This window comes from Cryptomeria japonica, chromosome 7 (genome assembly GCF_030272615.1).
Source record: "Cryptomeria japonica chromosome 7, Sugi_1.0, whole genome shotgun sequence".
Lineage (NCBI taxonomy): Eukaryota > Viridiplantae > Streptophyta > Pinopsida > Cupressales > Cupressaceae > Cryptomeria > Cryptomeria japonica.
Window position 1 is genome coordinate 152,662,078 of NC_081411.1, and position 72,089 is coordinate 152,734,166.

General features: G+C 35.0%; 1 protein-coding gene across 3 annotated transcripts; it reads left to right on the forward strand.

The window, feature by feature from the left end:
- Positions 1-20,598: 20,598 nt before the first annotated feature.
- On the forward strand, positions 20,599-46,206 carry LOC131078268 (coatomer subunit beta'-1). Of its 3 annotated transcripts, none has more exons than XR_009113761.2 (26): positions 20,599-20,841; positions 21,333-21,353; positions 23,140-23,201; positions 24,236-24,290; positions 35,014-35,050; positions 35,146-35,471; positions 35,644-35,775; positions 35,877-36,025; positions 36,433-36,501; positions 36,931-37,081; positions 37,193-37,258; positions 37,596-37,784; positions 39,160-39,300; positions 39,439-39,513; positions 39,730-39,906; positions 40,118-40,209; positions 40,301-40,417; positions 40,617-40,731; positions 41,238-41,309; positions 42,833-43,029; positions 43,148-43,241; positions 43,621-43,727; positions 43,869-43,998; positions 44,130-44,347; positions 44,758-44,818; positions 45,641-46,206. XR_009113761.2 is itself a non-coding variant. In XM_058015933.2 (24 exons), exons 1-24 carry the CDS (start codon positions 20,839-20,841, stop codon positions 44,337-44,339), a joined length of 2,787 nt encoding a protein of 928 aa, XP_057871916.2. In that variant the 5' UTR covers positions 20,599-20,838; the 3' UTR covers positions 44,340-44,647. The 3 variants fall into 3 exon arrangements, 1 of the variants encoding a protein (XP_057871916.2); XR_009113760.2 differs by having other exon boundaries at positions 45,682-46,206; XM_058015933.2 differs by lacking the exons at positions 44,758-44,818; positions 45,641-46,206 and having other exon boundaries at positions 44,130-44,647.
- The last annotated feature ends 25,883 nt before the right edge of the window (positions 46,207-72,089 follow it).

Sequence of the window (72,089 nt, forward strand, 5' to 3'; positions counted from 1 at the left end):
TTTTTATTTTCCGGTCTAGGCACTAGAGTCCATGTATCATTTTTCTCAATTTGCTCCAATTCTTCTTCCATGGCTTTGACCCAGTCATCATCTTTTAGAGCCTCCTTTTCTATTTTGGGCTCAAATATGGATAGCATACAACCATTCTCTCTTGCTCTTCTTCTGGTTAGAACCCTTGCATCTTTATCACTGATGATATTTTCTACAAAATGATTGTTTCTAACATACTTAGCCAATACTGGTTCACTTCTTGGAGCTTCTTCAATTGGTTGTGCAGGTTCTACTTCACAGGCTTCTTCATTTGCCACTTCAATAGGATGTTCTTCGGTAGGTTCTACTGGTGTATTATACTTGAACCCTTTGTACTCCTTCGATTTACTCTTACTATCCTGTTCATTCTTCTTGGAGTACTCATCTACCCTGACATTTGCACTTTCTACAATTTTACCAGTCCTTTTGTTCAAACACCAGTATGCCTTACTCTTTGTGGAGTAACCTAAGAAGGTTCCTTCATCACTCTTGGGATCAAATTTTCCAGTGTACTCATCCCTCTTGATATAGCAACTGCTTCCAAATACTTTGAAATAACAAACATTAGGTGAGTATCAACACTATAATTCATAGGGAGTTTTATTTGTCCCTTTCTTTACCTGTATTCGATTTAAGGTGTATATAGTAGTGCTTATTGCTCCTCTCCAAAAAATATGTGGAATGTCCTTCTGTATCATCAGAGTCCTTGCACAATCAATAAGAGTTATGTTTCTTCTTTAAGTAACCCCATTCTGTTGAGGTGTTTTGGGTGCAGACATTTGTTTCATAATCCCTTGTTCCTCACGATAATGTATGAACTCATGAGAGATGAAATCTCCTCCTCTATTTGATCTCAGACACTTCAGATTCTTACCAGTTCCTCTCTCTACTCGAGCCTTAAAATCTTTAAACATATGAAAGGCTTCAAAAAATTTCTTCAAGAATACAACCCACATCATTCTTGAGAAGTCATCCACAAACAACATACAATATTGGTCTCCATAGAAACACTTGGTTCTCATGGGACCGCACAGGTCTGTGTGAACTAAGTCCAACACATTTTTAGATGAAAAGGTTTTACTATTGAAACTAGACTCGGTCAACTTTCCTAGTTGACACTCTTTGCACATAGCATTTTTAGGTTTCACTGTGTTAGGCATACCTCTGACAGATTTTGCCTTACTGACTTTTTCTATGCTATCAAAGTTAACATGACACAATCTTTTGTGCCACAACCAACTGTCTTCTACCTTAGCCATTAGACAACTACCTATGGTGGTGTCTAGGTGAAACAAATTTCCTCTTGACTGTTTACCGGTAGCAATCAGACTTCCTGATTTATCATTTATTTTGTATATTCCTTCATTGAATTTTGACCGGTAACCCTTATTGTTAAGTTGTGCAACACTTAACAAATTATATTTTAACCCTTCTACCCAATAGGCATCATCACAGTTTGTCTTATCATTCAAGGCTACAAACCCCTTACCTTTACTGCACAAGGAGCATCATTTCCGAATCTCACAGTTCCTCCATTGCAATCCCTCATGCTGAGGAATTTATTTATGTCACCGGTCATGTGGCGAGTGCAATCACTGTCAATCACCCATTCTCCACACTGGTTTGTGCTAGGAATCAATACCATATCTACTTCCTCTGTGTTGTCCTCCTTGACTACCACAAATGCAATTCCATCTCCATCAGATCCTTTTGATTCTTCATTAGTGACTCCTTCTGCGAGATAAAACTGCTTGTTCTTGTCCCTGTAGCGTCTGAAATTATCCTTCCTATCTCTATCATTGTCAGGACATCTTGAAGCAATATGACCTATCTTATTATAGGAGAAGCACTTTAAGGGTTATTTACCTTTATACTCTCCTTTTCCTCTTGGCAATCTTCTTGCCAATAGAGCTTCAATTTCATCTTGCTCTTGTTCCTCAGATAACAGATTGTCATTATCATGGGAATGATCGATTCTGGTAGTAGAACTACTTCTAGTTTCTTTCCTTCTCCTTGTTGGTGCATGCATCATGGAGGCTTTGAAATAAACATCAACCTTTGGTATGCCATTGTCATAATTGATCAATTCAAAAGCAGTCAACTTACCGATCAGTGAGTCAAGATATACATTAACTGTTCCCAAGGATCTGAGTTCTTGGATAGCAGTGACCCTTATGGCATATTGTGGTAGCAAGGTTCTCATGATTTTTCTAACCACATCATCCTCCTCAAGCTTTCCTCCAACATTTTTAATGGATTTTACTACATCCTTTATTCTCTTGCTATACTGCTCTATGTTTTCTCCTTCCTGCATCCTCGTCTCATCATATTTTCCTCTCAGGCTGTCTACTTTAGCTTTTTGAACATGAGGATCTCCCCCATAGACTGTCTTCAGCTTATTCCATATTTGAAAAGTTGTTTTCAAATATTCAACCTCAACAAATTCATTATCAAAAATAGTGCTAACAATTAGATCCATAGCAACAGTATTATCTTGCCTTTCCTTGATCCGATCTGGAGTAAGAGTCCCTGAAGGCTCATTGTACTCTATGATCACATGATTCCAGTAGTGTTCTCCTAGGGATCTTAGATAGAGTTTCATTCTTCCACACCATAAGGTGTAATTATCCTTAGAGAACTTTGGACCCTCCTTTCGCATCATCTTGGATCTTTCCTTAAGCTAATTAAGCTTCTTCTGATTCTAAGGACCTGATGCTTCGATACCAATTGTTAGTCCCAACCGGTGCTGAGAAGGGAGGGGTGAATCAACACTTGATCAATTTTCCACAATTGAAACTTTTAACTCTAATCTGGACTTATCTAATATTCGTCAATATACTTAATCACTGAAGTAAAATATGCAAGCATGAAAAGTTGACAGTGACACTAAGATCTATCTCATGGAAACCCAAATGGGAGGAAACCACGGTGTGAGTAGGAATTCACAATATTTGTACTCTTCTGGAGTACGCCCTATGAGGAGCCATCCCTGTTAGGAGATTTCAAAGACACTGTTAGGTGCCACCCGGTTAAGGGATTATGTTTAAGGCCGATTAGTGCCTTTACCCTGTTAAAGGTATCCTGATTAAAGAACTTAAGAACATCAATTAAGATGTTCCCCTGTTAAGGGATTTTATAAAAAGGACCTATCAAAGTCCACCCAGTTAGGGGATTTATGTTGCAATGGTTAGAAGGCAACAAATGGATGATCTACTGAACTAGATACTGATAGCTTGATCATATCTCAATATGAATCACACTCTATCCACATTGTTTGTGTCTTCTCTGCACAACACCAATTTTCTTCTTTCACCTTCGACTCTTCACTCAGCCAGTCCTCTGTCCCTCGGCTCTGCCCTCTGTCGATCCTCTGACCTTCATCTCTGCACTCTGTCGGTTCTCTGTCTCTCGACTCTACACTCCATCGATCTACCTCAAATACCTTCTACTTTGCTAAATCCTTTTAACACTTCCTCTCTCTCTGCTCTTCACTTTGGATCGCCTTCAACAAGATCTGCTTATTGCAAAATTCATGATCAAATCTTTCTGAATGAACTCAAAAACACTTTATACATTTTCTGTCGACACTTTCAGGCGTTCCCTCAATCAAAGCAATCATGGATTTCGGAAGATTTCAAATTCAAAATTTCCCACTCTTTCTCTGTGCACCTTACAACAATTCAGCCAAGTGTTCAACAAATTTTGCCACCGCATCTCCCAAAGATAGTAACTTCTGGGTCATGTTCAGTTAAATAAGTGCAAACCAGAAAATCCACAGGTAATCATGCTTGACTACATGATAACTGAAGTTGACCCTAACAACATGTGATTTGGCATAGACACAAGCTCACCAACTCATCTTTTGCCACAACAACTGAATAACTGATCATCGCTTCAAGATTTATGGTGATCACTTGTCTTCCTTCAGTCATATCGGTATGCCACTGCACTTCTATATTGTCGGATCATCCTTTGATTTCTGGTGGTTGTTGTGCTAGCATCAAGTCTCTTCCCCTATTTGCCAATGAGGTTCCAGTTTGCATACAACTTTAAGTTTTCTTGCCTGAGTCACCTTTTGTGACTTTATCATCATCAGAGTGACTGATCTTCCAGAATGACAGACTGATTGGCTTAGTCTATCTTTCCTTGAGCTGATTGAACGTTTGGTCATTTGTTACAAATGTTGTTTCCATGTGTTTGTAAGTCATCACCTTTGCTTACTGAGAAAACATCACTTTGTCGATACCACTACACCAGTTAGTGTCTTCATTGGTTAGTGTTAGACATCAATGAGAAATCTTAGCGCATATATCAGTTCTCTGGATTGACCGGTTTTGTCAATGCCAACAATCCAACACTTTGAACTTGAGATTTTTGTTGATGGTTTGACAAAACTTGGTTGAAAATTGCACTTTGTTTTTGGTAATGTTTGATCTTGTAGCAAATACACAGTAGCAAAGCAAGAAAACCAATCAAAACTTGGTTGAAAATTGCACTTTGTTTTTGGTAATGTTTGGTCTTGTAGCAAAGACACAGTAGCAAAGCAAGAAAACCAATCTAACATAAGGAGAGCATTGTTCCAAGGATTTTTTCAAACCCATATGAATGTTGGAATCTATTTCAAGACCTCATTTTGTTTTCAATAAATTTTGGTCTTTCGATCATACAATAGTCAGACTCTACTAAGGTCAAAAGATCACAAATAATACCACAACTTACATCTTGATACTTCATCAGCTCAAACAGCCCAATCACACCCTAAGGTGTGCTTGTTTTTTTTTGCCTTTGTTCGAAAATTAAACCAAAGAGGATCGCTCCTCAATTGGCTCGTTATCCTAGGAGATATATGGTGAGTGTCTTGGGGGCAGATTCTTCCACACCCTTGCATTGTGATACTATAAGTGTCTGGTCACTGACTCATATTGGCCTCTAATTTTCTAAAGGTATTTGTCAAGGTTCCATTCGAGTGGTCATAATCAACAATGTTTTTTGCTCAATTAAGGAGGTCTCCCAGTTTGTAGAGGTTACACTCTACATATTTTCTCATACCATATAGGCACTGAGGGAGGCATGACGTTGTTATGGAAATATGTAACACTCATTTCTTACAATTTTCATTGCAACACACATTTATTTATAGTGGCTTGGATTACTTGGTGTTAGTCGTTGCCACTTAGGTCGTTCCTTCTCACTTGACCTTATGGGCTACTTGGGAGGCAGATCTGCTAAGGGTTTTATCCTATTGCAAAAATTGACAGAAAGCATGAAAGGTGGGTCTGTCTTTTTGGTCACCCAGTTAAGGGGAGAGCATATGCCTATCACCTTGAAAACATGAAAAACAAGAGTTCTTTTTATCCCTTGATTGCAAAATTTTCTAAACTATTTGGATATGTTGCTCCAAAAAGAATGGTGTTCATTTTAGCCAACAAAGCAATGATGAGATAAATAAAAGCAGGTTTGTTTTTGTTCTTTTTAAAGAGCACCAAAGTGTTAGCTAGGCTAGGTCTAGCTATCCCTGCAAAAACTCATGAAAGTGTTAGCACATTGTGGGTTCACAAGCCTAATTCTTCTTTTTCGGTTACAAAATTGACTTCATAGTCTGTTGGAACAGATCATTATAATGTCAGAAAATCAAGAACATATAGAAAACAATCCTTTGTTAGCCTCTGATAAATGCAAATTTCTGTCTACACAAATGCGAACTCCTGTTTGCACAAATGCGAATTAATTAAAAAAACAAAAGACAGAAGATAGAAGTTTTTTTTTTAAAAACGACATTATTTGGATCCATTATCATGTTGGTCGTGATTTCAATATCATCAAACACGTCATATTTGTCTAGGTATTTCTGCACAATATGATAATATTGGGATAGGGCAGCCAATTCTTCGAGATCTTGGAATCTCTTTTTTGCTCTTATCAACAGTCGATGAGCTCTCCTTTGTCTTTTGTGTTCTTTTCTCTCTCTGGAACCTGAAATTTTGTAGGTCACTCTTCCTGCCATAGGGTTAGACACATCTTATGCATAAAAAGGATTTTTTCTAGAATTGAAAAAGATTTATGGGTTGTCAGTGCAAATGAGTTAAAAATATAAGCGACAATTAAAATTAAAATTTTGAATAAGCCTTGCAAATGTGAATTGTTCTCTGGACAAATGCAAATTGTTGTCAACATGACTGCGAATCGTTATGGACAAATGCAAATTTTTGCATATACAAATGCGTAGCACTTTTCATGAGTTTGTACATAATCTGCAAATCATGAGAAAGACATCAAAAGGTTAGTGATTTCACATCAGGTTCACCATTATTTCTAGGGTTAAGATTAATCATAAAATAATAATCAGATATAAAAGAGCGAATCACAACTCTAAATCTAATTACTATCTAACTCCTAGATGACAATGAATTAAAGATGCAAGAATTGAATGAATAAAGCTTAACCAAATTTATAATTCTGCATCATGGCTTCCATTTCTCTTCTCCAAATCGTGTGGTAGGTGGCTCTTAGATGTTGCACTGGGATTCCTGCATATGATTGACACAATTTAAAGATAGTGATTCTAGATTGAAATTGGGAAATGAGGCTTGCTTTTATAGATTTTCAGGTGAGATGGGGTGAGAAATTGAATTGAAGTGTTGATTGATAGAAAAATGATTTTGATTGATCAATTAAGTGGATTGATTGATCCATTAACAAAATATATTGATTTATTAACTCAATTGATTGGATAGTTGACTCAATTGATTAGGGAGATGATTGAATTTATTAGTTAGTTGACTAGATTGATTGGGGAGAAGACTAAATTGATTGATTAGTCAGCAAAGGTGATTTGGAGTGAAAAAGGGGAGATTGAAGTGTTAACTGAGTTAACTAATTTGATGAAGCAATTAAGGTTTTCAACATGTGCTATAGGATTTTGAATTGAAATTCATTTTTTCGTTTTGATTTGAATTTTCAAATGATGAAATGCACATAAGATTTACTAAAATTCATTGAAATTCAGTTCTGATGAAATGTGAATTTGGGAGAAATGAGTTGAAATTCGAATTTGGGGATTTGGAGGAATGAATGATCGAATTAAATAATTTAAATGAAATTATTTAATCATTAGAAATAGAATTAATTAAATAACAAAGATTATTTAATCGATGAAATTAATCATTAATTAATTAAATAATTAATATTTGAGAAGGGGGTAAGTGATTAATTGATTAATAGATAGAATTTGAATGATTAGTAATGATTAAATTAGTTTAGAAGAAAAAATTAGCTTAATTAAATAATTATTTAACTAATAAGATGATAAATTAGTACATGATTGATGAGACATTTTTAGGTGTCTACAACAAGGATAAAAATCAGCCAATTAAGATCACAGATTCAAATTAGAAACTTGCCAGCGCATCATTCTTTTTATGACCAAAAGAACATTCTACCATAGCCAACCTACATTGTTGATATTATATTTATTTATTTAATTCTCTTTAGTCATGCTTTTCTTACACAAATTGTTGCCATTGTATGCGCCTCTAAGCATTATAATAATATTTTCACAACATAAAAATAATAATAATATATTTAAACTCTCCCACCAAAAGGCCATTTGAAATTGAATTTCGATGAGACATCCTAGACTGTCTAGTACTGATTTTATAATCAAAGATGAGAAAGGAAATTTTCTCAAGGGATGTTTGGTCAACTCCCTTATGGCACCAATAATGATTTTGAGTTTGCGACTCTTCCTGGTGACCTTAAGCTATGCAGGGAGAAAAATATTTGATAGGTTGACATTGAAGGTGACTCCCTCAATGCGATTCGAGTAGCTATCACTGGAAAAGCTTTGAGTTGGAAATCTACAATGTGGCTTAATGTGATCAAATTCAATTTTGAGGAAATGGATTACATAATAAAACACATTTTTCGTGAAGGGAACATAGAAGTAGACTTTAAAAAAAAAAAATCAAACTATGCTATTGATCAAAACTATGACTCTATCATATTAGATGTCATATCTTCCTAGAGTAGACTTACCCTCTCAGTGGGTGTGCTATCTCTAGACGCCTCCATTGTAGTAAAAAGGGTAGAAAAGGTAGGTTGGAGCAGTGAATTAGTAGGAATGCAAAACACTTGGAGATTAGATTTAATCCCTTTTGGATTTGGTTAGATCTGTAGTGATGGCCGAAGGGATAGTTTTTGTCTATAAAACACACAATGCTCAGAATGGGGAGGCATAAATGGCCGAGTCGATAACGAGTTCATTTGTGTTGAGTAATGGGGAAGTGGAATGCATCCCCAACCTGTGTGAGCCTGTTGTGGGAGCCTAAGGAGATTGAAGAAGGAATCCTTCCAAGGAAAGGTGGTAGATACATTCAACATTGAAGAGGTCATCAAGGATGAGAATATGACAAACATTGTATTGGCAATGAGGGACCGTTTGAGAAAAAATAACATGGAAACTTATGAATACATGATGAGTGTAAATAGGAATTTGTTTCCCCTAGAGTAGATTGGACGTGCCAAAGAGGTCATTGCGACCATAAGAGTCCTAATTTACACTCTCTATTAATCTTATATAATTTTTTTTTATGCTTTAATAAAAAAAGAACTACACTCTTAAATAAAAATTTTCCTAAAAAAATAAATATTAAAACTTAATAATATAATTGTATATGGTGAAAATGGATAAACAATGGTATTGAAAGACTTAATGAATTCAACCACAAAAACCCTAGCCTAACAACAACAAAGATCCACCATAACATATGAAGATTACCTAAGACAAAGTAAATAAGATCAAATCACAAAGATTATATGATCACATGTCCAATAGGGTTTGAATCTCCATTCTTCCTATCTCCATTGATCTTGCTTGATATATTTGCTCTCAGATTTTATATGTGCACAAGAGCTCAACAAAGAACGGAAATGTGGTTGTAAGTAGGATCGCATGTAAAAGTGCAAAGGCGTAGTGTAGTCGAGTAATCAAGTAGTTAGTCCAGTTAGGGTTTGATAATGAAGGAAGCATCTCCTTATATAGAAGACACTATAATAAATGGAGGGATAAGATTGAGAGGTGTAAAAGATAAATGGTCGGCTATGATTAGAGGGTAGGTAAAGAAATTAATAAAATAACAAGAGGGTAGGTAGTGTATGAATTAAGAGATGAATGACATGTGTCATGGGTAGAAAAGGATAATGAATTAATTAAATAAATAAAGATTTATTTAATTAATAGAGGAAGTGGGATCAATTAAATAAATAAAAGTATTTATTTAATTTAAGAAAAAGATAATTTAAATAAATAAATGTATTTATTTAAATCAGAAATAAGGCTAGAAGAGGATAAATGAATTAATTAAATAAATAAAGATTTATTTAATTAATAGAAGAATTAGGCTTAGATAATTAAATAAATAAAATATTTATCTAATTAGACATGACAATTTTAGGTGTCTACATTTTGCCCCTCTTTGAGACAATGCAGCTTATCGCATTGTTTCAAAGAAGATAAGATGAACTGATACAAAGTTGCCCCAAGATGGGAATGATATGCCCCCTCGAGAGATTGGATGAAAATGTCTGAAAAGATCACAGACAATCTCTCGATAAGAAAGAAAGGCTAGAATGGATTGACTAGATAGAGTGACAGAGTCACGGGATAAAGAAGACTGACTCGGGAAACAAGGGATAGGGTAGTCTATAAAATAGACCACGAGGGGAATACATCCTCATTGTCATCCACACATCCAAGAGATCAGAGTGTAGAGAGAGAATAGAGCAACAGCAGTCAGCAGTGATGGCTTTGATTCACAGATTCGATCGCGTTCGCCGATTTTAGAGGCCAGCAGATGTAGGAGAGCCGGTAAGTACCGCAAAACCTCCTTGTACTTTGTCACATTAATTGTTGTCATTAATGCATCTTAGGTAGTGCAATAAATGCGTGTTAGGATAATGTCAAAAACGTGTAGGCATGTCTGCGTTGGTGCCAGGCACGTTTAGGTTGGCTAGGTGCGTCTGTGTTTGTGCTAGGCGCGTCTATGAATTCAGCAGCGTCTATGTCAAATGCGAACGCGTCTATGTTGTGCAGACACGTTTGTGAAATGTGTGTACGTCTATGTAGGACAGGCACGTCTGTGCAGAGCATAGGCATGTCTGTGTATTTCAGGCACGTCTATGCAGAGCAAGCGCATTTGTGCAGTCTGTAAGCGTGTTTATGTCATGAAGGCATGTTTGTGTCTTCAAGGTCAAATCGACAGTTCTATGATGAACATATGTTGTCAATTGGATAAGCTACTAAGAGGATACACTCAAGAAGGTCCTCTAGGGAAGACTAGGATATCTTATAGAACATACATTGTCAATTATGAAACTACTCAAGAGGATACACTCAAGCAGAGGCCCTAAGATAGGATAGATCGAGGCACTTTGTGATGAACGGGGAGTACCAAGACATAGTACTTTGTGATGAACATGGAGTACTAATATGAGCAACACTTTGTGATGAATAGGGAGTGCAAATATGAGCAGCACTTTGTGATGAATAGGGAGTGCAAAACACGTAGTACTTTGTGATGAACATGGAGTACCACTATGATAAAAAGCAACACTTTGTGATGAACAGTGAGTGTCACTAGGATAGAAGCAACACTTTGTGATGAATAGTAAGTGTCACTGGGATAGAGTGTCATAAGCACTTAAGATAAAAAGCAACATTTTGTGATGAACAGGGAATGCCACTTTGACTAACATGATTGCTTTGCTTGATTGCAGGAGTATTTGCCTATGCTAGAGTCCCGAGAGGGATTCTCGTCGATGTAGAGATTATGACCAGAGCTGACATTCGAGGACCGAGCTTCTATTGAGGGTATGGGTCTACGATACAATCTATATGTGCCTGAGTTTTGGGCAAACATGGGTTTGCTGACTGCACTTGCTGAGAGATGACACTCTGAGACTTGTACATTTCATTTGTCGATGGGTGAGATGAAAGTCACCTTAGAGGATGTGTACAGGATTCTGAGGATACCGATCAATGGGGAGCTAATACCCTATGATTGAGATGGAGATAGGGAGGCCCTAAGACGAGTGTTTTAGGATCCAGGACTAGAGATGAGGGCAGGACACGTGGCTTGGGATACCATGACATGGACAATGATTAGCACTACCAACAGTGTTGGCAGGAGTTATCAATCGATTCCTCTGTCTGGATAGGGCGACACGAGGGGTTGTTGCAGAGGACATAGGGGCCAAGAGAGATGATCTTGGGGTGGGTTCTTCCAGGGCTCAGACTTCGTCGAGGCCAACCAGCTTCGAGGGAGGGAGTTCATCATAGCCTTAGAGGGCTCCCTATGTATCAGTTTTGTACCATTTTGTATGATGATGTAGACACCTTCGGGTGATTTTGCCATATGTATTTTGACATCATTATATCATGACACTTATGATTTTGATATATATATGAGATGATTCTTTGCAGAAACTATATGCATGTGTACCTATGTGATGATATGTTTCATGATGTATGTTTCTATGTGATGCTTATGTTATGGATGCAAATATGTACATAATGAAATGCAATATTTTTGTTCTTTTATGTTTTATATGTTATACATATGTGAATGTGAATGTATGAAATGAAAAATGGATATGACAATGCAAATAACTATTTACATGATGAGAATGTAAAATGTGCTAACATGTGTTGTGTGCAAGATATGGTGCAATTGTGATATCTATATGTATGTATGAAATGCTTAATATGTAGAAATGCAGGTGCAAAACTACATGAAATGCAAATATTTTTGGCATGTCACTATACTCAGTCATGTGATAGCAGGCTACACAAACTCAAGAAGGATGATGGAAGTCAATCAAGAAGGGGGGATGGAAGATAGAAGATATGAAAGTGAAAGAGCTTCTCGTGCGTTATCATCATTGAGCTTTATTATGGCAAAATAGGTTGTGACAATCGAGGCATATGTTCGACCCAGAAAGTCATTGTACCTATTTGCATGGAGATCAGACAGTCGCAAACAAGGAATGCCCCAGTTCATATTAGACTCATAGTATCCTCATATCCTTGGACAAGTCATAGCATTACTAAGAGACCATCCACAGATAGCAAAAGAAAAATAGGTGACGATACCCCATCCTCGCCTTTCTAGTCAAAGACATCCTAGAGATAGAATCTCTAGTCAGAGACATCCTGGAAAAGCTAAAAGACATGTCACCAAAAGATAAAATCAAAATAACGCCAAGACTTGACACCAACATCCACTGTAGTCCTCAAGTTTAGTGTCTCTTGTCACTTGTATAAGTCTTATTTGATTGTGGTCACAATGTTTACTTTCACAAAAAGGATAGATAGCACTGAACCATAATGTTGTCTGAGTCTGTTAAAAAATTTGATCCATTGTTGCTGCTGTGTCTCATCTGAAACTGACTGAATCCATGAAACTGATACTTTATTGTAGAGAAGACGAAACTTTATTGCGGATTTGCGATGCAAATGTTGCTTTATTGCGGATTGTGCACGAATAGACTGAAGAAAACTAGAAGAAACTGTACTCCTCAAAACACGTGATGTTCTTAATTCCACACCCATCACTAGACGTAGGATTTGCCTTAGCCACAGATAGGAGCTGATTTATTATGAATGGAAAGGGATGAAAAGGAATGTTTATTATGAATGGCGAACCAATCTTAGGTAGATCAATAACAAGCCATGATGGGAGTGGATAAGTTTATTATGGATGAATAGGTTGTGAGTGTGTGCAAAGTGAAAGGATGAGAATGGAATCCTGAAGGAGGGAGAAGCAATGTCTCTACACATGGCACCGGTGACCCGGTTTTCACCATGGTACTTGCCCAAGGCACCACCAAAGTGGTTTTCACCATTGGACGAAATGTTTTTCTTTACCTTTTTTTTTTTTTTTTGATTTTAAAATTATTTTTTTTGTGTCACAAGGCGCCTGTTTGCCAGGTTTTCACCAAGTAATGATTTTTTATTTTTATGATTTTTTTTTGGTATTTTTGAATTTTTTGATTTTTTTTTTGATTTTTTTTTTTTTTTTTTTTTTTTTGAATTGGGATATGTTGAAGAGCTATGTGTAAAACCTGCGAAGGTGCATGTTGTTGATATGGTCCTCCAAAGGTTCGCCCTCTGTGGTTGAAAGCTGATATGCACCAGATCCATATGCTGCTGTGATGATGTAAGGACCAAGCCAGTTTGGTTTAAACTTTCCCTTTTTTTCTCTGTCTTGTTGATTTTTAGGATTTTCTTTGAGAACTAAATCACGTACCTCAAATGTGTGAGGCTTGACTTTATGATTGTAACTGCATTGTTCCTTGAATGAATGATGTGTAGCTTGAGTGACTGTCTTTCTTGATGAAGGAACTCAGATAGAATTACTAGTGTGTGAACTACGTAGGCCCATACACGTGTTAGTTAAAGAAGTTTGGGGCATCCCTGATAACAAAGTCCTTCAAGGAAGTTCCATTAAAGGTCCATGATGTATCACCAGAAGGGAAAGGATGTGCGGAACAAGTGGATGAGGAATGAAGGCTTATGATTGTGAAAAGAAGTGAAAGTAGGATAGCATGATGGAGACTTAGGATCAACAAGTATGCTTTTTGGCTTGAAATTTTAGAACTTTTGCCCCCTGTTATTTTGATATTAGGGGAGATCAACTCTTCCTCTTTTTGCTTCATAGGATTTTTATCCTTGACTTTGATTTTTGTAGAGTCCAATAACTTTTGATTTTGATTTGTACTAAAGGACTTTTCTTTATTTTTGACTTTTAGATTTTTCTTTTCAAATCTTGATTTTTGATCCCCAATGAGTAAGGGTTTTTGTAATTCTTGTTGATCCAAGTCTGGAAGTGGAGTGGAAATGGAATGAGTGGATTAAATGGTAAGGCTATACAAGTTCTCAAGAGGGCTAGCGATACACTCAATAGATTCTTCGCAGGAACCACTCTTAGGATTATTGATATCAAGAGATGCTTGCACCACTAGAGGAGATTTGCATTCAAACTTAGTAGCCACAACACTAGGTGGTTCACACCCAATTCCTTGGCATTGCAAATTGCTTGTATGTTGTTCTTGTCGAATGAATACCTTAGGAGATAATGGGAGTTGATCAACATGAAAGATATACTCACCACATCCCATGTCTTTAAACTTGAACTTTTCTTTGAACTCTGTTTGTTTTGATGTAGAAGCTTTTAAGGATTCCAGATCAATATATGTTGATGAAGGAATAGCTTCTCGATTGATTGGGATTGTTATTTCTGATCGAGGTCGCATATTGTTGCAATATATGAATGGATTTGGGTCAGCTTTGATGGTCACTTCAACTCCATTGTGTTGAAACTTGATACATCGATGATATGTAGATGGTATTACATTCATCTCATGAATCCATGGACGTCCTAGCAATATGTTGTATGTGAGATCGAGGTCTAGGACTTGACAAACCACATCTTTTGTAACTAGACCAACTCTGAGAGGCAAGGTGACTGTACCTTTGGATGAACGTTCTTCATCATCATATGCTTTGATGGTAATTTTGTTTGTAGAATTCACAACTTTTTCAGAATATCCCAATTGTTTAATAGTGCTCAATGTACAAATGTTTAGACCTGCTCTTCCATCTATCAGGACTCATTTTATTCGGTGTTTGTGTAAGAAAGCTTCAATGTGTAACGGTGCATTATGTGGTTGACTTACGGAGGTGTCATCAACTTCTGTGAATGTAAGGGAGTGTGGAATGGAAAGGTATCCCACCATGGCTTGAAACTGATCCACGTTCAGATCAGTAGGGACCAAAGTGTCTCTCAAGATTTTGTCAAGAATGGCTTTATGTGCAGGGGATATGCGTAAGAGCTCAAGGATTGAGATAAACGTGGGTGTCTTCCCCAACTATTCTACAAGGTCATACTTAGACTTAGTTGACGAGGAAGCGGTGTTTTTAGCTGGAGCACCTTGCAAAGTGAATTTACCTCGATGAGTTGTAACATTACATTCAGAGGTAGGTTCGGAAGAAGATCCAATTCCTTTCAGGACGATCTTGGGTCTTTGGGTAGAATTCTCAGGCGTTTTGTCCTTGATGATAATGGTAGAGACATAATTGTCCATCGAAATGTGATTGACAGTTGAATCATAGTTGTAGGATGCTCTGGTATAGTTGGTCTGGTCATCTGTGGCTTTAGCTTTTCCCTTGTCTGCTTTGGGAATGGTTCTTTAAACATTTCATGTTCTTGATTGGATGAGTGTCCCTCAATCTCGATGTCACCTCTATCAATAAGATCTTGTATGATGTTCTTCAGTCGATGGCAATTTCTTGTCTTATGACCCTTACTCTTGTGAAATTCGCAATACTCATCATCATTCCACCAATTTGGTTTGACCTTTGGTTCATATGGAGGAAAATCTGGAACTGTGATTACTTTGTTTGCCACTAGCTTCTTGAAAACTGACTCAAGTGGTTCTCCTAATGGAGTGTACTTCCTTCGTGATCTGGAAGTTGTTTGAGTATTCACTTGATTGTTAGAGCTTGATCCAGAAAAAATGATTTGGGTCGCACTGTATTGGCATCAACAACACCATCATTGACTGTGTTCTTGTTTTTGTTCCAAAATCTTGGCTTATCTTTTCCTTTAAAGTCATCTTTGTTTTCCTTGAATATCTTAATGATTCCTTGTTCAATTAGGACCTTCTTTGTTGCTAAGCCTTTTTCAATGACATCCTTGAAGGTGGACAAACAAGCTTTCCTCAGATCATAGCCAATGTCTTTGTTAACATTCCGGGTGAACATCTCTACCATTTGTTTCTGTGGATTTTCACAAGAGCATTTGTTGGCTAAATTCCTCCATCTTTGTAAAAATGATGAAAAAGACTCTCCACCCCTTTGCTTGGTATTGCACAAAGTAGTGATTGATATGTCTGTCTCTATGTTGTATGAGAAATGTTGTATAAATGTCTCTGCTAAATCACCCCATGACTTAATTCCAGGTGGAAGTTGGGAGAACCATTCCATAGCTTGATCACCTAAGCTTTGTGGGAATAATCTCATCAAATATGTCTCTTCTGCTGCTACCTCAATGCAAGCTGTGAAAAAGTTGTCTTATGTGTGCCTTAAGATCCCCTTTTCCTCTATACTTATCAAACTTAGGTGTCACAAAGTGTGTAGGAAATGGAGGCATTGGAATGCTTTTGTCAAATGGATAAGGGCATATGTCTCTCATTGTGTATGTTGGCTTCGGTGTATTTATGTCCTCCATTTTCTTTTGTAAGTCCCTGATTTGTTGCTCCAAATTGTTCTTCGGTGGAGACTGACTTCTTGGACCATACCCCATGCTTGAGGCACCAATTGGAGGAGGAGCTTGTTGCATATATGGATGATATTGATCATACACATCTTCATATGGAGGAGGTCTATACTGGTGCTGCGTATATGGACCATTTAGTATAGAGTCATGTTGAGGAACGACGTATTTGCTTTGTCCATGTATACCATACTCTATAGGAATGTCATGAATTTGTTCTAGTGTGTTGCCTCCAAATTTGATGCGGGGTTTCCTTGTGTCCAAATTTTGAACATGCCTTTGAATATCCAATTGCTTTGGTGGTTGATCCTTAGCATTGGTATGCGATTGAGCATATTTTTCTGCATAAGACTTCCATAATGGTCTCCGAAGGTGAGTATCATATGTTGTGTATGGGACCTTAGGTTTTTGAAACAAAGATGAAGGTGATTCAGGCACAAGATGTGGTCCTCTATTGCCTCCACTATTAGGCCTCCTTTGATCCATGTTGGAGTGAGTTTGTTGCAAAGGTCGATTTTCCATTATTTGAGACATGTCAAAATCACGAGGGATCTTGGTTCCACTTTGTGCCATCACTTGTAGAAAGTATTGTCTATCTCTCCTCATTATTTCCTCAACCAATCTATTGAAATGGGGATTCATAATGGTGTCTTCCACTTCTGCTGAATGTATGGAGAAGTTGTCCATATTGTCACTGTGTGTATAATTGTTGTTTGTAGTGTCCATGTTCTCAACATTTGGAATGTTTCTATAGGCATCCATGTTTGGTAATGTAGTATGATCAGAATTGAAAAAGATATCATTGTCATACTCATAGGAACTCATGTTTGCGGACTCTTGAGCCTCTTTAGCTTTTCTCCTAGATTTTTGGAAACGGGTTTCAACCATGAACTAGGTATTGACCAAGATGTGTGAGACTAGATGAAAATGGAAAGAGTATGGAAGACCAAGAGTTGGATGGAATGTAAATGAATATGAAGTTTACTTGCAATGTCCAAAGTGTAAGACCAAGTATGTATGTAGTAGAGTAGGTGTGACTTCCAAATAGATGATAGTTTCTCTTGATGAGGTAAGTTGACCTTGACTCTAAGTAAGACCAAATGAGACCCAAAGGTGATAGACATTGATAAGGGACCACTTAGCAAAATGTTGTTATATGTAGTGTGTTGACAAAGTATGATGAGGACAAGCAAGTGACCTTTTGACTCAAGTTTAGACAAATGTGAATGCAATAAAAGCAATGATGGACTTTGTGAGACCTAAAGATAGGTTGAATGCTAGATGAAAACCACAGAGAGATAACCTAGGAAGCTCAATAATTCTAAAACTGACTGTTCTTGTTTGCTAAATTATGAAAGTTTTCAATTCTGAACACAAACGTGCCTGTATACTTCACATACGCGCTTAAATGACACAGACGCTATTCTGTCAAACACAGACACGTTTCTAAGATGTTGCAATGTTGCTCAAAAGATACAGACGCGTTTCTGCCCTTCACAGACGCGTTTAGATGACACAGACGCTATTCTGTCAGACACAGACGCGTTTCTGCAAACTTTGTGCAATTTTTCCAATCCATGAAGTTGTTTTGTTGTAACCAAATCTGAATGTTTGACTGTTTTTCGTGACAAGAGGACACAGTGCTGATGAGGACTCAATGTTTGCAATGACTCAAAGACTCAATGTTTGCAAGTGTTTAGACTTAAAGACTCCAAAAAAAGTGTGTTGTTTGATGTAAAATTGTTTTGCATACACTTGAAGAAACAAAAGACACAATGTTTTGATGTTTGGTCTTGAATGTTTGAATATTCAAAATAAGTCAAGCACAATTCTTATGGCTAGCCAAGACAATAATTATTGATCCCACATGGAGTTTCCCCCGAGGCTACGCTATTCAGAGCGGATACTTAGATGCTTGACCCCACTGGCTCCACCCTCGACACTCACTTCTCGGGGCAGCCAAGCATCAGTCCCCACGAAAACTCCTCGTGGTGAACTTTGTATCTCTACTAAGAACCATATGTGTATGGGCTGCTACCAGAGGTCCGACCTCCTGCCCCAACAACTAGAAGGATTTTGGCTTCTAAAACAAAAAGGTGCTAGTAAGGGCATCCGCTCGTGTGGCCATACATGCGACACTTTCAGCTCTGTAAATACAGAAGGCTCCCAGTCGGTAGGGGTTACGCCCTACAAATGATCAAATAAATTTGATCAAACAGGTTTATGGGGAGACATAGTGTCGGTATGAACTAATCAGCACATGTTATCTATAGTTTTCACCATGAATACAATTATTTATAGTGGTTTGGAAGAAGATGATATTTCTTTTGCTACCACTTGGGTCGTTCTCTCCTCACTAGTAGTCCTAATGACCACACGGGGAGACAGACCCTCTAAAGATTAAACAAAAAGAGCCTATTGCTCAAGACACAAAGACAATGGTTCAATTTTAGTGCACCAATTGAAGTGTTTGCTAGTCTATGAAAACAAGACACACAATAAAAGATTAAAAAAAACCTTTGCCAAGGTCTTGCAACAAAGATCTATTAGTAGTTTGGATTGTTTGAAATAATCACCCCTTCCTGCAAGCACACAAGTTAGGTAAATTTTAGATCCAAAAGACTTTGTGAAATAGGGGCCTTCAACAAAACGATTTTGCTTCCAAGACAAGTTGTACCACTTTTGTTAGCTAGATCTGAAAATGTTAGCTCAAAATAAACTAGATCTGAAATCTAAATGACGAAAAACTGAATCAATGAAAAAAAAAATGCAACAACCAAACACAAACGTAGTTGCCACAGACACAGACGCTGCCAGAACACACAGACGCGCCTAGATCTGATACAGACGCAGCTCCCGGACACAGACGCATTTCCCTAATGCAGACGCGCTTGAAGACCTCACAGACGCGACTATGGAATACAAACGCGTTTCTCGAAATCTGCAAAAAAAATAAAATATTGTCGAATACGCAGACGCGGTTCCAGATGTCACAGACGCGACATAAAATCAAAAAATGCGATCCGAAAGTGCGCAGACGCGAAATATTAAAATGTTGTCGGAAATGTCAGATCTGCAACATCAAAACAAAATCTGCAACAAAAGATGTTAAATGCAAAAGGGACAAGAGTCCCACCGGGCGTGCCAAAATGTATACGGTGAAAATGGATAAACAATAATATTGAAAGACTTAATGAATTCAACCACAAAAACCCTAGCCTAACAATAACAAAGATCCACCATAACATATGAAGATTACCTAAGACAATGTAAATCAAATCAAATCACAAAGATTATACCATCACATGTCCAATAGGGTTTGAATCTCCATTCTTCCTATCTCCATTGATCTTGCTTGATATATTTGCTCTCAGATTTTATATGTGCACAAGAGCTCAACAAAGAACGGAAATGTGGTTGCAAGTAGGATCGCATGTAAAAGTGCAAAGGTGTAGTGTAGTTGAGTAATCAAGTAGTTAGTCCAGTTAGGATTTGATAATGAAGGAAGCATCTCCTTATATATAAGACACTATAAGAAATTGAGGAATAAGATTGAGAGGTGTAAAAGATAAATGGTCGACTATGATTAGAGGGTAGGTAAAGAAAATAATAAAATAATAAGAGGGTAGGTAGTGTATGAATTAAGAGATGAATGACATATGTCATGGGTAGAAAAGGATAATGAATTAATTAAATAAATAAAGATTTATTTAATTAATAAAGGAAGTGGGATCAATTAAATAAATAAAAATATTTATTTAATTTAAGAAAAAGATAATTTAAATAAATAAATGTATTTATTTAAATCAGAAATAAGACTAGAAGAGGATAAATGAATTAATTAAATAAATAAAGATTTAATTAATTAATAGAAGAATTAAGCTTAGATAATTAAATAAATAAAATATTTATCTAATTAGACATGACAATTTTAGGTGTCTACAATAATCATATGGATTAAAATAATTTAATATTAATTATATTATAATAATAATATAATATTTTTTTTAATAGTTTAATAAACAAATATGATTTACTTATATTCCTCTAAAGATCTTTATTATATAACATTACAAAAAATAAAATTAAAGATGTTCCAACACATGACCATCATCTAACCAAAACCATAAAACTTTTCCCCTAAGTTAAGTCCTCTTTATAAAACTCTCCAAAGCCATAAATCTTTTTATTGATAATAATTCCTTTTCGCTACCATATTGTATAAAACCCCATTGCCATTTCTCCCCCTATTTATTTCACACCCTTTTATATCCCTACTCTTACTCTGCCACTGATGTCATTGTATTCATGACATTCGCGGCTCTATAGAGACCTCATTCTTGGTCATTTTGTCGTAAAAATTTAGGTGCAGGTTCGATCTTGGTTATTCTTTAGCTCAGATCTTGCAGATCACGCAGATTTGTATTGTATTTGGTGGAGATTTTAACCTCCGATCTACGTTTAGCAGCCTGCAAACATGGTAGGTTATGCTTCACATTTTTACTCATTTTCTTTCTGTTTGTTAAAACGATATTGCAGATCCGATTATCTAAAAAGCCCTTAATTATGTTTATTTTCTCTCTGTTCATTAAAATGATATTGTAGATCCAATTAGTTAACAAAAAACCCATTTGTTCAAATACTGAGATCCATTCAAAATTAAACCCTGCTTACAATTTTACTCAGTTTTAATTATAATCTGTCGCATTACCTTCTCTACAGAAATAATTTGAAGATTTAGTGGATTTTTAGTATGTTTATCATGCACTATAATTAGCCTGTTTTTAATGCATGTGCTGAAAATTTACATTGTACAAATCTTAACAGTTTGTATCATTTGCAGTACTTGCTATATGGAAGGAATTTCAAGATCTGGTTTACTTTTTGTTTTTTTAGTTTATTTTAGAGATATGTCTTGAAGGTCGTTTACTAATTGCATTTTTGTGTCTGATTTTCCGGTCACGGTGGCAGCCTCTTCGGCTTGAGATCAAGGTATTTTTCTGATCCATGCTCTTCTTATAAATAATAAGGCATAATGTTTTTGATTTCTGGTTATTTCAATATTGGGTTCGAGTGGCGTACAATTTCGTGGTCAGATTTCGTCTGCGTAGATAATATATTATGGAAAAGATAAATTTATCTTCGTATGTCATCTCCCAGTTAGACGCCAATTTTGAGTATGAGACTTACTAATGGAACTCGTTCAAAGGGGTTCTTTTCTATTTACTTTAGATATTGTTCAAATTTTGTTCTCCTCGGTCAAGACCTCTTGATGAACTAAAACAATATACTCCAACTTGCCAATCCTCCTAAAACAAAATGTATACTGGAATACTGATAACTTTTTGCTTTTGAGCTGGCGAGGTTTAAGAGTCAATGTATACTGGAACATTTTATTGTGCTTGGTCAGTTAGAGAGCTATCTCTTAGCTTGGCTTCTTCTTTTAGGCACTGAATATGGCGAACTTCCATCAAAGTGATCTTGTTCATTTAAGGTGAAGTATGTAGGGGAGGAATGCCAGGAGTGGGGCAGCCCATGTTGGGGCTCCCTTTGCCTATTTGAAGTCAGGCCATCTAGCCAAATTTATCCAGCAGAAATATTAGTATGTGCTGAAGCTAAAGCCTAAGAGTTTCATTTCAGGTGTTTGTTCCAAAGGTACTTAAAAGAGGTGGTTTTATTTTTCTAAGAAAATAGGGTTGCTCTACACAGTAAGTTATTTGCGTATGGTGCATCCATGTGTCATGATACAATTTTCTCTGTTGTTTAGTTTTCATTTAAACACCGATTCTGAAAGCCACATCAAGTGGCTTCTTCTCATTCAATATATGGCCCTTAACTTTTTTAATCACTCTCACGACTCATTGATGTGATTTATACATTGGTTTATCCTCCTACCACTGCAATCAGTGCAAATTTATGTTAATAGAAATAGAACAGGAAAGGGCTATCTTATTCAGTACCTGTTTCTTAAGAACCGTTGTTTCTCAGGCTATTCTTTACCTTTTGGCAACCATTTCAATAGCTGTCCATGATAGTTGTTTTTGATCTAGAATCATGAGCTCTCTATTGAGGTTAAATGTACTTTCAAATGCTATTAGCAATCTATTTACAGAGGAAACGTCTATACAGCCCTTAGGATTCACCAATAAATAAGTTATGTCATGGTGTATGAGGGTAATTTATACATTGGTGCATTCTAGGGGCTGGATAGACATTTCCACTCTATTATTGGGATTTTGATCTCAGAAGGCACATCCAATCCATGAAGATTGGAAATATTAATAATCTCAGATTTCTTCAGTGAATTTCTTTATTGTTATTTGTGAATTATTGTAATTTTTGCCTTCTTGGTGCATGCATGTCTTGGGCCTCCACTTCTTGATCTGTGTTTGGTTGGATGAACATTTGAAGAATTGTGGAGATTGTTTCTTAAATTTATATTTTCTTACAAAACATGTCAACTGTTCTACCATTCTAAAGTCCCTTCAAATGTCATGTCCATACCCAACCAAGTCAATTATCTGTGTAGACTGTAGAGTATTTAGCTTCATATAAAACTGGAAAGTGTGAGATTTCATCTGTAGTCCCTAACATTTTATTGGGTATGGTAATGCCTATTTGCATCTGTGTCTGATTTAGTACATATATGATGTTTACTGCACATTGGCGCACTGTCAGAGCAAATGACAGAAAAACTAAGTTAAGAGAAGAGCCGTGATTTAAATTTTTCAAGAATGTGTACTAATGAGTATGTGCCTTTACTTTTGTGTCTTGTCAGAGGAAGCTTGCTCAAAGATCTGAACGTGTGAAATCAGTAGATCTTCATCCAACAGAGCCATGGTAATTGCACTCTTTCTTATCAAACTTGTGTAATGGAAGGGGTTAAGAGCTTGATTTGCTTGAAAACTAACTTGCATTTAGACAATGTATTTTATCAATATTATATTGTCTCCATAAGATATTTTGACATCTTTAGAGTTCAAACAACTGAGGAATGTTTTGGTGCCTCAAGTTTGGAGCATTACTAATTATGCCAGATAAAATGTAAGAACCTGTTTTTTCGATGTATCATATATTCCAAAAGGATTCCAAGTTTAATCTATGATCTTTTAGAATGACATAAAATTCACCTAAAGTTTGTTACTGCTCACGTTCACATCATCATATACGTCTGCTGCATCTTTTTTTAAACTGAAGGCAAATTTAACACACCCTGGGAAAGACGGTTCTCTTTGAATCACTTCTGTGGTTTACTCAATAGTACTATAATTTGTTGATGTATATTACATTTAATAAAGTCAGTCCACATGTGCGCCATCTTCGTTACTTATTCTTTCAAACCTGCACTATATGTTATCAATTCCTGTAGGCTATAATCTCTAATCATCACACGACAAGTTTAAGAATTGCTTACACAATCTCTGTAGTGCATTATTGTAGCTTTTCTTCTTTATATATATTAATTCTTGTCTATTAACAAAGCATACCTGAATGTCATATTCAAGTAATGAACAGTTATCTCAGAGATTTAATTTTGTTAACCTTACTTGAATTTTGTGCAGTTCTTGAAATTAGTGCAAATTTTTTTATTCCCTGTTAAAACATGGAATTGTGATTGCTTCTATTTTCCAGTCTGCAGCATTAAAAACATCTTTCTCTTGATTCTAACTCTAGAGGACAGATGGTGACTTTTCGCAGGCTCAATACTTGTCAACCATCCAGCATCATCTTTTAGAATCTGGAATGTTGTGTGATTTATTTTGTCATGAATGCTACAGTTTAGAATTAATATTTCTGGACAACATTTTAGAGTGAAATTTTTTAATATTTCAGCCACAGTAAACTCATTGTTCTGTTTGTTGTCCTTCTTACAGGATGCTTGCAAGTCTGTATTCTGGAAGTGTATGCATTTGGAATTACCAGTCACAGGTAATGGCCATTTCCATGTTATATCAGTTGTGGACTAGATTGGTTGTATTCCCCCTTAGGTGATTTGCATTGCATTATTCTTCTCACTTCTATTGTTTCTTATCTATTTTTCAACCAAATTTAAAATGCACTCTATCCTGTTTATTGTCCAATTTGATTTAGTCATCGTTGCTGGAATTTTGAAATTTTAACTTACCAAGACTTATCTTCATCAATTTATTTTGTAATTGAAAAAATATATAGTTGAAAACACTTTCAACGGTTCCTATAGATCTATCATGTAAGTTTATACCAAAAATTATAATAAGTATATCATATAGGAATGGGAGAAACTGTATCAAGCATCCAAGGTATGCCCTGGCAGAAAGGGAACACCCAAAGCAGCAGAAGCGAAACCCAGGAAGTCCCCAGTAGCATCTCCAGAAACCATGTCTTGAATATGGGCCATCTACTTGGTAGGCACAGTGAAGAAGCTCTCTAACTCTCTGAAAGTCCTCATGATGGGGGAGTCTTTGAAATTGCTTCACAGATGGGGGAGAATCACCCAGAAAAATCCCATCTAGCTTTAGTGCTGTGTCCAGACCCTGTCTATATGTGGCTAGAATTAAGCAAGCTGCAACCTGCATAACCATAGCTCTATTTTTACCAGTATCAGAAAATTAGAGAGAAAAAAGGAGGGGATTTTGAGTTCACCTGGCTTCTCATGTTCATCTCCTTGTAGTCAGGACCAAGAATATCCTTAATGGCTTGCTCTACTAGGTCGCTGTGTATGATGAAGACTCTTTTTAGCCTTTATTCCATGGTTGAACCATGGAATTTTCTTTTCCCTCAAAGATATTGCCGTTCCTTTTCTTTCGATGCTGTGAAAGACCTTTGAAAGTAAACAAATGATAATGTTACAAAACTAATAACATATGCTGCCATGTTTTGTGGTCTATTGTCAAAACATGTAAAATCCACTACCAGTTTTTAATAGGAAATCACTCTTTCAACTTTCATGGTTTCGTTTACAGGTAATTTGAGAAGCAGTTGGCTGGCATAGAGTGATTCAACACTAAAGAAATTGAGTATCACAATTGCTGCAATTCTTCTTAAAAATTGTAAAGGTTCTTACAACTATCAGATTTGTCTGATATAAAACATGAGAGCAATTTACTAAACAGTTAACAGGTATTTCAATTGTAAATCACATTTTGATTTAATCCTATTACATCTTAACTGCCAATACACACTATGTCAAACAGTTGAACAAAGATTGGAATCAATTAAGGAAATACGACATTTTGATTTGATCATTTGCATCTATCACATCTAAACTGCCAATGCACACTGTGTCAAACACTTAAAACAAAAATTGGAATCAATTAAGGAAATACCCGATCTACCAGATGCCAGTCAGCATATTGTTAATGAGTTTATCCTGTTGTCCTTTTTGCTGACCCACATCAATCTACATGCGGTAGCAATATTGGATGCTGTTCCCCTTTCTCACCTCCCATGACCTCCTGTTTGAATCTGCTATCCAAAAATGGATACCATACTGCTCAAGTCAGACCGAAGAGAGTACCATGCCTACCCCTCACAACTGCAGACTTTCATAAATATTAATTGAATCTTTATTTCCGTTCTGGGCGGCAGAAATACTTCTAAATGTTGGTGACCAGACTGCTATTTATTCAATGATTCAACAACAGCTTTTTGTTTTTTTGTGGCAGCTCACCAATCCCTTCAATACACCTCCGGACCTCTATAAATTGAGGTGACCAGCATGAAATGTGTGGATTTCAGGAGATGGCAGTCAGTATGTTATAAGCTCACACTATAAATGACCTGCCTGAAAATCATCTTTCCCTACAAATTTTTATTTGCCTTAAAACTTTTACAGAATTGAAGCTATGATTTCCCTGTATTGGATAGTTTGCTTCCATTCAATTTCTTACTTCACGAACCTTTGACACAATGTGAATCCTATATGAATTCTCCCAAAATTAGCTAGGGAGAAGTCTTCTCACTGAAGCCAATAATCCTTTAGGGTTTTTGTCCCTGGGTTAACTGGAGCAACTTGCACAAACTTCACAATAGGAACGCAAATTGACCCAAAAAATATGGAATCTCCCATTTGCAACTCCTTTTATATCTCCTTTTGAATTTCTATAATCTTTTTTTTTATAAAGTGACCCCTTATAATATTTAATTCACTTTTGGGTTCTTGAAAAGTTACTTTAATATAAATGGTCACTTTTTAAATAAAATAGTTAATTAAATTAAAGTTGAGTAAAATAATAATGTAAGAGAACTGAAAAGTTAAATCTAATTAATTAAAATTTTCCCTCTCCAAACCCTTGAATTATCCTAAGCGAGTTAAATAGGCTAAAGAGTCCTCTCCGAATAGCTAGGTTGAAGAAGGGGACATTACAAAATATGAGTCCATTAATCAATGATACAAATTCTAGAAATAATATAGCTGGAACTTAACTGCAAACCTACATGTAGAAAAGATCTGTTTGATTGTTCTGGGATTTCTATCAACTTTACAATGAGTAACGTTGAGTTAAGATTTTTTTTCAGGTGGCAGAGCATGTAGTCCTTAACAAAGATCTTTAAAATTGAATAACAGGCTTTTCAATTTTCAGGATTAAGATACAAGAACAAATCAAGATTCAAGATCAGACCAAAAGTTTGTAATCTAAGTTACTGGGTTCTTGTGTTTCGGTTTCTGTGCCCATATTGGAAGCGTCTGGGTTTGTGTTCTTGCTGGGGAGTGCCTCAGATGCCTTGGGTTCCCTGTAGGTACATGCTCGCATGCCCACAGGGAACTCAGGGTGTTCCGTGGGCACTCGCAGACATTCCCACTCTACCCCTGGGCACTCGCAGACATTCCCACTCTGTACCCATGTAGTAAGTCAGGGGGAAGACATTTCCCAAAGCAAGGAACATTAAATGCTATTGTAAAATTTTTAATCTATAAATGTACTTCTCTTATACAAATAGACATCCAGAAATAATCATATTAGTTAACTAATCATCGAGCCCTTACCATTTCTGAATGTTTCTGTTCCTTTTTTCCAAAATTCAGATTTTTGCATACTAATTTCATCTTGGGTATTTGGTCTACCCTTCAACTTTTAACACAGTAATTGTGTATTTGGTATCTGTTGTGATGTTTTCACACGTCGCCCCATTGCAAATGGGGAGACCCACTTTTTTGCTTTTTAGGGTAGTTGTTTTGCTTATGTTGTCTTAGTTTAGCAGTAGTTCCCTAGTTTTAGCCTTTGCTAGTGAAGGAGAAATGTGGTCAATAGGATCAAAATGTTGAAAGGATGTTAAAATTTTTAAAACGATTCTAAGTGTCAAGTTGCTGTAGAGTTTTGATTTATTCTTGCGAAGTTTTGAGTTTCATTTTTGTCTTGAAATGTGAGCGACAAGTTTTTAAAACGTTACAAATAGGTGTGAATTTTGTGTGAAGGTGCTAAAAGTCTCTATAGGAGTCGTTTTTCCAATCCTAGGAGGTTAAATAAGTCAAAAATGCACAAAGTCCCGATGGACTTCTATTTTCCATCCTTCAAAATGGAAAATTCATAAAGTCCTGATGGAAATAGAATTTCCACTGCGTAAAATGATAAAAATGGATAAGTTTGGGCCTTTACAGTGTGAAAATCAACTTAGTCTTGATGGAAAACATTTTTCCACCAAGCAATTAAGGCATATAATCAAAAATCCTGATGGGAGGTGTTTTTCCACTCAGGTATAAAGATGAAATTGGATGTAGTCTCGATGGATCATGATTTTCCACTCCATTTTGAGCACGAAAGTGCTAATTTAATGTTAAGGATGATGAAAGCCCCCTGATAGAGGTCGTTTTTCCACTCCAGGACTTAGTTTGCAAATGCTTTTGTGGAAAGTCCCAATGACTCATGAATTTCCACTCATGACAAAGGATGTGTTTCGATGGAGGTCATTTTTCCACCAGGCCCACAAGAGTGAAAATGCATAAGGGTGTGAGTCTTGGTGACCCACGTTTGTCCACTTAATGGTAAAATGACCAAGGTGAAGTGCAATTTATGTGTCTTGACAAAGTGCGATTTTCCACTTGAAGGAGAAAATGATTGAGTGAACAAAATAACAATGAGTTCACGTGTACTGATGGAGGTCGATTCTCCACTTGGGATAAAATTGCAAGGATTCGATCAAGTTTATGTGTCCCGATGACCCATGTTTTTCCACCAGGCTGGTATTTAATGATATTTAACCCGCATTCATTGTGGAGTGGAACAAAATGAGGTAAGAATGAATAAACATGCAAGCAGGCGAGCAAATATAATGTAAGTGTTTCAAGGATAAATTTGTCCTTATCATATCTATTTTCCACCTCGCTGAAGGTAACATTTTTTAATCCCACATTCGCTGTGTGGTGAAAGGTAAAGGTGAAAAGTTGAATAAGAACTCCAGGCTAGTGACTTATAATATCATTAAGTGACTGATTCTGAGCTTGGAGAGCTGGAAGAAGGAAGATTGATGTTTGGCATTGCTGGGAGGGTGTGATTTTGTGCTTAAGGCACCAAGTGCGCCATCATTGGAGAAGTTTGCAACAGCATAGAAGGCACCATTGTTGGCTGAAGATGCCATTATCAGACCTGAGACACCATTACCAGTTGCTTATTCAGACTAAAACATTATTCTCAGCCATTGTTTATGCCCAAAATGTGCTATTTCTAGTCAATCAAGGACAGATGGCTTCAGAAATATGGACTGCGCCATGTATAGGATCACTTCCAGCCATTAGAACACGATTTTCAGAGTTGTTTTCAGACTTAGACAGCGATTTGGGTTGCAACATCATTCAATTTTCTGAGCTGAGAGGGCATTTTCAGACTTACAAACTAAAATCAGACCTTTATTAAGTCTGAAAATCAGATTTCTAGAGGGCAAATTTTCCAGATTTTGATTAAGATCCTCACGTTTTCCAGAATTTGTGTTACATAATGTTGAATTTCTGATTTTAGTGAGCTTACAAGTCTGAAAATCATTCTAAATCAGAACTTAAGTTATTTCTGGAAAATTGATTGTTCGAATTACCTATCGCAGGCTTAGACAAAAGCTGGGAGCAAAAATCCCTATGAAGTTCGAATTTTCAGTCCATCAAATGGTGATCAAATCAACACAAAATTTTAAAGGACAATGAATCCTGATGAGGGTCAGATTTCCACTTGAGGGCTGAATTTGCAAAGAGAGTGAAAGGGAATGTGCAAAATGCTTTGTCCCTATGCCCTTCAATTCTCCACCAAGGGACAAATCAATTCAAATGAAGATCAATGACAAAGTAGTCCCTATAGGCATCAAATTTTCACTGAATGAAGAATTGGACAAAGAAAATGCAGATGTTTCAAGGACTTAATTAGTCCCTACAATGATCAATTTCCCACCAAGGCTGAAACAAGGTTTATCCCATAGGTGTTTGATTCAATATTTGTTTGTTTTGTAGGTCGGCTACAAGGAAGGGAAGCATGATGATCAAGGCTTGGAGTGAAAGAGGATGCAGCTTGCGAGGTTACCAAGGGCTTAACGCTTCCAAGCAACAAGTGATGAAGGATCAACTCCAAGATGACAAGCAAGTGAAATGCAAGAATGAAGAAGCTCAAACAGTGCCATGTTCAAATTCAAGAAGAGAAAGGTACGATTTGGTGAAAGGACTCTAAAAGCATATTGCAAGGACACCACCACAAATGTGAATGAGGAAGATCAACATTTCAAGGATTGGAAGAGCATTTCAAAACGAGGATTTCCAAAAGCAAGATGAGGACTAGTTCAAACATGAAGAAAACTTCACCATGATGGTGAACAAGTGAGGCAAAGACAAATCCAAGACATGAGCACAGGGGATTCCACATTATGAAGCAGGAACTACATTAAGGGATCTCAAAGTCTAAGAATGTTAAGGAGGCAATAGTTTAAGGAGAATTCCCTAACATATGGATGAAATGCAAAGTATCACAAGAAATTGTAAACATCATGAAGAATGTCTAAGGCAAATTGATTTAGTTTACAATGCAAGCTGAGGTGGCTTCCCAGTCACCATTCATTCAATCAAAGGGTACCAAGTCAGCATTCTTTCAAGGATGGGATAAGTGACATGTTGCGCTACATCAAATATTTTTATCTTACCTATCCTCATCTCTCATTGGCCAATGTATTGGTGTTTGTAACAAACCCTAATTAGTGTTTTTATCTTTCAATCTTGGCCATTGATCTTGAATCAATCTGAGTCGTTCATTGTTATGAGACCTCTATGTAAGGCTCAATGCTCTCATTTGCAAGGGCTAATGTTAGAAGAGTACACAAATAGTTGCTAAGACAATTAGGAATTAGAAGTTAGAGTAGAGTAGGAGAAGAAGAAATTTTTGCTAGAACTTGTAAATGAATATACTCTTTTCATTGAAGATATGGTGAAATGTTTTGTTTCAACAAGTTGCATGGTTTCTACTTCTCATTTGCTTAATATTGATTAGATTAAAGAAAGATTTTGTGGATGATTAATGGTGAAATTCGCATTTCCATACTACTAGCAGTTTGTTATTTGCAAACTTGCCTTGCATGGTCAACCAGAATCTTTATTCAAGCCTAACTTCAATTACTATTCACACATTGATATGCATTGCCTTGATGGTGTCTATGTTGTTGGTAATTTGAACATCATATATTTACCTTAGAATATTGCACTAGCTTTGTGGAGTTGTTCATTGATGTCAAAGCAAAGTCTAGTAGAGTCTCACCAAGTCATTCACTGCATCCTACATTCCTAGGAGTAGATTAGTCTTCCTAAACCCTTCCTCTTTTGTCATTTTTTCCAAACTCTAGTTAGTTTAGGAGAGAAAGCATCACAAGACTGCAATATCAGATGATCAAGTTCCAGCAACATTCATGCATTCGATGTAAGTCCCCTTGTGATTCCAACAATATCACATCAAACCATTGAGTTTATCCACACGTCAATACATTACATTTCGGAACCTTGGAGACTTTCAATTGATCACATAGTTTAGCATTTGGGAAGATTTTGTTCAAGAGAGGATAAGATACCTTGGTATTTTATTGTGTTAGAGGTGCATAAAAAACACATCCACAACCAACAATCACAAAAAATGCTTTTCAACTCCAACTTATGTTGTACTTTTAAATGACAAGCATGTTCCAGCAATCCCGAGATAAGAAACAACCGCTAGTCCCATCAATTCAACCTATTGTACTTGTAAATGTCTTCCCACTAAATACATTTGATGGTATGCAATATCATACTATCGAATGTATTTACAATTCTGTATTTTTTTTTTTGGCGTGTATATATAGTACAGCTGTACCCAAATGTACCATACACAAGAAACCTTTTTCTGTACTGGTGTACCTGTATCCTGTACCCATGCCTGGTCATGTACCACAATCGGCAACTTAATTTTTAATTTAAATGTCTTGCCAAAACATGAATTCATTAATTAAGGTATCACATTCTAGAAATAATATAGCTAGAACTTAAGTGCAAACCTACATTTAAAAAAGATATATTTGATTGCTTTGGGATTCTCACATATCTCATGATTGTTTTTAAGAGCAGCAGTTAGAAGTTAAATTCTATTGTCACTTATGGCTAGCCCAAATATATTCTGTAAGAGCAGTACTCACAAGGTATAAGTTGTTTTTCCACTTTCAGTAAGGCTAAGTCTATTTTACAGTTCAGTCCAAGAAGTACTGAAAAACCTTCATACCTCAAAAATGTGATGTCCCCTACTAGGTTTAGGCATTTTGTAGCCATAATTAATCTATTTCAATATACTTATGAGTCAAACTAAATATATTAGGAGACAATTCCACTTTAACATGCATCAAATCAGTGATATTCTGCTGCTCAATCAATTAACTATGAAGAAATAAATTGTTCATCTATCATACATCCATAGTTCTTAATGCAAGTGTCAAACCAATTGTAATGTCCCCTATTAGGAACATCCCCTTTCCCAACTTCTTAAACACAGACAGTCGTACCAGAAAGACATATTCTTCTTCCTGATATTAACTTAAGAATTCTTCTGACTTATATTCTACTATTCATTTGTCTGATCAAAGCATTAATTCTATATATATATGTATGTATGTATTTATATTTGTATATTCATATATTTTCATCTATTATTAATATAGTTCTTATAAATATTATAATAACTATAATCAGTATAATATTGTCTATAATCATATTATTATTAAGTTCTGCATAAGAACATTATCGTACCTCATATGTTAAGCATTCATATTAAACACATCCCCCATGCATACCAGCAAGAACAAAGACGTTACTGCCTGTAACTTAATAACAGTTTTGATCTGATCTGTGGTTGATGTGCTTGCAACCAATAAGAGCCAAATAGGCAGGTGCTCAAAGAGCAGATCCAAATATAGGGGTAAGAGTTAATAAATTTCCCATTCGATGATCCCCTTTTTCCAAATGATTTGGACAGTCCTCATATATGATGAGAATGGATGCTCCAAGAGACATGTCCCTTGTCTCTTGGCAATCATTTATCATTGCCTTCTCCAAATCGCGTCTTTCCCAATTTAACCAATCAGTTAGTGTTAACTAAATACAATCGAATCACTTCATAGCAATTCCTAATCGAAGCTACTTTAATTACTAATTTGTTGTACTTAACACTGTGGTTCCTTAGTTTTCGATCCTCAGCATTTATGCCTATTAAATCTGATAACAATTTGACTGTATATATATCTTATAATTCTGATAGCAGTTATACCCTTTTTAAATCTTGATATGATTATCATGTTTTCCTTTGTTAAATTATGCCATGCATAACTTATTGACTCTGTGGCAGATATTTGATATCGCGTACATGAGTGAACTGCCTGCTGATTTAGACCCGACTTTCTTCTTATATTTCTTCCGTTTTCTCTTTTCTCCCTCCTTTTCTTTACCCAACACTGATCTGGTCTTAATATATTCCACATCCTTCCATGGAGTAGTTCATAGGAGGGTCGTGTCCCTCCAAACATGAATCGTACCAAAGAACACATTGTGTTCCTTCATTAATAAATTGTATCCTTTTAGGCTTCATATATTTATGTGTTTACAATTAAGAATGTGTAAATTATGTTTATAATATTTTTATTTGAATAGTTCAAGAATATTATTAATGATAAATACTATTAAATATTATTAAATAATAGTATTAATAAATAAATAAATTTTATATAATCATTTGTTGGTAATATTTTATTAATTATTAATAATAATTGCTTCATTTAGTGTGTATATATATATATATAATGATCAAAGAGGGGACATGACTAAAAACTTGAAAAGTTGAAATACCTTAATTATGCTGCTAAAAAGCATGGTAGTCCCTTACGTTGACAATCTAATCAGAGCTATGATACATTATTAACCTGTACTAGTTAACGCTTGTCGTTTTGTTAAATATTTTGAACATTAGCCCTCATTTATTTATTTTTGATTGGCAAACTTGAACATATATTGGCCCAGACAGTAGGGCCACAAATTAGGGTCCACTATCCTTGTGAAAAAATAGTTCAGACCTGCGAGCACAGCAGCTCAGCAGGGACATGGAGCCTGAGCCCACAAGTCGAGGGAAAGGTTAACCCCGGTGGCTGCTAGAATAGTGCCACGATTTAACCAATGTGGTAATACCCTTAATGGCCATTAGAAGAGTTGACCATCTTTAAAATATTTGGAAGAAAAGGGAGCAATAGTCAGTCAGGTATCTCCTTGAGAAATCTGAGAAGATTAGAAAATCCTATGGAACTTTTAATATGACTTTTTTTTGTTGAAGACTCATTTCATAATTGTAGAATATTCATGAAAGAGACATGGAATAGCTTCTAATTTCAATGACTGCAGTTTTATTCGAATTATTTAGTTTAAGCAAGCAAAAGTAAAGTGTAACGGTAGAACTTAGAAAACTCAGAAAGGGGACATGACTCGTCATATTTTTGGAAGTTTGTTTCTTGGTTTCTTGTTTCATGAGGGTTTGTAAATCTAATATTCATTCAGCTATAATAAAGAGATGCTGTGGTAATTCACAAACATTGGTTCTGATGGAGCAACTGTGACTGGGATAATAGAGGAATTACCAGCCTTCCGGAATGTATGGAAAAACGCAAATGGAACTACATAGGCTTTCTACAATAATCTAGTTCATAATGGCAGTGCTTGAAAATAAATTTAACTTTCCATGCCAGAGCATGGGAGTGAGAAGATTAGTATAAGACTGAATTAATTTAAATCTTATTTTTTGTAGTTCTGTCTTGATATTGTCATTCAACTTTAAAGGTATCTTAAGAGTTATCTAAAACATTGATACTTCAGTCTTAAACCTTGCCTTAATGAAAATTTGAATTTCTTATTGATCCTGGCTGCCATATTGGTGACAAATGAGTACTGGACAATTGAGTTTTTCAGACAGAGAATACAAGAATTGTATATTGATGCTAGTATGCTATTGCAGATGACTTTGATGGGCAATATTTTTTTGTTCAAGTTTCAATTCTTTTGGCCAGTGTATACCATCTCTTTACATAGAGAACAAGACAGCTTAGACAACTTTTAATCTGTCCATCGAAGTAAAATACATGCCTGAAGTTCTTTTTTTCATGATTTACCTCTGTTGCGATTATACTGATTTAGTTTTAATCTGGTTTTGGTTAGACTTTGGCAAAGTCCTTTGAAGTCACGGAGCTTCCAGGTATGGAAGGGATATGCATGTTATCTTTATATTATTTATATTGTAGAATAAGTAGCATGACAGATTTCTTACATGGGAGTTTATTTTATGTGCAGTACGGTCTGCCAAGTTTATAGCCCGGAAGCAGTGGGTTGTGGCTGGTGCAGATGACATGATTATTCGAGTATACAATTATAACACCATGGACAAGGTAAAAGTATTTGAAGCACATACTGACTATATCAGGTGTGTCACAGTTCATCCAACCCTGCCCTATGTTCTGTCATCATCGGATGACATGCTAATCAAGCTTTGGGACTGGGATAAAGGTTGGCAATGCACACAAATATTTGAAGGGCATTCACATTATGTGATGCAAGTTGCCTTTAATCCCAAGGACACAAATACATTTGCGAGTGCCTCACTGGATCGCACTATAAAGGTGGGAATCAAGTGCTCTTCCCAATTTGAAAATTCATAAATTGGGCTTGATTTGACAAATTTTAATATGTTTGACAAGTTTCTTTGTTTCTCTTGTAAGCCAATTTTGGAACTATTTACAGGGCATTATGTTTCTTTTCATCTAATTCATCTAACTTGAATGTATCATCCAGATATGGAGTCTTGGCTCGCTAGAACCAAATTTTACACTTGATGCCCATACAAAGGGTGTAAATTGTGTTGATTACTTTACGGGAGGTGACAGACCGTATCTGATTTCAGGTTCAGATGATCATACAGCAAAGGTGCTCTTACAAATTTCTTTTCAATTTATCTCTGTTACATTTTTAATGAATCTTTTTGAGTATTAGTCCATTGTTCATTTACTTTGGTGTACTTGTATCAGGTGTGGGACTATCAGACAAAAAGCTGTATCCAGACTCTTGAAGGACATACACATAATGTCTCAGCAGTTTGTTTCCATCCTGAACTTCCTATCATTATCACTGGCTCAGAAGATGGTACCGTACGCATTTGGCATTCAACAACATACAGGCAAGTTAATTGAATTATTTCATGGGAGTTTGTAAACATGGAATCTGTTCTAAAGGATAGTGCCGCTTGCTTTTGTAGCATTTCTGATGATGTGTCCATACTGCCATCAGTCCTTTGCTGACAGTATTTGTAAACCATAGAGGTTTCTGTATATGGGCTGTACAAGGGCCATACTGTTATGGGACTTGCATCATTGTTTGACTTGATGTTGTTGCTCATCCTATTTCTGAAAGACAGGAATATAATGATTAACTTTTGGAAGGATTATCATTACAATAATGCCATATCTTGTTAGCAGTTATCATTTGTTGTACCTGATGAGCATTAACAATATTTAGATATGATGGTTGAAGCTGTTTAGTGGCATACTGGCAACTATGATTAACTATTGAAGTATTCCTTTACAGGCTAGAAAACACTTTGAATTATGGGCTAGAACGTGTATGGGCGATCGGCTATTCTAAAGGATCAAATCGGTGAGGATGTATTATCTTTTAAGACTTTTTTTACTTTTTTTTCTTCTTGTTGCCATCTAAATATCTATACTGTACATGTATTCAACAAGCAAAGACAAGACATCTAAATATTCTTTGATTACGTCCTTGCGTATCTAAATATTCTTTGATTATGTGTGTTTTTCGTGTATCTAATAACCCATATTAGTAGCAATAGCTGGATTACCAAGGTTTATCTGGTTAGTGTGTTGAGAAGTAAGCGGAACTGTTGCTCTTTCTTTTAAAGAAATTCTTATTACAGCTTAGATAATTGTTTTTTTGATTTTCTTAATTTAAAAAATAATTATTTTATTTATTTTAAAATTTTCTTTGTTTTATTTGTTTTTAAAAGAATTTAAATTTATTTTTGTCTAGCTTTGATAATTGTTATTTTAATATTTCTTTTGGTAGGGTTGCTATTGGGTACGATGAAGGCACAATCATGATCAAAATTGGTCGAGAGGAGCCAGTTGCTAGTATGGACAGTAGTGGAAAAATAATTTGGGCAAAGCACAATGAGATACAGACTGTAAATATTAAGGCAGTTGGAGCAGACATTGAGGTTTGTCCTCTTTTACATAGTTCTTGTTGATGTTTGCTGCTGCATTTACAATGCTTGATTAGAAACTTATGATCTACTAATTCATTTATTTTTAAATTATGTTGTTTACAGGTGACAGATGGGGAGAGATTGCCATTAGCTGTCAAGGAATTGGGTAGCTGTGATTTATATCCACAGGCAAGAACCTTCAGATAATAATTGATTATTGTCTTAACAGTTCATTAGATTATGGCTATAATTTTTTATTGAAAACTGTCATGCATGTAGGAATTTTGGTTATGGGAATGTTTTGTTCCATTTATTATCGAAATGTCTTGCCCAATTGTTTGAGTAAATTTTATAACATTGAATTGGCAGTTTACCTATTTTCAGGTCTGAAAACGGCAGAACATCAAACTACTAACTAATCTTTAGATCATTGTTTTTAAAGCAATATTTTCTGCACTGATCCTAGCAACATGATGATTTGAAAAAAAATTAGCGGGCTAATGATTTCTAATTTGGTCTATTACAGAGCTTAAAACACAATCCAAATGGAAGGTTTGTTGTGGTTTGTGGTGATGGAGAGTATATTATTTATACTGCCCTTGCATGGAGGAATAGGTCTTTTGGATCTGCCCTTGAGTTTGTTTGGGCATCAGATGGAGAATATGCAGTTCGAGAAAGTACATCCAAGATTAAAATTTTCAGTAAAACATTTCAGGTTTGACCTATTTTGAAAGCTTTAATGTTCGTTAAACATTTAGTGAAAATACTTTGTCATTGCTAAAATGCTATCTATTTCTATTTCATCAATTGTGAATGAGTGATTTTCAGTTGAGTACTCTGAGACATCAAAGATACACTTCCGTAATTACTTTTTAGTGAAACATCCTTATTGATGAAAATTGAAAACCACTCACTATGTGATCTCCTAGGAAGTTATAAAAAATAACACCTAATAGTAAAAGAAGAAATAATACAATGGGGAAGGGCTACAATATCGTATCCGATGTGTAGAAAAATGGTAGGAGTAAGACATTAATTTTCTAATGGCCCATTAGTGTTCTTGAAGTGCATAGGTGCCTTACATGCAGCCAATAATGAAAAGTGGCAGAATTTGGAGGTGTCGTACTAGAGGTTGGGGTGGGGAATGCTATTTGAGTTATCTCCGACAAGGCATCTGCACATATTGATATAGTTATAGGAAGACTTCTTTAGGAGAGACTTTTTTGGAGCCCTTGTTCTTCCTATTGCATTGATCTAATGCTTGAGGACATTGAGAAGGCGAAGTGGGTTAAAAATGAGGTTGAAGACATGAAACATCACAAAATTTACTTACAACTACTCTAGGTACATAGCTTGGCGGGAGAGCACATTGCAAAGTATTGTCTGGGCACTAATTAGATGTTTGTGAGCCATTGGTGGTTGGTGTCTCCATATTGTAGGGGTAGAAGAGATGAAGGTCTTGGTAATGGTCTTAGTTATGCCATAACCTCCTCATTGACATCAAAAAATCAAAAAATGAAAAAATTGGGGTTTAAGTGGAACAGCATGGCATGTATTGGCTTTTGGAGTTGGTTGGTCCATCTGTGATCAATTATTTGCCAAATTTACTATATAATGCTATTTTCTTTTGTTTCCACCATAATAATGCTGTATTGTCTCCATGGCCTTGTTGATGGTATCATAGAAATTCATTAATCATCAGTTTGGAGGCTACTTTGAGTATCTATTTTGTGCTCTTCAAAAACATATCACAAAAGATTGTCCTCACAACCTTCTCCTCTATTTTGTGGTCGTAGATAAATTTTGTGATGTTTTATTACATTTATTTAGTTCTTTTTATTGAAGTAATATAAGATGCATTCCTCCAAAAAATGTCCTGACTAAATCTCTGGGAAGGGCGTGTGTATGATGTCTCATGTTTGTTTATGATATATCATCAGGCTGTTATGAAGGCATTAAGTAGCGGTTTTTGTTACATTAGTCTTTTAGTTTGCATTTCATAATTTTTAACATTTTATTTCATAATCCTGCTAATCGACTTATCTACATCAGTCATGAATGGATTAACTGATTAGAATTTTACATTGCAGGAGAGGAAAAGTATTCGTCCAACTTTTTCTGCTGAGTCTATCTATGGTGGAGCCTTGTTGGCTATATGTTCGAATGATTTTGTTTGCTTCTATGATTGGGCTGAATGCCGTGTAATTCGGCGGATTGATGTTACTGTGAAAGTGAGTCTAAACACTTACATGCTCATGCACTGAGTACTGTTCCTTGGTCTTGTTAGTTGAAAGATACTTTAATACTGAAAATAATAGATTAATTTTCCTTTTCTTATTCTTAAATGTTTCTTACATTATTTGTTACAGAATATTTACTGGGCTGATAGTGGAGATCTGGTTGCAATTGCCAGTGACAATTCGTTCTATATTCTGAAATACAATGTAAGAGACCCAGAGGTGTATTGTTTTGTTCAATTAATTTGTTGTATCAATTCAGTTGCTGACATCCTGCAGAGTGTGTTTTCTTTCCCATATTTCATTACAGTACAAGTTCTGTGCAGCTCTATAGTAGCTGCAGTTGAGGGTTTGACTGCTTAACGTTTGCCACTATGCTCGGATTGTATGAATAGTAATGTTACTGTTCTCTGGTTTTTACAGCGTGATGTTGTTTCTTCATGCTTGGATACTGGTAAGCCTATTGATGAGCAGGGGGTAGAGGATGCTTTTGAACTTGTACATGAGATAAGTGAGCGGGTTAGGACTGGAATATGGGTTGGTGATTGTTTTATATACAATAACTCATCTTGGCGTCTCAATTATTGTGTTGGTGGCGAGGTATTTTTTATTTTTCAATTCAGTAACATATTTTGTAGGATCTCATTGATTTAATTATGTAATCTTCAACTTTAGGTGTGCCTTGGCTGAATTTACTTTTCACAACATTTCCTAGGGGCAGATGTTTGGTGTTCTTCATCAGTCAGTCTTATTTAATATTTATTATTATCAATAACCAGTAAATTTGGTTGACTGTGCTCACAAACTGCAGGTAACAACCATGTTTCACTTAGATCGGCCTATGTATTTGTTAGGCTATCTCGCGAGTCAGAGTAGGGTATATCTTATTGACAAAGAGTTCAAGTGAGTGCACTGGTTTTTACGTTGAGCGCTTTCTGAAGATTTTAATTTAGAAAATCAATGGTTCACATTGCTCTGTGCTGTGTTATTTCAGTGTGATGGGCTATACATTACTGCTTAGTTTGATAGAGTATAAGACACTTGTTATGCGGGGCGACCTTGATAGGGCAAATGAAGTTTTACCTACAATTCCTCGGGAGCATCTGAACAGGTAGTTTTCAAACTCAATGTTCTGAAATTATAAGGTTAAACAGCAATGGATGTCTACATTGTTTAGTTATGTATTCTGATATTTTGCTAATTGACATGTTTATACAAATCTTCTCTTTTCTGTGTCACAATTACAAACAATATTTGAATTTTTTTTTTTGTTGAATCTGGCTGATTAAAACTGATTCTGTCTTTTAAAGTGTGGGTCGATTTTTGGAGTCACGAGGCATGTTAGAGGAAGCGCTTGAAGTGTCTACAGACCCGGACTACAAATTTGATCTGGCAGTACAGCTTGGAAGGATTGAAGTAGCAAAGGTTAGCTTGAACTATTATTTGTGCTAATGATACTTGTAGTTTCACATTATTTGCAGGAATATCATATATTATTGATGGGATTGACTGGACATATGACTGTTTAGCACTGTCTGTCTAGCTTTTAACTAGACTATATTCTTGAAGATTATATAGGGATAAAAATATTTCATTCTGTGTAGAATTGCTGTTTGTTAGAGTTGTATTTATAAGATTCTTAATTTATGAACAGAAACTATGAATAATGGAATGATGTTCGGATCTGACTCTGAGAATTCTTACAATAGTTGTTATTGTACTTGTGCTTTTGGGAAGAAGATACTTTTTTAATTTGCTGTGAGATAGCAGTGTTTATGAAGTGCTATGTATATGATATCATAAAACATATTTTATTATGTTGAAAATGAATGGGAGATCGGGCTAGTTCATTTTTTGAATTTCTATAAGGATTTACTTTGTCCTGTTTGTATTGATTTTTTGTTGAATTCAACTTTTATGCTACCATGTAGGCAATTGCTGTTGAAGCACAGAGTGAATCAAAATGGAAACAATTAGGAGAACTAGCCATGTCTTCTGGAAAGGTACCGATTATCTAAACTTTAATGGTTAATTGAACTTATGTTTTTATCTTTTGTATTTATCAAAAGCCATTGGAAATTTAGCAGATTCATGTGGTAGTTGTCACTTAAGTCCATCTGTATGTTAGTGAACAGTGTTAATATATAAATTTAGGTTTTGGTTTATGTTCTTATTTGTCTTACAAGGAATCCAGTAGATCATGTTGATTTGAGTTTTGGCATCTCTTTCAGTGTGCCAATATGCATGTAATCATTGTAGTTTAAGCAGGCATTATTTACTTAGTGCACCATTTAGTTGCAGCTTCCTTTGAGTTTTGGCATCTCTTTTAGTGTGCCAGTATGCATGTAATCATTGTAGTTTAAGCAGGTATTATTTACATAGTCCACCATTTAGTTGCAGCTTCTGTCATATTGCTCATTTCTTATTATCTGCTGGTAAATAATAACGTGAAATGGTTTTTTCTTTGAAGGCATATGTTGAAATCTAAATTCAGGTGAATTTAATGCAATCTTGTTTACTTGGACAGATAAGTTGCCTCAAATTCCAGATCTTTTGTTTAATGTCTTACAATTTTATTTATTAGTCACCCCTTCTACTAATGCCAATTTATTTATACTTGTAACTTGGTGAACCTCATCAACTTGGTAGGTTCCCTGTCTTTTGGCTCTATAAGAAGAGTTTTGAGATTTTAAGCTAGGAAATGAATTACAGTATGGTTGGCTAAATAGTAAAATCTGTCAATGTTTTTGCTTGCAAAATCTGACACAGAAGTAACAAAATTGTCAATGAGAAATATAAGTATAGTGATGACACTGTAAACAAAAACATCTTTACAGTGATGAGGCTCTAAATCAAAATGTTAGTGAGTAAGAATTAGCTGCAGGAAAAAATATACTGGGTGATTACATTTTATTTGCTATAGCAGCCTCCAGAGTAGAGGAAGGATTGAACATGAAGCAGGGGAAGGCACATAGAGAGAGAGAGATTTATTAATGTCCAACACTTGAACACAAACGGGTCAATGGGACTGAAGAGTACAAACAAGGGGGGCTGCCACCAGCAGGAACACCAAACGGTGACCAAAGAAAAACAAAAACAACAACAAAGGCAACCAAGGTCCAAAACAATGGTGACCTGAGAGAGAGAGAGAGAGAGAGAGAGAGAGAGAGAGAGAGAGAGGAACAGATCATACTCTACTTAAATTGAGTTAATGCCTCCAGGGAAAGTCAATTTTTCTTGGTTGTCATGATAATTTAAACCCTGGGCTGCAAAATTTTTCTCGTCTGACTGTCATGGTGGACTTTGGTTTTAGGCTTAGCATATTATATGTGGCTATTAAAAATAGTAGCTTCTATTATAGCTATAATACTTTTTACCATATTTCAGAACATTTATCACATAAATCTATGATCGTCTGACCTCTTAAAGCAGAAAAATCTTCATGTTTCATGTAACAAAATTGAAATGGAGTTCTATGCTCGTTATCTTTTCTTTTGCTTGACTTTCTGCATTCTCTGTGGTGCAGTTAGACATGGCTGAAGAATGCCTAAGCCATGCATCAGACCTAAGTGGATTGTTGCTTCTCTACTCGTCAATGGGAGATGCAGATGGGATGGCCAGACTTGCTACTCTTGCCAGAGACCAGGGGAAAAACAATGTTACATTTCTTTGTTTGTTCCTGCTGGGTAAAGTAGAAGAATGTATCCAGCTATTGGTGGAAAGGTGATTTGCTTGATGGTGTTATATGTATCTGACTTTGGGGTTAAATTTCAGCAATCTAAGCTCAAGAGTGTTGTTGGTTTAGGTTCTTTTACATATTTTTGTCTGTTGTTATTGGCAGCAATCGCATACCAGAAGCTGCTTTTATGGCAAGATCCTATCTGCCAAGCAAGGTTTCAGAAATTGCTTCCACTTGGCGTGATGACCTTAGTAAGGTATGGTACTATTCCCTAAGATCGTGTAAGTGATTTATTTTCTACACAGACGTGAATATGGATTTTAGAATTCCTTTCTAACGTATGTTTTGTGAAAACATAATTTCTAACAATGCCAGTATAACCAAATCTAGAAGTCATCACATATTTCCAAGTGAAAACATTTTTCTTCTTAATGTACAAGTGTAGTTTCTTTTATTTATTGCTTGATATATTTATAATTTTGTACATCTTATATTCTTATACTTAAGGCAGCTTGGTATGCTGTGCAAACTAGAATTTTGTGCGACTCAGATGCTGTGACTATATTAGCAATATTTTTTTGATGAATTTACTTGTTCCTCTGTTAATAATCTGGCCCTTGCTTTGTGCTTCAAAGGTAAATCAAAAAGCTGCAGAGTCGTTAGCAGATCCAAAGGACTACCCTAATCTTTTTGATGACTGGCATTTGGCGCTCTCTGTTGAATCTCAACTAAAGGAGTCAAGGTATTTATAAATATTATATTTCGAGTTTCTAGAAAAGACAAATAAATATTAATCGATATGAGTACGTGTTCATTTTTCTTTTCAATTATAACTTTCAAAACTCTGTTCTATTGCTTCACATTCTCATCTGATTGAATGCAGGAATGGCTTTCCTCCTGCAGAGGATTATCCAAAATATATGCATACAAGGAATACAGACCTTATTCAGGAGTTCAGAAATTTGCATATTGATGGGGAAGCACCTCTAGAAAATGGAGATTCTGTTCATGAGGTATATAATCTCTGCTTTTGTTTAGAGTAAATCATCCTGATCACAATTGTTGTTTATTTGTATATATGACATATTAATATGCATGTATGTTGATTGTAGTTTGAGATATTTTTGCTTATTCAAATTTGTAGGTAATAGACACCCATGAAGATTATGTTCCTGGTGTCTCTCTCAATGAAACAATTGAAGATTATGTTCGTGATGAAACCCAAGAAGAAACAATTGATGGAGAGAAGTATGTAGAAGCAGAAGGATCTACAGAAGGAGAGGTGCTTGTTAATGGAAATGAAGCAGAAGAAGAAGAGTGGGGTATGGACAATGAAGGAAACCAGCCAGCATGAAATTGCGGGTAGCAGTTCATTTAGAGTGTATAATGCAAACAAACCAATTTTTGTGTTTGGTGATTAGGATGGTTATTTGCTTTTTCTAGGCAGAATAGGTTCGGGGCACATGAATTGTTTGTTCCTGTTGGGGAATAGGTCCACAAGATTTTAAAATTGAGTTCATGAAGAGCTTTAGGAAAAGCAGGAAAATATGTTTTCAGCTATTGTTTAAATGGTACGGGTTGAGGTATAGATTTAACATATTCTTTCAGGAGTCTTTGTAATAATCATTGGCTAGAGAATATAAATATTTCATGAAAGATCAATTGGCAGCACCAATGTGTGTTACTGATATTCAATCATCATATAGATGCATAGGAGTCATTAAGGTTCTTTTCTTCTGACTGAGCTAATGTTTTGTTTTTGAGTTGTGCAGTTGTTCTAGCATGATGATAGGATGTGTATTTCTGGGATTCCCATTTCAGTAATTTTGACAGGTGATCACTGTGGCAGACATTTTTCTTTTTGCCAATATTTATGAATAGTGATACTACCTTACATACCTTAACTGCAAATGATATGCAAGAGACTGATTTAAGAAAGTAACATAGCAGATTTAATGATTCCTAATCAATCTCCGGCACTTCCATTTTTTCCCAGATTTAGGTAGTTCCCATTCTTTATTTTTTAGTTTATCTGTAGGATTAATTCCAGAATTATGTCTCTCCTCACGTCTGGACAGTAAACATTAGAAGGTATGCAGGGGATTCCTTGCTTGCGAAGATGTAACCAGAATTGCAATTAGTAGCAGATAATTCTAGGTCTTGGAGCATAGCTTCAGAAAGTAATAGATTATGTTGAACAAAGTTCTAGGAATTAGCTGGTTGACTTACGCTTATGATTGGAATCTGTGAGAATCTGCTGAGTGACTGTTTTTGTGGGAGCAGATGTAGTATATACTTCTGAGTTGTATTCATTTAGGCATTTGGGATGAGCTTTCTCAAAAAAGTGATGAAGTGGGGCTTCTGACAACAAAAAAACTAGAGAATTTTATGTTAGCTTTCTCAAAAAAGTGATGAAGTAGTTATGCCTAGAATTAGCAGGGTCTGTGTTTCCTCTGGCTCCTTGAAAACATTTAGATAATGACTTATACAGCGCATGAATATTTAATTGATGGTACTTTTGAAAACATCATACAGCATAATACATTGTTTGTAGAGTCAATTACATGCTTGGAAGAGTTCTTATTTTGTGCTCTTCCTCTCTCCTTATTATTTTATTTGCTGCCTCTTGAAATTTGTTTTCTACGCTGCCTAAAGCTGCTTAAATTGGAACAAGATGTCCCGGATGACTGTATCAGGACGGAGTAGCTTGAGCACCAGTTGCGCGATCTCTATACAATTGAATGATGTCCAAGACAACTTTCTCAGTACAGGACAGAGGCATTATCTCAATGAATTATTTTTTGAGCATAGTAGCTGTTACCTGCAATGGTTTTAGATGACAGTTGAGCATGCATCACACCATTTAGTAGTGTCGATTTGCGCTGAAAACAACATTTTTGTTATGCTGCGGTAAAAAACAAAGCCGTGCATCTTTGTATTTTCTCTTTGATAATGGAAGCCTATGGCTTCAAAACAGGGTTGGGAGTGCATCCTAGAGGGATTATGCTACAATTATGATTTAGGCCACAAAATTTATTTCTATTTTCCCTTTCAATCAATCTGTTGATTACGAAAAGTGTTGAAATAGAAGGATGCCCAATTATTTACCTAGTGATTAGTAATGTGTCAGTAATATAGTAATAAGGGCTCTAAAGCTCTAGAAGCTGTAAGTTTTTTAGAAGGTGATAATGGTATTTTATTTAAAGCTTTGAATTTAATCACTCCTTGTGCTCCCGTGTCTATAATTTTGAATTGTGCTGTGTGTGTAAAGTCTGAAATGTGTAATGTGTGTAATATATGATATGTATTTAATTGATCATTTATCTTCTAGTTGACAAGATTATTGCAAGCTCATGGTTATTGTTGGTTATCTATTCTTCAAATGCTTCTGCCTTGTACATCAATCCAGATATTTAAAATTCTATTTGAACAAATAAAAAATAAGAAGAGATCAATCCAGATGTTCAAAATTCTTAAGCTTTATATAGGGTAATTTTTTTCAACATATTAAAACTAGAGATCATTAAAGAAATATGTTTATCACATAATATTAATGATGACATTTTAAAAATTTCTGCCAGTTATGTGGAGACACAAGACCTAATTGTAACTGATATAATCTAGGGAACCTATACATTTTTTAAGGCTGGGTCCCATGGGAGGGGCTTGGGCTCTATTTTTAAGAAAGAAATGGTCCCATGAGCAAATTTTTTTTCCTATATGGGATTAATTGGAATCTTTCCCCCCAAAAAGGAAGCCCCTATTTTTTAGGAGGCAGGCAAAGAAAGGGTGGGGCTAGAAATTGCCCCACCATCTTAGGAACTTTGTTTGCCACTTGTTAATAATATGTACATTCCATTTCCGACCAAAATCAAATGAAGAGGGAAAATGATATTTATTTAATTAATTTTACCTTTTTTTGTGCTCTAACTTCTTTAAATTTAGTAGTTCAAAATTTTAAGCTGGTTGCATAACAAAACTCATGAGACGGCCATGTTTAAATTTTTCCTAAAAATTTTCAGCTGCCCCAGCTTTATTTTTTAGGAAGCCCCCCTCCATGGGACCAGCCTAATTGTTTATAAAGGAGCGATAAAAATAGTTACCTAAGTGGTTCTCAAAGATCAGTTAGATATTTGAAATTGCATCCTCGTGAAAATAAAAAAATGAGAATAAAAGTAACAAGGAAAATGTTGTTAGGCTAAAAGGACGACACAATTGAGGAGGGACTTTTGTTTGAGGGACTTATGTTGTATGTAAGCAACTTTTAGAAATAATAAAATCATGGCTGAACCTCTCATGGTAAATCTTAGTCCTTAGTCAATAATTTATCTGTATTTGAACTAATTTCTGGAACGGGAGATAATATTTAAGCTTAACTTTTTACAATAGAGATTTTTTTAAAATAATCAATCGTAGTTGAATATCTATGGGCAAATCTTGGTTCAACGAGTATATATGAGTTGACATGGTAAAGCTATCTGGGTGTATATGAGTTTTCCAAGTGAAGTAATATCCCATTTTTATATGGTATGAAAAAATGGTTTGTAAAATTGAAATCAGATGGTCATTCTACATTAGTAAATGGTAGTTTTCAATTGTTAAGAGGTGGTAGTTTGATTAAATATTAAGTGGTGAGAATCTTATTAAAATGTGATGGTATATATAATTCAAGCATTATTGATATTGATCTCTTTGACATAAGTGATGTTGGAAATGGGTTTGAACTTATATTTGATGAGGGCTTTGGTGCCTAATTAATGGTTGTATATGTGTGGGTTTGAACAAAAAAATGCTTTCAAAACAATTTTGATTGGATTTTGAAGAATAATGTGGTATCATGGTAATTTGATTCAACATTAGAACTTGAATATAATGGAAGGTTTCATCATTAGAATTATAACTCAATTACAAGATTTGCAAAAAAATTTAAAAATAAAGATCACATTGTAACATTGATAATCATCACAAATTTGAAAGAGATTTTATCATCAATTTTTCAAGTGGGGGCCATTGCATGTTAAAATAACATTTTATATATAATGTGAAGACAAAAAAAAATGTTAGGAGCCTTTTTGATTACAAATAATGTAAAGATATATAGTTCACTTTGGGATAGTAATAGTCATATCACAAATAATGTCAAATACTTAAATTGGGGCACATTATGTAAAAGTTTTTTTAACTTTGGGAATTAAGGAACTACGACTTTAGTTATTTTGATTGTCTCACTAGGCTTTGATTAGATAAAACGGGAAACAAGGATTCTAACTCTATTATAAAGCAAGCTTGAAGACAAAGACAACGACAACTACTTAGATGGGAGTAAGATATAACTATAATCACACTGTCAAGCACAAATCAACATGACTACAACTAAAATATGTGAAACAAAATAGTACCTTGGAATCCAACCAAAACGATGTTATACCTAACACTATTCTATCTCACACCTTGACTCTATTATGAGGTTGGAAGACCTTTCATTTTTGCACAAATACCCAAAGAATACTATCTTCCCTAAAGGGATGTCCCTAAAGAGGACCCATCCATGGACACAATAGGAAAATAAGAATGTGGTGTAGGAGCATCCAAGTCCATAGGGAATTCTGATCACCCTAAAAAGTATTGGTTTGTTCTGATTTCATTTTTGTTTGGTTTGGTATTCTTGACATCTCACTCTGTCAAGAATTTCAATGGAATTTAAAGTTGCAAAATTGAAGATTTTGCCATAAGGCAGTTATTCGGACTAGTTAGACATAATTTTAGATTCTAAAAACATAATTTTCTTGAAAATAATCATGAAAATAAAAGATAAAATGTTATTTGAAACATAAATTTTCATCATTGAATATAAGATGAAATGATTACTGGGAATGCATTAAGAATTAGAGCAGTTTTGACAGTCAAATTGCCTATTTTTAACTGAAAAGCATCTTGCCTTTAAATTTTAACGATCATTAAGCTGGGAGGCTTCTACAATGGGATCAATGTTGTCCGTAAACACAAAACAACTTTAAGAAAAAATTGACGTCTTGTCTTTGTAGTATAATGGTGTGGGCGGAAGAGTGGGCAATGAATTCATTAAAAAATAAACGACCATCTCCTCAAAATAGATCTTACTGACGATGCAGTCTTTGTTGTCAATGCCATGAATAAACTTAATAGTAGAACAGTTAGATGGCTGGCAATGAATTCATTAAAAAATAAATGACCTCTGGCATTAAGCACACCTCTATCATTAGACATCTGTAGTTGTGATTCTTTGACGTGTAATGGTTAGGATAACACAAGGTATCCTCAAATTCTTGGCCATGAAGCAGTTGGGTATGTTGTTCAATTCCTATTCCATGGTTTCAATTGAAGAAGAGTTACAATGTTAAGAGCATTGGTAGAATGCATTGCAGGATTTTCAAGATTATCCCTCACCAATTAATTTCCCTTAGGTTATCAATTATAATGTACCATTGGTTATGGAAATGGCTGCAAAAGGTAATTTTAATATTAGCAATTGTGTGTCAAGAAATTGATTTATGATCATTTTTTTTCTTCTGAAATTTATATTGGACATGGGTACCTTCGTGAGATGTTCCAAATGTTTGGTTATCTATAAATAATATATGCTTACATTTTTATATCAAAAAATAATGTTGTAGAAAATTTAAATTTGTGCAACTGTGCCATTCTATGTTGGAATATTTATTTTTATATTCATCAGTAAATGTGATGTTATTATGTTAGAAATAAGCATAAAAAATATTATTATATCAGTTAAATTTTGATTACATCTATGTTTGGTTATCTATAAATATGTTATGTAAAAAATTTAAATTTGTGCTAATATATTTAATAATATATATAGAATAAGTAGAGAGATATCTTTTGGAGGCACTTATTTTTAATCAATTTATCATAGTAAAGTGCAATAAGCTTTTCTAGAAGGATATCTCCTCGCTTGTAATAACCCACCATAACTGAATCAACAAAATTGAGTATTCTTTTTTTTTTGTTTAATGAAATCATTATGTTTTATTCAATTGCATACTCTGGGCATCCATCCATTTAGGATTAGGCATTCATCCATCCGGGATGAGCATCTAACCATACGGGTTAGGCAATTGTCCATATGAGACATAAGATTCCATCTATTCAATACGAGATAGGCATCTACTCATACGGGGTAGGCATCTATCCAAACGGGATAGGCATCTACCCATATGGGGTAGGCATCTATCCAATGGGATAGGAGATGCTCTGGCCAGAGACTTAGACTCATCGGGACCATTCGGGTCCTGAGCCACTCACTAAGTACTACACTCTTCTAACAAAAGTGCACCGAGGTCGTCATCCTTAAGAGTAGTTCAAATAATACAAGCTTGAATTCCGCCTCAGAATTTGGCTTAAAGCCTTGGGAAGTCAAGCGAATCCATACGGGATTCCTTCCGAGTATGCATTGAATTTCTTTTTCAATTTAATTATCTCATCTTTCAATTAGGATTCTTACTCAACCAAGCCTAGACCCAACCCACGAACGCCTGAGTACGAGGGACAACTGCGTCCCAAGACTGCCTACATACCCGCTTCGGCACGGGATCAAGGCGTAAAGTATGTAGTTCTATTTTCTATTCTATGGTTTGATGTAAACTGATTTGTGGGTACGCAATCCTTTCTAGGGTCAATGTCCCAGACAGTTTCTCTGCGGTTGCTACCCACGATGGTAGCGCTTAAGCGAAGGCTCAAGATGGCCTATTGCTTGTGGCCTAAAAAAAAACTAGATCCTAATTCTTATCATGAGCGTCACCCTTGACCAAATTGCAAATCACCAATAGCCCTTCAAGATAAAAAGAAATCGATTTCATGAGAGCATTTAACTTGACCATCCCTAAAAGGGGTTTACTACGGTTTATCTCAACGGATGTGAAAATCATTTAAAAGTTATCTTATTAAATTATCGATCCAAGGGGGATTACCCGCCCCTTGGATTTTAACTTCCAAGTGTCCCTTATTACTCCCCGACGATTTATAGGGACGATGCCACAGACGTCGTTAATGCAGCTTTATTAGGCGTTAAGTGCAGTAGTTCAACACAATGGCATTACCCGTAAGCGTGACCCAGAGGCACTGTATATACCGAACGCTGCTAGTTTTGGTTTTCCAACTTCCTTTGTTTAGTTTCTAAACTAAGAGCTTATGAAACATCATGCTTGAAATATAATTATGAAATGGATGTTCATAATTTAAACTTTAAATACTATTTGAAAAAGAGAAATATCATTATGCTACAATTAAACGAATTAATACATGTATTGGCATGGTAATGATAATTGTGAACTTATGTGCAATTGCTTGAAGATAAAGAATGCGAAATAATATAAATGCAATGCAAAAGTAACGTCATTTACATACAAAATGTAGAAATGTTTTCTCTTATCACGAGACTAATTAATTATCGAGTTACTAATTCCACATGAGTTATTAGCTTATACTTTTTGAAATTTTGGATCAAATTGAAATAATAAGACTTATTTGTTTTTAAGTAAATCAAAATCATTGATCAAATAATCCAATACTTCCCTAAAGGAATTGAAACAATAATTTGATTTCCATATTTTGCTAATTTTAAAAATAAATAAATTTAACTAAACAATTATATAAAATAAAGAAAATTAACTTAAATTTAATTTAAAACGATATATATATAAAAAAAAAGGTAACTTAAATTTTTAATTAAAAACGATTTTAAAAGTTTCATCGAAATTAATCATTAAGCAAAGTGAATTGTTTTAATATAGTAATTAGGGGGTGGGGACCACGGGTCCCATCACCCCCTGCGGTCTTGCATGCGCAGGCCCGTAGGGGATGAGGGGGCCGCGTGGTCCCCTCCACTCCCCTGCGGCCACTTACGGTGACCGCAGGGTAGTGGGGGTACCATTTACCCTGCGGTCTCAAAACCGCCGCCCTACGTACTTCTGACATTTTCGGAGACTGTGCTAAAATAAATGCAATACGCTATAATGATAATGTGGCGTTAATATAATATGTTAACATTGGAATAATCACTATATATATATATATATATATATATATATATATATATATATATATATTCTAATTTACAGTTTAATTTAAATGGGTACAGAAAGTAGATTTTGGATTTAAAAAAAATACTAAAGTAAACAATAAGGATTCATTCACAGGGTGAATAATCCAGAAAGTTATTCACATAGACAAACAATCCAGGAAGATGAAAGATAGATGATTATGCTGGGAAATGCAATCTCATAAAATTTACAGAGATAAACTTATATTTTGCTTCTTCACAGAGAGTTATTCACAGAGATAAAAAGAATAATCATACAGATTTAAATATTACAGGGAGAAATTTAGAATAATCGCAGTAAAATCTCATAACCAGATACAGAGGAAATAATCACAGCGAAATCTCTTTAAAGGATGAGATTCAGATTTCTAATCAATAACCAGAGAGATGATTCTAGAGAAAGGAAATAAAGATGGTTCTGATTTAGTTCTTCAACAAGAATCGATCTAAAACTTAATAAGAAATTTTAAACAATTTGATCTAATTCCTATCAAGAATTTGAAATATATGGATCTAACCTCTTAAACAAATGAATCTAATTCTTATCAAAATTTGAAACTAATGGATCTAATTCTTATCAAGAAATTTGAAACAAATGAATCTAGTTCTTATAAAAAATTGGAACAAATGATTCTAATTTCTTAAACAATTTAATCCACTTCTTATCAAAAATTTGGAACTAATGGATCTAATTTCTTAAACAAATTAATCTAATCTAATTTGCAGCAAGGATAAGATGCATGAAAAACTAAATTGAAAGAACCTGGATGCTTGAAAATGGTGTAGAATCCCCTATGAATCTCCCTTGATCCTTCAAACTTGAAAGAAGTCCTCCAAAACAAAATCTTAGTTGAAAAACGAAATGTGACTACAAAAGAAAAAATTACCTAAAGAATTTCTTTATGGAATAACCAGCTCCTTTTTTTGAAAACTTGTATATCTTTTATAAGAAAATTTCCCTTATTCCACTACCTAAATTTTTAATTAAAAAAAAGAGATTCTCTCCAAATTTGGCCTTCATGCAAATTGATTAGACTTAGTGGGAGGAGTTACATGCAAGGTGGTGGAGAAGCCTCTAGAAGCTTCTTATTCTTCCTACAACATGTGCCATAATTTGGGTGAGGAAATTTAAATAAACAATTAAAAAAAAAGTATATTTTCCATGTGTGTGTGTGTTTTATTATTTTTATTCCTTTATAATATTCATTCAATAGTTTATCCAAAAGAAATATAATAGAGTTTGTGTTTTAATCCAAAGGTGATAAAGGAGGGTTGTGACACCGCTTATTCTATATATATTGTTAAATATATATAAACTAGTTATGTAAGCGTTGGAAAATTCTTGGGTGGACTCTCTTTAATGAGATTCCATTTTTTGAAAAAGAGGAGGCGTTGGGAAACTTAGTGTGCATTTAAAATCTGCAAGTTTTAGAGAATGGAGGGCGTTGAAATGGGAGGATAGTCGCCCATTTCTTGAGGAGAATAAGGACATTATCTATATTGTAAATAATTGTATAAGAGAGCAATTGACTACAAAGATCCTTTGACCATCAGACTTTTTCGAAGTATGGTCACCTGGTAATGCGTTCGTTAGAAGAGAATTGTATGCAGACCTAAAAGTATGCATAAGCATATGATTCTATTTACAATTCATGTGATGTTCTTTCTTTCCATGTTCACACTAAGAGGGGTGTTATGAATTAGTATTCACATAGGTGTTAAAATAAGTACCATAAGTGTAATAAATATTAATTTGTTGAGAAAAAACTTAATCGTATGGTCAATTAGAATAATATTGTGTATTATGTTAAAATAAAGGGAGTTTTAATAATAACTCACATTGCTATTATTTGTTTGAAAGTAATTGGTTGGGGTTGTATTATGAGTTGTTAAAACAAATCATATATTTGTAGTTGTTCCCTATAATATAGGATTTGGAAATTCCTATATATACATAATTTGTATTGAATTAGTATATATACAAACAAACTTTGTATATGGTATGATGAAGTAGCAATCAACTAGTGAAATTTATTTAAGAAAACATCCTTATGGTAGGGTTGTACTATACAATAAATTCTAGACTAAGACCTTCTAGAATGTCATAATATAAGAATTGAAATTTATTTAAGAAAACATCCTTATGGTAGGGTTGTACTATACAATAAATTCTAGACTAAGACCTTCTAGAATGTCATAATATAAGAATTGAAGCAAATGTAATATATCAATATCTTATTGTGACTGAAACAATACAAATCCTTATTCTAATATCCTCTTCAGCAAAAATGGGCTAGGGGCTAGGGTAAATACTTAGCATACAAGTTAATAATATAAGCCACAATAACATATTAAATAAGATATTTAATTGGATTATCATAACAAAATAGAAACTGTTGGCAAGACATAATTGCTCCATAGTATAATTATACATTGTAATATCACGGGGTTGGACACTACACATGTTGAGTTCATTACAATGCTAAAAGAACGCAAACAATTTTCTTTGCTACAATGAATCTCACTCAATATTTTGTGGAAATTAATTATGTAGTTGAAGGTTTAGGTCTAATTGAATAAATGAAGTATTTAGAGATAAAAATGGGATCTTTTATTATAGAAGAATATTTAAAGATCCTTATCAATGAAATGTTCAAGGGTTCAATACCCAATTAAAAGCTAAATAATATGCTTAATGAAGCTCTTATTTTATCTTTAACTAAACATTTCTATAGAAAACTCAACATGGCCAATGAGATTTTGGATAATTAAGGTACTGAACAAGATCCTCTATCTATAGTGCACAACAAAATATGAGTGAAAAATCTTGCTATATAACATTTATACACTTTATTATTTAAGTTAAATCTTAATTTACCTAAATAGCTTAATTTAAATTATTTGATTATGTAAAATTTTTTTATAATAATAAAAAATTCATAATATTTACATCATTTTGTAGAACTACAAGTTACCCCTATATAACATCTAGCTAGCTATTGAGTTCACTCCTTAATTTAACTCAATAATATATTAGAGGATTGAGTTCACTAGGCTCATTTTGTTAGCTAATAGGCTCTTTGTGCGGGCTTTTGCTTGCCAAAGTGTTAGCCTTCCGGTGAGGTGCATTTTCCGGCACGTTTCCATCGACTCAAACTTTTCCTGACCCGCCACGTTGTCTGTTCGGAACCCAATGACAAGAAAACCATAACCACGTTGTCTTGGGCGATTATATCTCTCGCCATGTCATGTGCTCGGTACCTGATGATAAGACAACTACAACCACGTCGACTTCTACTGTTGCGGAGAGGAACGTGGCGGTGAGTTTGTATATCACCCACAACGTCCTGTATTGATTGCTTTGACGATCACATGCAAAACTTGCATTCAATGCGATTTAAAACGTGGCTGCTGTGAGGGATGTTTTGTGTGCTTGGGCAACTCGTTCATATTTTCGATCATTTCAAACACCATACTTTAATTAATTTACGGTTTACATTCTCTGCATTTTAGCTTACTTCTATTCGCAGATACAATTCACAATTAATTTTGGGTTTTCATTATCTAGACACTTTTTTTTCATGGTGTGTGGCCTTCCTAAGGGTTTTGGTGGTTTTTCATTGAAATGTTCGTTCTTTGGTGTGTTTGGATTAAACGCCCGTTTTTTGCAGAAGGGAGGTAATTCATTTCAACCGCTGAAATTAGGTACATTCTGAGTCTATCTCTTTTATTTAGCTGAAAATGTATATAGGTTTTTCAAACGATCTCCTATTTTAGGGTTTGTATTTTACCTCCGAGGGTTATTATTTTACCTCTGCAACGTATTTGGGATTTCACCTCTGCCATGCTCCTTGTTTTTTATGAACATGCATTTCCGATTGTTTGTCTTGTATTCTATGCTTGTTTGGTTAATGAAAGGAGACTTCAATTTCTATATTTTTTTAAGGGCTTGTTTGCATGTTTTGCGGCCTATCTTTGTTCTTTCAATTATAATTTTGAGATATATAGCTGTAATTATTAATGTTTTTAAATACAGTTTTAGTTTTTTTGGAAATAAAATCACCTTCTATGCATATTTTTGTTAATGAAAGCAAATTTTAGGTTCTTTACATTTTAAGGGTTTCAGTATTAGTCATTGTAGTTGTTGAGGGGTTTATGTTTGTATTGTCTTCTATGAACTTGCGCTATTTGATTGTGTGTTTTATATTCTATGTGTTTTTAGTTAAGGAAAGGAAATTTCGGGCTTTCTGTGTTTTTAAGGTACGGGCATGGGTGAGTTTTTTTAATTTTCTTTATGTGGGCGTGAAAATTCTGTTTCTGTGTTTATCTTGTGAATGTGTATATAAATGTGTACGCATCCGTATTTGTAAATATACATATATACATATTAGGGTTTTCAAATATATAGTTATGGTTAATTGTTTCCTTGTTAACAGTCGTTGTGTAAAGCAAATTTTAGGTTTTGTATGTTTTAACTGTTTCAAAATTCCACTGTTTATATCTGTTTGGTGCTGTGTGCTTTGATTTTTTTTATGGATATGCATTCCTATTCCGTGTGTGTGTGTGCTTGTTTGTATGTTTCTGTGTATACATATTTATATGTGTGTGTCATATATATGCACATATATCTCTATGCATATCTATATACATATACATGTTCACATACGTATGTGTATGTATATATGTATACAAATATGTTATAATTCTTTTTTAGAGACACATTAATATATGTGTGTGTAGACACCTGTATACATAAATATCCATATGTATGTGTGTATGGATATATCTGCATAGATATAAACATGATTGTATACATGTAAATTTATACATACATATGTATGCGTATATGTATACACGTTCCTCTCGAAAAAAAAAAGACGACGTGGTTGTGCCTGTCTTGTCATCGGGTTTCAAGAAGACGATGTGGCAGAAGATATATTCACATACGCATGTTTTTATACGTGCATTGTGGCAATATACATGCACAAATGTATGTATAGATATATTTGTGTGTACATATGTGCATATAGATATATATGTGTGTGTGTATGTCTATCTATATGTATGTGTGTATATATGTGTATAGATATAGGTGCATATATATACTACACACACACATATATGTATATGTATATATGTGTGTGTATATATATATGCGTGCGCGCACGCACGTGTGTGTGTATACACATATACATATTACACATATACACACACATACATATACATATTTATATACATACATATATACATATATTACACATATTACACACACACACATACACACACACATATATATACACAAATACATATACATATACATACATACATACATACATATACATATATGTATACATACATATACATATATGTATACATATATATAAATATATATACATATATGTATAAATACATACATACATATACACATATACATACATACATACATATATGTATATACATACACACACACACACACACACACACACACACACACACACACACACACACACACACACAAATATATATGTATGTATGTATGTATATACTGTTGACGTTAAAGTTGAACTCCAAAGAAATGTCCTGAAACTTGTTAGTCCATCATAAAATATAAAAAGGAAAGCTACAGGAAACTTAATTTCAACCAATCAAGTAACATGAAGTGAATGAAATAAACAAGATTATAACTTCCATGATTTATGCTTCATTGTGTCCTAACTCCATTGTTCCTGGTTGCAGATGATTTGCTCTCAGACAAGTACTGGTAGCTTCCAAGATGGCATATGAAGAATAGACTGATAGTTAACTGATACTATGATATGCATATGCAAATGATTTAAGCTAACATGATATTCAACTATGATAAGAATTCTAAAATTGCTAATTGCTTCAAACTCAAACTCACAGATGCAAGATAAAGACTCCTAGAATGACTATATGATTAGCTATTAGTCTATTAGTTTCAAAATGTCTTAGGAGACTTCTTTTTATAAATTTTTGAGTGTATGAGTTTAGGTGGCAGAGATCAACGGTCATGATCAAATCTTGCAAATTGGATGGCAATAAGCAAGAGGTTGAAGGTTGAGAGAAAGGGGGAAGGAGAAGACAAGTGTCACTCATCTCACCTTGACTGAGTTGAAGGCTTGAGAGGATATAAGATAGCTGGAGAAGATGTAGGAATGAGAGGACAAGTGGACTCAAGTCCTCCTAAGATATAGGGATGTTGGAGAGAATATAGAAGAAGGTTAGGAAATATGTGTACATACACAATATTTTATTTATTTTGGAAGTTGGAGATAAGTGGCTAATACATGATTTAATTTAATTTAATTTTGTTGAATTAATTTAGCCCAATGATGGATGAGTTGGCAAAGAAGAAGCGATGTGGAAAATGAAAGGTGAGTTGGAAAAGAGATTAAATAATTAAGAAATTATTTAATTAACGAGACTATAGGATAGTAGATAGAGGAATAATTAAATATTAGATATTTAATAAATTGATTAGAAGAAAAGGATATAACGAATTAATTAATATAACATTTCAATTAAATTAATTAATAGAAGGACATGAAATGAATAAATTAGATCAATCTTTTCAAATTAACTATTAAATAGAAGAATAATTATTAAATAAATATAAAATATTTATTTAATTACTCATAGGCAATTATATGTGTATACATTTTGCCCCTCTTTGAAATGATGTTGAGACAACATTGTTTTAAAGATTAAATCAAGTCTGGCTAATGCACCTGATGGAGATAAAAAATCCTGATTATGTGCCCCCTCGGGAGATTGGTCGTGAAATTATTGAAGTTTTTTGGATGAGCGATTAATCTCATGATAATTGATTGAAAAGATCCCTCAATTAAATTCTCTTTTTAGAAAAAAAAATAAAAAAATTGCCCCACTCAAGAAAAACATTAATTACCCCTTCAAAAGGTAAATATAAAATTAACCTAAGTTAATTTTATTCTCATTTGCATTCTTGTCAGCTTTTGAAGTGAAAAGATATTGGTGTGATGAGTTGGCAAAATGGTTATCCCATTCGAGAATCATCGATTTGAGCACGTGCGATTATTCTAGAGACTTCCTCAGTATGGCCCAACGATGAGTAACTTATCCCAAGCTTGTATGTAACTTTCCGTATGAATTTTTCATGATTTTCGGCATGTTTTAGGCTAGTTTATTATTTTTTTTTTTTTGATTTTTGGCATTGTGATTTAGCGCATTTGCTTCGTATGTTAGCGCCTTTGCATCTTATGTTCTCTCTTTTGATAGTTTAGTGCTTTTATAATGTATGTTCTCTCTTTTGATAAAAATGTTCACGCATTTGATAGTTTATTGCTTTTGATTTGTTTGTTAGCGCATTTGAGAGTATACTCGCTTTTGCTTCATGTGTTAGCACTTATGTCAAAACGGTTAGTGCATATGTGTGATTTAGCGCATGTGCTCATTAGAATAGCGCATCTGGCTTAAGGAATAGCACATTTGGTAAAAAAATGAATTTGTTAGATTTTGACTATGTTAAAATTGATTTAGATGATTTGATTTGATATTTTGATGCACGAATGTGATAGATAGGTATGTTGATTGATGTCTGATTGATAGAGAATTTGATAAATTTGATTGATAGGATAAATGATTGATTGATTTGATTGATAGATAGCTCTAAGAGGCCAATTTAGTCTCTGATGAAGAGCATGATAGAGTTTGTTTGAACCCATTGATTGATAAAAAACCATGATTGATGATTTTTTAGGTTTGTTTTGATAGCTCGATTTTCTTGGTAGAAAAGATTTGATCGATTGTTGATTATGATTGTTCGTTTGATTGATAGATTGATAGATTAGTGATCTCTTAGATTTGATAGATAGATGTTTGATAGAGATCAAATTCTCTTGTTAGATAGGAGAAGCTCGATATTCTCATGTGTCAGGAGAAATTATCGACCATACGCCATCTAGTGCCAGAGTTGACATAGGCTGAGACTAGACATATAGATGCATGTGGGTTGTGTCGTTTGTTGTATATGCCTGTTATCACGCATAACAAGGGTCTATTGACTGCATTATCTAAGAGATGGCATAGTGAGCACAACACTTTTCACCTTCCCACTGGTGAAGTTAGTGTTACACTCGAGGATGTCTATAGGATCTTGCACATCCCCGTTACTAGTGATCTAGTCCAGTATGACTATCAGGATCTTCGAGGGACAGGGTTTGCAGAGCCGTGTTTGGTGACGAGAGCATTGATAGAAGAGAGATTTGATGGGAGGATATGATTATGTATTACGAGACTCTCCCAGTGATTCTCGTAGGTTTGATTGGTGGATTTATATGTCCATACAGGAGATCTTGAGGTTTTTCTATTGGTTGGGGTGGGATTTTTACAGAGCATGATACAACATCAGACTCGCTATGTTTGGGGTGTTTGTATGCTCACTCATTTGTATCATGATCTTCATTAGATTGTCTATGATGATAGCGCTAGTCTATCTACTAGATGCACACTTTTATAGGTCTGGTGCTGGCAGCACATTGATGTTACCCAGCCTATTCATCATAGAATTCACGGTGATGGACAACCTTATGTCTATTTATACAGAGGTATCCTTACTTAGTCAAAGCTGGGTAAGATGGAGTATTGGCGTTGGGTTTGGATACTGTCATTTCAAGACCTTATATCGACTGTGAGCCTTGGATGAAGGATGCACAGACTTTACCATTGATTTTGCAGAGTAGGTACTTGATTGGTCTCACTCCATGTATCATTGAGCGACAATTATTTGGTTGCATTTTGAGACAGTTCGGGATTATTCAGCACATGCCTTTTGGTGTCTCCATGTATGCATGACGACACAAGCATAGGGGAGATTCAGGCCCTACCTTATCTTTTGAGATAGCACGTGTAGAGTTTTTGACTACTCTGATGGTAGCTTATGATTTGAGATTACATATTTTGGATGTTGGGATCACAATGGATTATGCTCAGTACATGCTTGCACACCCTTTTCCTCACATCACTAATCCAATAGACCCTCCTCCCAGCTCAGAAGATGAGGAGGACGATTCAGATGATCCTGTTGTTAGGTGAAAGAGACAGGGGCGAGAACTTAGAGATGCTCGAGAGGCTGGAGGGGATGAGGGGGATGAGGGAGGAGATGGAGGTGGTAGGAGACCTGGGCAGAGGGGAGGTCGATTGAGAGTATGAGGAGGACCTTTTGGACTAGTTGGAAGGATTGGAAGACCACTTCCAATGGCAGGGAGAGATGCAGGTAGGGTTGGGAGATTAAGAGGACTACTTCCTCTAGTAGGCAGGGATGCAGAGTAGATTGGTCGGGATACCAAAAGAGGCAGGATGAGGGCAGCAAGAGGATTACCCCCTCCAGGATTAGGCAGAAGCATAGGATTGGACAGGGGTTGAGGTAGAGGCATTTATTTTTGTCAGATTCATCCAGATCCAGGGTTTATCATAGCTTAGGGTGGTTGGGATGAGGGAGAGGAGGACTCAGAGGATCATGTTCCCCTGATTAGGTGATGAATCTTAAGAGCTACCCGAGTGGAGATTCCAGCAAGTGGATAGGTCGGTGGGGTTGAGGACATACAAGATGTTCCCAAGCAGGATGTGCCGAAATAGGAGATCTTGGGTGATCTCAAATCACAGATATAGCAGCTCAGGGCATAGATCTAAACACACATGACTGAGAGAGACAGAGCTGTGAGGAGACATCAGGATACCCAGGCTTTTCTTGATCATATTCAGCAGGTTGGATCTGGTACTCTCTCAGTTGATACTGTCAGAACACTATATCAGGTTGGGAAAGAGACATCATATTGGCGTTGATGATATGAGGATTTAATCTCAGAGAGCCAAAGAGTAGGGAGTTATCAGACTACTCCTGTTTCCGACAGGATAGATACCAACAACGATGGGGTTATGGGACCTCCTTAGAGGAGTAGGGATCGAGGTGCACAACCACATGGGGGATCATTGCGTCCACACCCACAGAGCCAGATAGAGTCAGTTGGTAGTGGCATAGGGCAACCTTGATTTGTAGACTTGATTTATTTGATGGGGCAATGCATTTTATTATTGATTTGATATCATTGTATACTTGGACTTTTTATTGTTTTATGATGATCTATATATGCAGATATGAACTCTATATTATGCTAATGATTCATGATTTATTATGCATGTTACTCTATATGCATTTATTACATAGATTATATATATGCCATGATGGATGATGTTATGATAATCTTTTCTTTCCTTTATTTTCATGATGATGTTCTATATGATGCAATGATGATGAAATACAAATGCATTTGATTTTTGATTTTGATGATCATGAATGCAAATGAAATTAATTCTATAATGCTTTACTTAAATGATGAAAATGCAATGATCTATATGAGAATGCTTCTAATGATAAATGGATGTTGATTTTTGTTACTCTTAATGTGTATGCATATAATGATTTGAAATGCAAATGATCTACATGAAATGTATTTAGTTTTTAAGTTTGATGATTTTAAATGCAAATGATGATTATGAATGCTATTCTTGATCAAACTTATATGATGGATGCTTATATGATGATGCATATGCTTATAATGATAAATGAATCTAAGCGCAAAGATGCAACTAAATGACCTTAATGGACAAAAAGAACTACAATGATAATGATCCTAATGCAAATAGAAATTATGATATACTACATGATTATGAAATGCAAACTAATGCAATGTAAATGATTATGATCAAAATGCAAACCTAATGAAATGAATGAACCTAAATGCAAATTATTTTTGGTTTTTTCAAGTATACTCAATCTTTATTTATAACCGATGATCTCTTAATAGAATGAAATGCCTATAATGCAACCGACAATGAATGATTATAATATAGATGAATAATGAGCTAATCTAAAATGATACTTCCATTCTTCATATGTTGTCTTATAACAGTTATTGGTTTCATCATTGAGCTTTTAAAATGTTGTAAGAAAATACAAGAAAATTGACATAATAATTCAAGTTGACTTGAGTATTTCTTACATGGATTTTGATATAGCAAGTTAATACAAGCAACTTGATATAATGAATCAAGCTGACTTGAGTATTTCTTGCAGAGCAGACAAGGAATATCCCCTTTCATGCATGAATCAAAACATCCTCCTTGATCTTTTGCCAATCATAGCCTTAGACAAGTACATACCTTAATAAGAGATAAAGCACTAACAACAAACAAAGAAAATAATCATGCCCCATCATAGCTTCCCTAGTCATGGACATTCTTGAGTCGCATAGAGTACACGATTAGCAATAAATCAAGATATAAACACTGAATCTTGTATGTCATTCACATGTTCTCGTGGTCATTAACTAATATAATCATCTTTATGAATAATCTTTGATAATATTTAATTACTTATTGGTTGAATCTTTGTTTTCTGAGTTTCACAATTCAGTTGTTACAAAATGTCTTGATCTTCGTTGCTTTGTTGCTCGTTATCTGTTTCAAAACCCTAGGTGTTTTGTTTTTCTAAGTTTTCCGAATGTTTTGGATTTTCAAAGATTTAAAAAACCACCTTAGCAAAAGGAATTAGGATCTTTCCCCCAACAGAAACAAACTTTATTATGAATGTACAAAAAAATGATAAAGATCTAAACCATGGCGGGATATAATGCAGATATGATTGATAAAATCCAAGACAATGACTACACTAAGTATATCAAAGATTGATAATTGTTGGTAAGCTGTATATTTCCTGCTAATGTTTCAGAGAAATGAATGCCAAAGATGAAATGGATGAGCTAGGATAGATGAAAGCGATAGATGCAAATGGGATAGAGTGGATAGGTACGTGAAGCGATCTCATAGATGGAAGAACTCACTTTTAGATAGCATATGTTTACTAGGTTTTCACTATCTAAATTTATTGCATTTTTTCCATATTTGATTTTTTTTTTTTCTTCTGTTTTTGCCGTTTTATGTTTTTTAGGGGTTTTCTACTTTTCTGATTTTTACTGATTTCTTCAGGACTTTATATGCTTTTCTTTACTGATTTTTTCCAGGACTTTAATATCTCAAGCATAGAACTTCTTGAGATGAATAGAATTGATGGGATCATCAAACCAATCAACTTCAGGTGTAGATAACTTGTATGCTCCTGAGCTATATGCTGTTACTATAACAAAAGGACCTAACCAATTCAGTTCAAATTTTCCCTTCTTTTCTCGGTCTTGCTGATTCCTTGGATTCTTCCTTAGAACTAGATCTCCAATCTGAAAAATGCGTGGCTTAACTCTATGATTATAACTTCTCGCCACTCTCTATTGATATGCCTTCAAATGATGTAGCATTTTGGGGACGTTCTTGAATCAACTCAAGTTCTTGAAGTCTAGAGATTCGTTCTTCTTCTTTTGGTATAAGACCTTTCAATGATACTCATAGAGAAGGTATCTCTACTTCTACTAGTAATATAGCTTATGGTCCATAGACTAAGCAATATGGGGTTGCCCCCATTGGTGTGCAAATGCTGGTTCGATATGCCCAAAGAGCAGGATTTAGCTGAATATGCTAGTCTTTACCAACTTCATTGACTATTTTCTTCAAGATCTTCAAGATTGTTTTATTTGATGCCTCAGCTTGACCATTTCCCAATGGATAATATGGTGTAGAAAACCTATGCTGAATATGAAATTGCTCACATAGTTCCTTCACATCTTGATTCTTAAATGGTCTTCCATTATCAGTGATAATAGTCATAGAGACTCCATAGCGACAAATTATGTAATTTAGGATGAATGATGATATTTGCTTTCTTGTCACTTTTGTCAAAGGCATTACTTCAATCAATTTAGTGAAATACTCCATAGTAATCTGAATGAAATTATGTCCATTAGAAGATGAAGGGTTTATCTTACCTACCAAGTCAAGACCCCATTGGGAGAATGGCCCTAAACTTGCCATATGATGCAGTTCTTGTGCTGGTTCGTGGATGAGATTCCCATGGATTTGACATTGTTTGCATCTCTTGTGGCACCTTGGGTAAGTACCATGATGAAAACTTGGCAAACAAGCATCATGTGTAATCCCCCCTCTTGCATTCTACACTTAGGGGAAACCTTCATCCATTTTATCCTACCATATTCATTATCCATATCTTATCCTTTATCCACCTCCCGTCTGCATCCATCCTCCTTTCCTATCTTTGATCTTGACTATCCTATCCATATCCTCTATCTCATATCCCTCATCCTATCCAAATGCAATCCTCGATTCTTATCTTTGGTCTTGATCATGTTAAAGGAAAAATAATATGCATGCATGCTTTGGATAACACAAGCCTTAAATCCTCTACCATCCATATCCATTACATATTATCCTTCAAACTCACACATCTTTATACACTATCCTTACATCCTTAATTCCACTACCTCTACTCTAGGGCATTGCACTCCTCTGCAACATAGTCCTTGGGTCTCCATCATCCTACCCTCAACCCTTTATTCCTCTATTTCCTATCCATATCCATCCACTTGCTCCATCTATCCAAACAATATCTCTGTCCATTCATCCATCCTTTTACAGATCCTTGGTTCTCCCTTGTCATTGGTTGTAGTCCATCTATCCTATATCCACAATCCTATTCAATCCAATCCAATCATATTCCTCATCTCATCCAACTTAATCCACTCCAATCTGATCATATCCCTATCTATCTACTTGATCCAATCTCATCATATCATATCACCCAATCCAATCCTACTCAATCATCCATCCCTCGTTTCATCCTAACTAATCATTTATCCTTTTTCCATCCTATCTCAATCTATCAAACTGATCTTTTCCCATCTACGTGATCTTACACTGACTTGTTCCTAATCCAAGCACCCATCCATACTTTTCTAATCAAATCCAAGAAACAATTCTCTCATCTGTAGACCTCGCACATCCAACTTGCCTTTTGCCAATCATCAACTTGTATCCAAATCCATCACCTGCCCATTGGGATGCATCCTTCCCTAGTCTGACAGTTTATCCAAATCTATGTCTTACTCCTGGTAAGAGATGTCAGTTGTTCATGTGCATGTTGTTTGCATACTTGATATTTTCACTTTAATGTTCATCTTGTGTCTCAGGACTATACTTGCTCATGACTGCCTTGATCATCCTATATCTTGGTATGTCTTGGCTGGTGTATAATGGGGCATAGTTTTCATGGCATGATGTGTTTGAGGGTCTTTCTTGTACGGACCGATAACCTTGCATTAGTGTTTATCAACACTTGCATGGTTGTGTGCAAGAGATTCCCCTTTGTCTGAGCACCAGTCCATGCCTCAGATCTTCATATCATCATGGTTCTTATAATCAGTGGTGTAGACTATCCATGGCAATATCAAACGTAGGTTTGCTCTCTATATTTGGTCAACAAGAAATCCCATTTATTTATCATTTCTTTATCTCATTTCATTCACAAGACTCCAATCCAACCTCATTCCCTCTTTCATTATCTTCATCCTTTCATCACCTAGTCTTCTAATCCATTTCGAGAGCACACCCATGTTCTTCGAACCCACATGTCCTCTCGAGGGGGCATACAACTAATTCCTCTTAATCCTTCCTCCTCATCCTTCCTCCTCATCTTATGACTGGGGCATCATGCTACTAGTCCTTATCCTTTTCTTCCACTATGTTCTATTCTTCTATGATATAACATCATTTCATGACGCTATATCAAAGAGGGGCAAAATGTAGACACCTAAAATTAATATTTAATTAATTTAAGCTTGTCAACATAATTAATTGATTTAATTGTGTTATCCTTATTCTTCCCAGTGTTAATTAAATCCAATTTAATTAATCCTATCAATATTGTCCAATAATTAATTTATCAAATTCTTCTAAAGTCCCTCCAATAATTATTTCCTCTAAACCCACTCAGTTAATTAATTTTAATTAATTAACCCAGTCATGTGATTCCTGTAGACACCTAAAAATGTCTCATTAATCATGTACTAATTATTCATCTAAATTAGTTAAATAATTCTTTAATTCTTTAATTAAGTTAATTAATCTTATTCTTCTAATTTCATATTTCCTTGTCATCTTACTAATTATTCTATTTTTAATTCTATCATCATTTAATCATTTAAACCATTTTCTAATGTTAATTAAATATTTATTACTTAATTAATTATGATTTTTAATCCTCAATTTAAATAGTCTTTATTATTTAAATAAATTCATTTTCAATATCTATCTCTATCAAATTAATCATTAACCCTTTTCTAAATATTAATTAAATATTTATTATTTAATTAATTATGATTTTAATTCCTTTAATTTAAATAATCTTTATTATTTAATTAATTCAATTTCTAAATAATTAATTAGTTTCTTTAAATTATTTAATTAAATAATTATTTCCTCTAGTTCAAATTCCAAATCCCCAAATTCTAATTTCATTTAATTTCATTCTAATTCTTCTAATTTCATTTAATTTCATATTCTTCTTAATTTCTCCTAATTTTAAATACATGTGCATGATTTCAAAAATCAAATTGAAAATCAAAGTCAAGTTCTAAATATATTTAAATAATAAATTGAATTTAAAATAAATTCAATATTTGAATTAAATCTCATGTAGAGATTAAATTGAAAATCAAAGTTAAAGTGCAAGCACATGCTAAATTAATTAATCCAATCAATTAACTAATTAAATCAATTATCTCTTCAATCTCTATTTCTATCTTTTAGTTAACTTTTTCTAAATAAAGCTCTCAATCAGCTTTCAATCAGTTAACTATCGCCTCCTCTTTATTTCCTCCAATCACCCTTTTTCATCTTTCAATTAGTTTTTTTCTCAATCAGTTAACTCATTTATCTATTCAATCTATTTTGTGTCACCTCCAAATCAATAGTTCAACTATCAATCAACATGTGAGCTCACCTGAGTTCCATCTCTTGATCAATCTGTTCCACCTTTCATTCAATCCTCTCCAATAATCTATAAATTGAGCATTCAATTCCTCACAATTCCTCTGAATCACGAACTTCGAATCTTTGTGTCATTTGTAGGTTTCTAGTGCGATATCTGAGAGCCACCATACCACAAAGAAGAGAAGAGCAATGGAAGCTATATGCAGTTTTGGAATAGGGAGAATTGATTGATAAACTTTACATTCTTGTTTCTTGCTTTTGCATTATTTCATTGCGTTTTTGTTTGAATTATATTAGGATAGGGAGTCGTGATTTCTCCCTTTGATTACTAGTTGATTACAGATGAATTTTTACATATGACATTTTGGTGAACCCGACGTGAACTAACAACAGTTTAACCTTCTTTGTTTTTTGTGTGATTTTGTAGATCGTATGAAATTTTTAAATTTTTTGCAGGTTTGTATAGATTGGATAAAAAAATTTGAATCACACAATCACGTTTACACCATCACGTAATCTCATAGACAGGCTCACGCAATTGATCACACAGGGTCACACATGCATGCAAAACCCATCACACAAAAAGCCTTTTCTCTATCACGCATTCAATCATATACTGTCACACATTCGTCAGGGTTATTTTTGTGTCTATTTATCTGCTATTTTTGGTTTCCTACTCTCTATTCTGTTAAATTCTATATGAAATTAGGTAAATTTGAATACGGTTTATATTTATTACATGCTTTAATTATGACATTTTATGGCACGTAAGGTACGATTTAGGATTTCAGGTGCCACGAGGACGAAGGAACAATGAAGACAATGCAGACGTTATCAGCAAATCCTAAAGGCAAAAAAGAAGATATGAGATCTAGAGGACCAACCAACCATTGACAGATACAACAACCTAGTTCTCTCGTATAGAGTAAAATACGATTTGCTTAACACAAAGTGGATGATGAGAGATCTTGCTAGGGCATCACAATCTGTTTTGCAGGTTCCAGATCAAAATTAGCTTTCTTTTTTATTTTTGTTTGGTCTGTCTGTGTATCACGCAATTTCTCTTTTAGGATCACGCAATCACTCTATCAGATTTACGCAATCGATCATAGAGAATCACACAATCGCTCATGTATCATTGCATATTCATTTTTTTAATTGTTAATCTTCTATTTTCTATCGATTTTCTTGGGTTACTGATTATCTGTTTGCAACATGTGGCAAATTTACAGAGATGATCAAATTATTATTGAATCATAAATACTCATACTCTCACACTTCAATTTTGGGCTTAAAATAAACCTGGTTAAAATGGACATGCATCTTATCACACTTCAGTTTTGGGCTTAAAATAAACATGGTTAAAATTGACATGCATGCATTCACATTTCAGTTTGTTGTTTTAAAATTGACATGCACATGCGTACCTCACACCTAAATTTGGGTTTTAAAATAAATGTGAATTAGGTTGCTCAATAGAATAACTCACATTTGATTTTTCTTAAGGGAAATAAATTTTTTTGTTGTGTTTGGGGTGGACCTACTGTTGCATTAACTACCTTTCCACCCACCTTCGGGGTCTTGGGAGAAAGGGAGAAGGTGATAACAACACCCAAATTTTTCATTTTAGTAGTGAGGGGTATCTTTGACTGGGGATTTCATCACCCCACTGAGGTACTCCGAATTGGGATGCGTTGGGGATATCATCTCTCCCAGCCTACTCTCAAGCGGGTTTTTCGAGCCGCTATATAAATATACTAGTTAGGCGGCTAGAGTGTTGAGTGAATTCGACGTATGTGAGGGGCTTCCTTGCACCGATAAGCTCAACTAAAGTCTTAAGTGGATTTCTCTGAGAATCCATCATTGGATTGAGACCCCTCAAAATTTTACAATAAGAACCAACTTAGTATCCCAAATCCCACATTCAGTGATTCTGGGAGTGCGGATTGTACCCCATAGATACCCTCATGTACCTTGCATTATGAGACAAAAATCCCTCAGTGATAAGATCTTTGGATCTTTGGGGTAAGAGAGACTAACATGCCCGAGAAGTGTGTGCCATGGAGTGGAGCCAGTGCTGCCACACTCTCTATCTGTTCATCTTGTTTCAGTATTTTGCTATGCGGGACTCATTGTATGATGTCCACTTTCTAGCCTAAGATTGTATTCTATGCTTTTATATGTATCATTGTACCAAACCAGTATTGAGTCAGTATTTGGGTTATTTCAGGCCCTATCTTATGTATCTCTAAATTCTAAGGGTTGGTCACAACATAGTTTAGTCAACTATACCTGTCTTCAAACAACTGTTATCAGATTTGGAAAACAACAAACTTGTCCTACACACAGACTTACTGAAAACAAAGTCCATCTTGAAACGTCAGACAGTCTTGTAAACTTAAAATTTTACATACTCGTGACCATAGGAAGTCCTTGCATAGTCCTCATTTACGTCCTCATTATTGTCCTTAGAAGTTGCATAGTCCTCATTTACGTCCTTATTATTGTCCTCAGAAGTTGCATAGTCCTCATTTACGTCTTTATTATCATCCTCATTATAGTCCTCATTATAGTCCTCATTTTTGTCCTTATTATCATCCTCATTATAGTCCTCATTACAGTCCTCATTTTTGTCCTTATTATCATCCTTAGAAGTTACATAAGTCCTCATTTACGTCCTTATTATCACCCTTAGAAGTTGCATCGTCCTCATTATCATCATAATAGAGTTCCCATATACGTCATCATAATCTTCGCATAAGTCCTTATTTGTGTCCCAAATTGACCTCCTAGTTCATTTTAGTGTTGTTATAATCTTCATTTTAGTCCTTGTCTAGACTTCATATACGCATGTCTTAGTTCATCGTCATTTGCATAATCATCCTAGAAAGTCATACCCCAAACGTCCAAATCACAATCAGAGGATCAATCAAACTCAACCTCAACTCAAACAAGTTTGTCAAGTTCAATAAATCAAACATTGTCACATTTAGAGAAATGGAGAAACCATCTTACATGTTGTGATCCTAGGTCCAAACCAATCAAGAAAACATCATGGATTGGCACTATACATTCTTCTTCTTCTTCTTCTTCTTCTTCAACCATTCAAACATGCCAACTTTCATTCTTCAACAAAATCATTTCTACCTTAGTTCAACCAACATTAGAGTCATGTAAACTTTCTTTTTCTTTTAACCCACTATATCAATCATACCAATCATATCAACCCAACAATCAAACCCCTTTCAACCAAAGTCCAAATCAAAATTCACACCAACCCAACATTCAAACCTCTTTCAACCAAAGTCCAAATCAAAATTCATTCAATCAAAATCAAACCTCTTTCACCCAAAATTATACTCCTTTCAACCAAAATCAAATCCCTTTCAACCAAAGCCCAAATCAACCATATCTATCCATCATTTCATCATCCCTTAAAGTCACACAAGATCAATCCATGCCATCTCTATCCAATAACACAACCTCCCAAGGGATATCCATCATACAAATCCAATATAATTCAAGTCATGATTTAGAGGATCTCATTCAAAATCCTTCCTCATCAGGCCAATGTGTTCAAACATTCCAAGAATCTCCCATGCATATCCAAACTTCTTCCCTGTGTCAATAGGATGATCCAAAATCAAAAGAAATGAGTCCTCAAACAAATAAAGATCAAGAACAAACACTTCTATCCTACCCAATTTTTGATCAAGATCCCATCGACCAAGAATCTTATGATGATCCCCTCGCTCTTTTCTATTCCATTCATAATGATACCCTTTCGTCTCAAGAACAAAGTGTCATTTAAAGTCCCATCCAACATCCACCTCCTAAGCAAGATTAGGATAGCCCTTCTATCCTTCATAATAATCTCTTTCCAATCCAAGATCAAAACATACCTTTACTTTCATGTCCTAAGCAAGATCCCATTATTTCTCCAGATCCTGATCAAGATCCCTCCATCCCTTCATCTCCATGTCATAATCCTCCATTTTACTTACAATATTCCCTCTCAAATGAACTTACCATTTCTCCTAGTCTCCCTCATGATCC

Bases quoted from the DNA above. Each gene is read 5' to 3' on its own strand.
- LOC131078268 (XM_058015933.2), top strand. The intron at 39,514-39,729 runs GTAAGAGACCCA...TGGTTTTTACAG, and splicing joins TCTATATTCTGAAATACAAT to CGTGATGTTGTTTCTTCATG. The intron at 39,907-40,117 runs GTATTTTTTATT...CACAAACTGCAG, and splicing joins ATTATTGTGTTGGTGGCGAG to GTAACAACCATGTTTCACTT.